This window comes from Thalassophryne amazonica, chromosome 3 (assembly GCF_902500255.1).
Source record: "Thalassophryne amazonica chromosome 3, fThaAma1.1, whole genome shotgun sequence".
In the NCBI taxonomy this organism is placed as follows: domain Eukaryota; kingdom Metazoa; phylum Chordata; class Actinopteri; order Batrachoidiformes; family Batrachoididae; genus Thalassophryne; species Thalassophryne amazonica.
Window position 1 is genome coordinate 132449129 of NC_047105.1, and position 72089 is coordinate 132521217.

General features: G+C 42.6%; 2 protein-coding genes across 3 annotated transcripts; both read left to right on the forward strand.

The window, feature by feature from the left end:
* Nucleotides 1–230: 230 nt before the first annotated feature.
* On the forward strand, nucleotides 231–20128 carry LOC117507623 (gastrula zinc finger protein XlCGF57.1-like). 2 transcript variants are annotated; one of them, XM_034167446.1, is made up of 4 exons: nucleotides 231–519; nucleotides 5498–5619; nucleotides 5701–5893; nucleotides 18458–20128. In XM_034167446.1, the coding sequence occupies exons 2-4, from the start codon at nucleotides 5500–5502 to the stop codon at nucleotides 19846–19848; spliced, it is 1704 nt and encodes a 567-aa protein (XP_034023337.1). In that variant the 5' UTR covers nucleotides 231–519; nucleotides 5498–5499; the 3' UTR covers nucleotides 19849–20128. The 2 variants fall into 2 exon arrangements, with proteins under 2 accessions (XP_034023337.1, XP_034023339.1); XM_034167448.1 differs by lacking the exon at nucleotides 231–519 and adding an exon at nucleotides 1257–1327.
* A 16357-nt stretch (nucleotides 20129–36485) lies between these two features.
* Nucleotides 36486–50496, forward strand: setmar (SET domain and mariner transposase fusion gene). The gene is made up of 2 exons (XM_034167458.1): nucleotides 36486–36598; nucleotides 48452–50496. The coding sequence occupies exons 1-2, from the start codon at nucleotides 36506–36508 to the stop codon at nucleotides 49229–49231; spliced, it is 873 nt and encodes a 290-aa protein (XP_034023349.1). The 5' UTR covers nucleotides 36486–36505; the 3' UTR covers nucleotides 49232–50496.
* Nucleotides 50497–72089: the final 21593 nt, after the last annotated feature.

The window sequence follows — 72089 nt, forward strand, 5'->3', positions numbered from 1 at the left end:
AACACCCTTCAGGATTAGGAGATGACTGTCATACTCAAAAATCGCTGGAACACATCCTGGTGCACTACCAAAAGTATGCTCAAGAGAGAGAGTTTTCTTTTCTTCTGTCCCATTTCTTCTTTTATATGCCAGATGTGCGAAAACCCGACCCACACTCCAATACAGTAGGTGGCAGTAAATCACATCGACGCTGGTATCCACCCGCAATATAACCAGAGAAGAAGAATTCATTCCTGTTGTCTTCTGGAGCTACAGCTAGCTACGTGAATACCCTGAAAACTCTCCTTGGAACAGATTAAACTTCACTCGGTAAATCTGTAATATGTTTCTGAAAGCGCCCCAGAACCACAAAAACTTACAATAAAACCGAAAAATTAAAAAAAAAAACTGCACAGCAAAGAGTCTCAACAGCTGAGAAGGTCGTTTAAACAGCGGCTAACTTGCTAATCAGATCAGCAAGAGAGGAGAAGAAACGAGTCGATGCGGTTTTCAAGCCTGAAGTTCGCCGATGGAGAAGAGGTTTGTTCACTAAACTCACTGGTAAAATGCAGAATCTTTCCCCTTTGTACGATGCTGTGAGATTCGCCTATATATTTGGTAACCAAGTGCGTTGTCTAATTTCTAATCAGAAAAAATAACTCAAATTTCAAGTAATTCAGTCAGATCTAATTACTTTTTCCAGTCCCGTCGAGGGATTATATTTGCCTGTTTGGAAATGGATGTCTGTACGTAGCCTTATTAATAATGCAAATGACCATTTGCAAGTCAGCCTTGTGAAAGACCATATCGGAGTTACGAGTGCGTATGTCAGGAATCCACTTCCGGTCGCCGCTATCGTTACAAACAAACCCACGTACGTGCATGTCAGGTACTGCTTTCTGTTGCATCAGGCTTTGTTTACATCAGCGATTCATGCTTATTTCTCTCTCAACACTTGGACTTCAGTGATACACAGCTCCCAGACCAGCAGCAGATGTTCAACTAGTAGTAGAGGCAAGCTGGGCAGGATATGTGCCAGTGAAAGACTGTGGGAATAGCACATAATCTGTTGAGAGATGGAAGCAGAGAGTGTGTGGACTACACAGCTGCAGGTTTGCATCAGGATTGTGATTGACCAAGGCTATTTCAGCTATTCCCATTCCCAGCTGAGCCAGCCAGGAGAGCAGAATGGACAAAGTTAGTGAACAGAAAGCAGCTGGGCTCTGGCTATGTAAAGAACTCGACAACCAACAAGAATTCTTGTGTCTGCAGTGTACACTTCACTGATGGGAAGCCCACAGAACTGCACCCAAACCCAACACTTCAACTTGGCTATGAGCTAAAGCAGGTATGTGATAATAAAGCTTATTTCTTAATGATTTTTCTACCTGTTTTAGTGCTTGTTGATCCCTCCTCCACTGCAGTGACATTAAGCTTTTTCCTGCGCCTGTTTTCGTGCAGGCTGGTGACCAGTTTTACTTGCCCAAAGAAGTTTTTCGCTTGCAAACTTTTTCATTTCCTACCAGAAAAGCTTCTGAATATCGTTTTGTTGTCAAACTGGTGTGATTTTAGATGCAAAACGTCCTTGAAGAGCGTGCGCTCATGAGCGATATTGAACTGTTTTGTGAAGCGAGTGAAGCACGGGGGTTTGTTTGTAACACTGGCATCCCATCAACCCCTGCGCGTGCGGAACTCCGATAAGGTCTATTAATTTCTTACCGGTATCTGCCATTCTCACACCCTGGTGGTCAGACTTGGATCTCTGAATCGCTGGATTATCTCTTTACTCCCAGGAACTATCATCTGATAACAGGAACTTCAGCTTGCAGAATCTGGGGTCAAGGGCAGCAGCAATGACACACATATTTTTATCATCTGCTCTGAACACAGTCTCGCCTTGCCACCTGCCACCTTGAAGCTGTCCCCTGTGGATCAGCTGTTTGGAAAGAGTTGACAGGAGCAGACTCAAATGATGTCTGTGTGGATTTTTGTAGGCTCTTTACCAGTGGAGGTAGAGCAGAGGTGGTAACATAAGCATCTCCACTCAGGAAGACGGTGGCTTGCTCAAAGGGCTTGAGGGCTTGCTCCAGTTCTTCCAGTAGAGTCCACTGGTCACTTTTCAGATCGAGGTAGTGCTTTCCTCTCTGCGTGACCTCTGGATCTGAAAGGGTTGCGGTCACTGGCCACCGCTGCTCCAACAGACGACTCACCGTGCAGTAAGAACTGTTCCATCTTACAGGTACATCCAGGATCAGTTTATGCTCAGCTTTGCTCCACTGCTTTTGTTTGTTTTTGAGCTTGCTGCTGGCCAGCTCACTCTTTCTGAAATGTTCAACAAGACACCTTGCACCCCAAGTGTCTTGCTTATCTTGGGATCCTTCTTCAGGGCGTGAATTGAAGTGAATGGCCAGCACATGATGTGAAGCAACTCCATGCTTCTCTTTCAAAATCCTCAGAGCTGCCACCGTATTATCATGGACAACAGCCATCACTGAGAGAGAAAACAAACTTCTCTGCTGTCTGTTGCACCCAGCCAACAATATTTTCCACTGTGTGGTGCTCTTCAAGTGCCATTGTGATCAGACTGAATGATGTCACCTTCCAGTCCAGATAATTAAAATGGCAAGTGACTCCCAAATATGCTCCAGTGGCAGTAGTTGTCCAAGCATCTGTTGTTAGTGATTTTTGATCTAGCATTTTTCAGTTCAGCTTTCACCTTTTCAAGAGTAGCCTCATATTTCTTCTCCAGTAAATCTGTAAAGTGGTGCCTGGATGGAAGTGTGTATCCTGCGTGAAATGTGTTTATCATCACATGAAAGCCTTGGCCTTCAACAACAGCAACAGGTCTCATGTCCTTGGTAGTCATCTGTAAGATGCTGTCAGTAAGCTGAGCAGCCATCTGGGGTGTGCATGGATTCAGGTCCTTTTTGTGATCAAAGTCCTCCACACTGCTTTGCCTCACCCTGGAAAAAGACACATAGAGCACATTAGAATAAAGGTAATAGTGCCACATTTTAAAAGTCTTGGCTAAATTCCAATTCACTGCTGTTTATAATATTAACAAGAGCAATCAGAGATTTCTGACGTCCGCCGATCCGCATCACCTCCAAAATGCAGTGGAATCTTCCATGCCCTAATATCTATCTGTTTTTCAAATTTGGTGAGAATCTGTGAAGTAGTTTTGACGTAATCCTTCAAAGCCTACATAAAGTGAAACTTGATCCGGAATCTGGATCACCTCCAAAATTTAATGGAGTATTTCATGGTCTAATATCTATCTGTGGTGAAAATTTCATCAAAATCTGTGCAGTAGTTTTGACGTAATCTTGCTAACAGAGACAGACAGACAAATAAATAAATAAACATCAATGATTTTATTACGTCCTTGGCAGACGTAATAATATACAATTATAGACTTGATGAGGTGTACAATGAGAAATATACTCAAAACCTGGATTAATCTTTTTAGTCACATAGCACTACTATTATTCTGAACACTACTGTACATAGCGGTTAAAGTAAACAGAAAATAGAAAAGGGCCGAACAGCATTAGATGACTCAGTGCTTAACGTTATGTTACCAAACAGCAGCGGTGAAGAAAGTACTTTTAATATCGGAGTGATTAATAAACATTCAGAGTAACTTTGCTGCTAACAGAAACATGTTTCGTGTGCTGATAATCCTAACATTCTTCGGGTGGGGAAAAGTAAACAGGACTTGCGTTGCTGTTTTTCTGTCATCTTGGCACAGCGCACCAGGATGCTTCCGCTTCAAATGTTCATTCATTGCACTCCTACTGCTGTGGTAAGCCGTTTCTATCTTGCAGTGCTTACACATACACAACATGGTTGGGTGTCTTTTTTTTTTTTTTCGCTGCAGCTTCTCCTCCGTCCATGTTGTTACCATGAGCAGCCATCTTACTTCCACATATACGCCTACCATGTGACCGCGATACATTGACTCACATTTTACATGTCGATGTATACTACTTACATAATTGATTATGTAGATTACGTCGATGAGTCACCCCACCATTACCAGTTACATAGGAAACAACAACAAACCCGAAGGGAACACCCTTGAATACAGATTATTTCACTCTTAAATCGTCAAAATCAGCCGAAAAATGAGAGTTTAAAGACAATTCAAATGTGGGTACTGAGATTATATCACAACCTCATTACCATCATCACCTGTTTGGTTTATTTAAAACTGTAATTCCCAATTTCACCACCACCATTGCCTTACGAATAGCATATCGATTTTTAGCTACAAGGCTCCTTTGCAAACAGAATCGGCCTATTAATAATTGGAAATTCTATTTGTAGGTAGCGCAGCCTTGTGGTTGGGAGTTAATGTTGTTTAGGAATCTACGTATCATTAGCAACTACAAGTATTTACACTTTGTGCTAATATGGCATCCTTATAAATTCTTTTGGTTGCTTCCTTGTTTGCTCTTGGGGTTGCCACAGGAAAACCGAGGTGGATCTGCATGTTGAATTGGCACAAGTTTTGCACCGGATGCCTTTCCTGGCACAACTCCACATTACATGGAGAAAAGTTGCAGGGAGTGGCGTTTGAACCGGGAACCTTCCACACTGAAACTAAGTGCACTAACCACTTGGCCACTACCCCTGCCTGCTAAAATGGCATCCTGAAGTGACTAAAATATTTACAGTCTTCTCAAGTCACCATGATCTTGGATATAAACCCAAATTATAATACACCAAATTAAAGCCTATTATCTGTAGAACATAAATATATTTGAAATTGGTGCATCAATTTTATTGTTGTGCTTGTAAGATGTAATTTATATGTACCATTTTTGTGTTGCAAAATCTGATTGATTTGGGAATTGTGGTTGTTTAATGTGTGAGAACAAACATTTTGCATGGATGGGTGATGATGAAGCAGGGTTTCCAAACACATTGGTATGAGGGTGAATGCCAAACAAAAACTTTATCTGCTGAAGATACTGATGAGGAGGATTCACACCTGGATGTTGCCAGTGACAGCTGTGATGACACAGATTGATGATCATACTGATGTACATCGGTTCAAAGCCCAGCCAGACCGGAAAATCGCTGAAGCCCCTTTCACACCGGGCCAACGTAGAGTTGCATAATGCAGCGTACTGACTACCCCAAGCTTATGCAGCCCTACGTAGAAATACGCTGATGGATGCAAAGGGGTCTATGAAATGAAAGCAAAACAATGAAACATTTTAATTTTTTGGGGATTATAGAAGAGTCTATGCAACATTCAGCTACTGTATGCAAGTCTACGTAACAGTGCACAATGCTACCCTATGCCAGTCCAGGGAAAAAAACTTTTAGTTTTTTTATTAGTGTGTACCTGCATTGCCAGATTTTATTTATCCCGCTGGACTCTGCTGAACTTTGGTGGCAGTGAAGCTTCAAAACCGCAGATGTTGCACGCAAAATACGCAGCCATTCCTGTGTAGTAGATACGCAGCACAGTTTTAATCTATTTACTATTTTAAATTCTTTCTTACAGACATGGAGCAGGTCTTTGTGAGTAAAGAAGATTTTCTCGCTGAGCAGCAGGAATGGAATAAGAGTCTTGACCAAAAGGACTTGGAGCCTCCAAACATTAAAGCGGAACAGGAGGAGCTCTGGGTAAGTCAGGAGGGAAAGCAGCTTCATGGTCTGGGGAACGCAGATATCACCAAGTTTCCTTTCATTATTGTGCCTGTAAAGAGTGAAGATGAAGAAAAACCACAGTCATCACAGCTTCAAAGCCAAAGAGATGAGAGCATAGAAGTGGAACTTCTTACCAGAAACTCAGCTGAAGACAGAACACTGAAAATAGAAGCTAATGGAGACGACTCTGGAGGATCAGAACCAGCCAGCAACTCAGGCCCATGCAGTCATTTACAACCACGTACTGATGGTAAGAGTTCTCACTTTTCTGACACTCAAATTGATGATATTTGGATTTAATATGCCTAAACATTAAAATTTGGGAAGGTGGAAACCATTTTCAAGTCTAGGGGGTGGGAGCTGAATTTTTCTGAAGCCCCAGTCACACTGAGAAGAGACTCTCCCAAAATCACAGACAGGCAGCACAGACTTTATTTGGGAGGAGGGGTGAAGTACAAGGGGAATTACCAGAAAACCTCATTTTGCCACTGTGGAATGAGCCACTTGCAGGATGCACATATTCAAGCATTTTGTGCATTTTTCTTTCTGTAAAAGGTGGTTTCCACTGTTTTTGTCCTGGTAAGGAGGCACATTTAATGAATACACTGAGTCTTTGGCTTTTGGCTTGCCTGTGTTGCTTGTAAAATAGTGCACAGCTCTGAATGTATATTAATAAAAAAAAAATTGCCAAGTGGCATGTGCGTGAGTTAGTCTTCAATCACGCAAAATCCGGGGATTGGTTGACATTGGCTGTTTGGTATGCTTATTTATTCTGGGTCAAGGATGAATGCTGCGAAAACTGTAAGGTGATGGGACAAATACACTCAACAAAAATATAAACGCAACACTTTTGGTTTTGCGCCCATTTTGTATGAGATGAACTCAAAGATCTAAAACTTTTTCCACATACACAATATCACCATTTCCGTCAAATATTGTTCACAAACCAGTCTAAATCTGTGATAGTGAGCACTTCTCCTTTGCTGAGATAATCCATCCCACCTCACAGGTGTGCCATACCAAGATGCTGATTAGACACCATGATTAGTGCACAGGTGTGCCTTAGACTGTCCACAATAAAAGGCCACTCTGAAAGGTGCAGTTTTGTTTCATGGGGAGGGATACCAGTCAGTATCTGGTGTGACCACCATTTGCCTCATGCAGTGCAACACATCTCCTTTGCATCATCCGTGAAGAGAACACCTCTCCAACGTGCCAAACGCCAGCGAATGTGAGCATTTGCCCACTCAAGTCGGTTGCGACGATGAACTGGAGTCAGGTCGAGACCCCGATGAGGACGACGAGCATGCAGATGAGCTTCCCTGAGACGGTTTCTGACAGTTTGTGCAGAAATTCTTTGGTTATGCAAACCGATTGTTTCAGCAGCTGTCTGAGTGGCTGGTCTCAGACGATCTTGGAGGTGAACATGCTGGATGTGGAGGTCCTGGGCTGGTGTGGTTACACGTGATCTGCGCATGTGAGGCTGGTTGGATGTACTGCCAAATTCTCTGAAACGCCTTTGGAGACGGCTTATGGTAGAGACATGAACATTCAATACACGAGCAACAGCTCTGGTTGACATTCCTGCTGTCAGCATGCCAATTGCACGCTCCCTCAAATCTTGCGACATCTGTGGTATTGTGCTGTGTGATAAAACTGCACCTTTCAGAGTGGCCTTTTATTGTGGGCAGTCTAAGGCACACCTGTGCACTAATCATGGTGTCTAATCAGCATCTTGATATGGCACACCTGTGAGGTGGGATGGATTATCTCAGCAAAGGAGAAGTGCTCACTATCACAGATTTAGACTGGTTTGTGAACAATATTTGAGGGAAATGGTGATATTGTGTATGTGGAAAAAGTTTTAGATCTTTGAGTTCATCTCATACAAAATGGGAGCAAAACCAAAAGTGTTGCGTTTATATTTTTGTTGAGTATATTTTTGGAGAAATTAGCAATTTTAGCTAACCAATAAACAATGGACATTGTGCTGCAATGCACCATGGGAGTTTGGGGTATTGGGGTTTTAAATGTTGTAGTTCATGTTAGTTGTACAGTGTTGTTAGTGTTATTGATTTATTGTGTTTTTGTAGTTCAATTGGTTTAGTCAGTTTAGATAAGTGATATGTTGCTGTCACCATGGTTGAGTGAAGTGTTATGTTGTTACCATGAGGGAAATGTGTAGTGCTATTAATGTCTTCTGCCACCATGTCTGTCTTTTCTGCATTCTACTGTATGCAAGTGCTTTTAATTTGACAAACAGCTGTACGTGCGTGCAATTTTAATCATGCAAAAACTGGGGAGAGCTGACATTTACCATTTGGGTCAAGGATTTCAGTGCCAAAACCGAACATTGATAGGACCAATATTTTTAGAGAAGCAACATATATTAGCTAAGAACTCTGAACAATGTTCACAGATATTTACATTCTGGACTCACGCCATTCCAGCAGGGGGTGGTAAATCATCTATATCAGTAGTTTTCAAACTCTGAGTTCTTTAGTGGGGGGGCGCGAGGGATGGGTATCATGAACCGGTTCTTTTCGAGAATCATTAAGAAATGATTCGATTCACCAACCTCATTAGCCTTTTTGCTTAACAAGTCCCTTATTGGTACTTCTGAGGGACTTTCGCTTTATCTTAATTTTTCCCCGCTAAAACCCTAAAGAGCATATGTCTGTGAGTAATATTGACATTTTTTATGTTAAACCGACCTGTTATGGTCTTCTGAAACAGTTGATAGATGTATTTTTTAACTTAAAAACAGCACTGATGCTAACGCGTTAGCATGTCTATGATGTTTTCAATGTTCAGACTCAGACTCACTTTATTGTCACTCGACCCTTACAGGCAGAACGAAATGCAGTTTCTCCAGGTCTTGGTGTAGTTAACTGGGACAATTTAACCTAACCTTTGTAAACTTTTGCAGTGTACAATATGCGCACCCCTGTGGCCATAGAATATATATACAAGGCACAGGGTCGGCAGTAGCGTTAGTGTATTAAGAAAAGTGACAATGTGCATGTTAGTGCAGTTCGGTGGTGGATGTTGAGCTGTTCAACAGTCTGACAGCATTTGGGTAGAAGCTGTTTTTCAGTTTGGATGTTTTTGCCCGGATGCTGCACAGCCTCCTTCCAGAGGGAAGGGGTGTGAACAGACCGTGCGCAGGGTGGGTGGAGTCTCGGAGGATGCAGGTGGCTCTTTCTCTACATCTGGAGATGTAGATGTCCCCAATGGGCGGTAAGCTGCATCCGATGGTCCTCTCTCCAGACTTCACCACCCGCTGCAGCGCCTTCTTCTCTGCCACCGTGCAGCCACCAGACCACACATGGAGGCAGCAGGACAGGACACTCTCCACTGCACAGCTGTAGAAGTCCCTGAGGACGTCTGTGTTCAGTCCAGCCCATCCCAATTTCCTCAAAAAATAGAGGCGTTGGTGGGCTTTCTTGATGACAGCTGTGGTGTTGGTGTGCCAGGTGAGAGTGTTGTAGAGGTGGACCCCAAGGTACCTGATGGAGGAGACGATCTCCACCGCTGCTCCGTTGATGTAGAGGACGGAGGGGGTGGTGGGGGCTAACCTGCGGAAGTCAACAACTATCTCCTTGGTCTTCTGGGTGTTGAGGATGAGGTTGTTGTCTCTGCACCACCGTGTCATGTTCTCCACTGCTCGCCTGTACACTGCCTCATCCCCTTGGCTGATGAGCCCGATCACTGCTGTATCGTCTGCAAACTTAACAACAAGATTATTCTCGTGCTGGGCTCTGCAGTCGAAGGTCATCAATGTGTACAGCAGTGGACTGAGCACATAACCTTGGGGTGAGCCAGTGTTCAGGATGATGGTGGAGGATGAGGTGGTGTTGATCCTAACACTCTGTGGCCTCCCAGTCAGAAAGTCCAGGACCCAGTTGCACAGTGCTGAGGGGGCTCCTAGTTCAGCCAGCTAGGACATAAGTTTCTGCGGGATGATGGTGTTAAACGCAGAAGTGAAATCCAGGAACAGCAGCCTTGCATAGGAGTCCTTGTTCTCTGTGTGGGAGAGGGCCTGATGCACCACGGTGGAGATGGCTGTGGACCGGTTTTGCCTGTACGCGTACTGTTGCTCATCTACAGTCACATCGATGGTCTGCTTCATGTGTTAAAGTTAGCATTAAGCTGTTCACATCTCAGCACGTTTGTGTGCATTTGTTTTCTGTATAATAATTAATGGCTCAGCGTTTGTCGTAAAAGAGTCAAATTATTACAAATTGTAATATTTTTATTTATATATTAATAATAATAGCAACAACAACAGTAATATAACAACTAATAATGCTACAATACAATTTTAGAGAAACAGACAAAAAGAACCTGATAAAACAAAACAGAAAAGATAAAACCAACTAACAATGAACATAAATAAATATAGAAATAAATAACTGTTTCCTCTGAACACTTAGTGACTCTTACACCTCCACTTCATCCCTGTTTTATTTAAGTTTAATTACTATTTCTTTCAGTCAACCCACATCTAAGCTGTGTTTTTACACAAGAAAAAAATAAAATGCAGTAAACTGCAGATTTGTGTCTTTTTTTCATGAAAATATCTTATTAAAGATCATATATTTCACTTTAGTCGGGCCTTTAAAATACTTTTGTGGACTCTTCCTGTAATATGTTGTCAGTGGTTGAGAAAGTTGCTGTAGGCATCTAAAAATGCTCATAATCGGGTGAAACCTGATGGAAACCTATTTGTGGTGTGTTTGTGATGTACGTATGTGCAAAATAAAACAAAACACTACTCCAGATATGTTTTTGACAAGAATATAACATCATAACTTTGTTACAAGCTCAAGCGTTGATGTTGCCTTTTAATAATTTCACTTAAAGAAATAATGGCAAAACTCATATGTAAACAAACAAAAAAAACATAAAATGATTAATCAAAAAATAATCAATCGATTAATTAATTACTAAAATAATCGTTAGTTGCTGTCCTAGTTTGTTTTACGATTGACAAAATTTTACCGATTAAATGTGAATAAGCCAGTTTGGAGTTTCTCAGTGCGCATGCGTTTTCAAAACGGGTGACAGTGTTACTTTGTGCACAGCAGAACAACATTGTCAATTGCTTTAGGCTGTAATTTTGACTGTACAGCTGTCGACACAGCACCCTTTTGGCGCATTTACCTGATTAGAACCAATCAAAGTACTACAGAAGACAAAGAATTTTTATTTGACAGTTTGAAGTGAGGTTTCTTTGTTTCAGAGGGTTTCATACCCATTAAAATTCACCAGAATACACAAAATTTGACTTGCTCTTTTAAAAATGTTCTGGGAGAGCACCCCCAGACCCCCCAGAGTCAAAACTACACCCCACCCCACCACCCTTTTATGTATCTTTATGTACAGGTTTTGCATCTTTTTATGCTTTATCTCTCGCTTCTTAGAGGCTATTTAGAATAGATTTGTATACTGTATAATGTGTTTATTGTATTTATTGAGGAAAAAAGAGTGTGTGCCCCCACTACGCCACATTTTAGGGAATTGCTGGCATTGATTTTTGCCAGAAAAAAAATTCAGTCAGATGAAAATTTATTGCTTAGCCCATATGATAAGGGAATCGATAAGGAATCGGATCGATAATGCCACCGATATCGATAAAATCTTATCGAAACCCATCCCTTATTATTTATGTTAAAACGTGTTAGATATGCCAAAGACGTTTAAAAACACACAGAGATGTTTAAATGTTTTTAAAAAACAATGTTTAATATATGACAAAACATAAAAATAGAAGAATAGAAAGTTATTTAAAAACACATGTAAAATGTTTGAAAAGGGTGTAAAATGAGTAATTGCATTTCTCAGGTTCCAGGTTTGTCAGGTTCCTTAAAAACACACAAATATTTTTAAAATGTGTTTAGCATGTATAAGAGAATAAAAAAGATATTGAAAATGTGTGTATGTGTGTCAGTGGGGGGGTGCAGCTATTCATTTGTTCTCTGAGGGGGACTCACTCTCCCACACTTTGAAAACCCCTTGTCTAGATGTAAATATTTGCTTGCAATTTTATAAGAGAGTAATATTGTCTGGAGCACAGCATGAAGTCAGATTGCACCTGTGTGTTTGTCTGAGCTGCACCAAATAAACTCTGATTTGAAAACTGTGATTTGTCTGCAGTATGGTATGCTTATATATTTTGGATCAAGGATAAACGCTGAAAAAAGGTAAAATTTTTTGAGAAATTAGCAATTTTAGCTGATCAGTAAACAATGGACATTGTGCTGCAATGCACCATGGGAGTTCAGGTTTTGGTGTATTTAATTTTTATTGTGGTTAGTTTAAGTGTTGTTAGTGTTATTGATTTATTGTGTTTTTATAGTTCAATTGGTTTATTCAGTTTAGTTAAGTGTTATGTTGCTGTTGCCATGAGTGGCTTGTGTCATGCTCCTGATACCATAAGTGAAAAGTGTAATGCTTTTAATGTCTTCCGCCTCAGTCTCTGTCAAAAAAAAAAAAAAAAACTGCTTACAACAGAATGCAGAAAAGACAAAAAGCTCTGCGTGCGTGCATGCATGCATACATGTTTGATTTTTATTTAGTAAGTTCAATATAAGTACATAATATAATTGTAAATGCGGTAAAAATACATGGATGACACAAGAAATTGAAAACCCTTATTTACATTTTGGTCCACTTAAAAATCAAATGACATTATCTAAGTAAATATCAGGCAAAACTAAAACACCCTCGGCCATATGAGCATTGTCTTCTTTATAATTTGCAGTTGTTTAATTGGCAGCACAGTGCAAAGTGTGTGTGTGTGTGTGAACTCGCAGATCTAAAAAAAATTCTATATACACAAAATACCCGTTTGTCTCAAATGTTAACAAATCTGTCTAAATCTGTGTTCGTGGGCACTTCTCTTTTGCCGAGATAATCCATCCCACCTCATAGGTGTGACATGTCATGATGCTCATTAGACAGCCCGGACGTGGACATTTTGTTTTTTTTGTAAGTAACATGGCCAACCGAGAGAGAGGATGAAGACCGCGTTAAAGACATCGATAGTGGTGTAAAAAAAAAAAAAATTGGTTTAAGTTGACATGTTTGGAGCAAAACCTTGGAAGAACACTGCAAGGTGAAGAAACATCATCAAATTAATATTAAACAGACTAATCTGCCCGGGCCCAGAGCGTGGAGAAGGCCCAGCGAGCCCCAAAGCCCACAGCGCTTGTAAGAGGGAGTGCTGAGCTCAGGTGCATGGCCAGTAATTCTATTCATGCAATTAAAATGTGTTTATAATCATTGAAATTTTTAAATGTGTTGTAGGTATTTATACTGTACACATACTCAAGTGAAATTCAGGGCTGCAAAACCAGCGGTTGTATACAGATTTTCATCAAAATGTGTTTTCATGTTCAGTTTATTTCGTCATGTAAAACCGCTAACTTAAAAAAATGTGTGTGTGTATGTATATATATATATATATATATATATATATATATATATATATATATATATATATATATGACAGATCCATCAAACACGCAGATCCACGTTAGCTCCACACAGAGGAACACTATATATATATATATATATATATATATATATATATATATATATATATATATATATATATATATATATATATATATATATATATATATATATATATATATATATATATATATATATATATATATATATATATATATATATATATATATATATAGTGTGTGTGTGTATGAATGTATGTATTTTATTGCTTTATTTTGACATGAAACACGCTTTTTCTCAAAACGTGACCTTGTGGAGAACAACAAAACAAATGAACCCCTTCTTCTTCTTTTGTGGTGTATGACAGCTGCCGGCATGCTTATTGTTGCATTGCTGCCACCTGCTGCATCAGTCTGTTATCGCAGGACTAAATCCTCTTGATGAGTCCAGTGTCTTTCAAGTATTTAAAAAGCTAACACTTCCTCCTCTCACTTGACTTTATGGCTAAAATACTTCCTACTGAAACTTCTTTCAGGTCTTACAATTGATATCCTTCAGTTTGTGCTCTTTAATAGATAAACCATTAAACATTAAACAGGTGAACATGCTGGATGTGGAGGTCCCGGGCTGGTGTGGTTGCACGTGGTCTGCAGTTGTGAGGCTGGTTGGATGTACTGCCACATTCTCTGAAATGCCTTTGAAGATGGCTTATGGTAGAGAAATGAACATTAAATTCATGGGCAAAACCTCTAGTGGACATTCCTGCAGTCAGTATGCAAATTGCATGCTCCCTCATGCAACATCTGTGGCATTGTGCTGTGTGATAAAACTGAACATTTCAGAGTGGCCTTTTATTGTGGCCAGCCCAAGGCACACCTGTGCAGTAATCATAAGGTCTAATCAGCATCTTGATATACCACACCTGCACGGTGGGATGGATTATCTTGGCAATGGAGAAGTGCTCACGAACACAGATTTAGACAGATTTATGAACAATATTTGAGAGAAACAGGTATTTTCTATATGTAGAAAATGTTTTAGATCTTTGAGTTCAGCTCATGAAAAATGACAGTAAAATAAGTGTTGTGTTTAAATTTTTGTTAAGTATGTGTCATTAATTATACATTTATTATATTAATTATTAAGATCCTATTGTGTGAATGTACAATTTGTACATGTTCAAAAAAGTCCCTTTATTAATCAATCAGTCATAAACGATATTTATGTTTTAACAGCGTCTGCAGGAGGGTACGTGTGTGCATACACAGTGATGGGCACAGTTCCGCTAACTGCTAATTATTTTTTAAAAGTCTTTTCAATGGTGAGCATACATGTTTTTTTTAAATGTCTGTTCAGTGGAAAAATGGTCACTGGGTAATTGAATATTCATCATTAGGAGCCCCTTCACACAGTGCGAATTTGGTCGAAGTGCGCACGACGCAGGAATCATATCCAGAACGTGTAAATTCGTAGCTGCCTCGAATGCCCCGTACACCTGTTGCTACAATTATTTACGCACACCAGTGGCTGAAAGACAGTGTGCGCTGTGCGAGCCCATCGAAACCTCTCGTGGCAGGTGTCGGCCAAATTCCAGCTGACACACGCAAACATCTAACACCGCTTGTTTGATATAAGTTACATAAAAATACGAAATGCAAGATGATGGGTTGCATACATGATTGGTATAACACATAAATCATCAGTTTTATTGCCAGTTTTCTTTTGACAAGTCGGGGTGGATACATGTATATTTACAAGTCACTGAATATGTGTTGGATTTAATTTACATCAGTTATGAATAAATACAAATGGTATAGTCCTGTATGGTAAGTCTGTTTGGAGGAGGCAGTTCTCAAAAATTAAGTGACTATGCAAAAAGGAGTAGAGTGACAAAAGCCACCCAGACAACCCTGAAGAAGTTATAGACTTCTTTGGCTGCATTTGTAGAAATTGCAGAGTGCAAGTTTTGCATTTTGCATCACAAGTTCTACAGCTTCATGATGAAGTGGTATTGAGGAGGATTTTTATTGAGACTTGAAAATTCAGCTGCAGTTTGCCAGAAGGCACATCGGTGATGCAAGCTGAGATTTGATCTATTTTGTTGATAGAAAGTCCTCTGAGCCACTCCACCATGAAGCAATGAGTGGTGATGCAAAATGCAAAACTTGCATGATGCACAATTTGTTCAATCATAGCTGCAGAAGCCAACAACTTCTTCAGAGTGGCCTGAGTATCTTGGTGGCTTTCCTCACTAGCCTTCTTCTGGCATAGACACTCATTTTTTGAGAACTGTCTGAAGCCACACAGATCTACCATAGAGTACCATCCTGTTTGTATTTCTTCATAACTAATATGAAGTTCAAGATGTATTCAGTGAATTGGACATGTTCATGTATCCGTCCCGACTTGTTTAAAGAATGCTTTCATTAAAAAAAAAAAAGATTTCCATGTGTTATACCAAAGGAGGCCATCACTTATGCAACCCATCATCTTTCATTTATTTCAAGTTGTAGAGATTTGTTTTTAGTTTGAGTGTAAGGAGGATCATTTTAGTAATTTTACTGTGAGCCCGAATCACTTTTTGTGTTTGAAATGGCGTAAACAAATTAAAATGTGTAAAAGCCCAAGGGGGTGAATACGTTTGCAAGGCTCTGTATAGAATTTCTGTGGGTGGGCAGCATTGAGTGTGATGCTCGGTACAGTGAGCTCTAGACTGTAACAGAGAAGACACGACGGACACTTCACCCTCAACTCTCTTAATTTTTTGAAAGCCTGTCAGATTTTGGATCCAAATGTGTATGGAGCCTCCTGTCTGTAGCAGTTTTAACAGGCTGCATGAATGTATATCTCTGTTGCTTCAGTTCTGCATCAGTGATAGACACCAAGCTGTCTCTCTAGCGAAGCACAAGACTTTTAACAGGCTGCGTTCATGACTGAACGATGTGCACACGTAGCAGCGGCTCCTCTTCTTACAGTTAGGAATGGCTGCTCTTTTATCATTACTGCATCACAATTAACAGTTATCACTTTAATGATGAGTCATCATGACATAAAATCACACTTATGTAAACTTTGCAATTAATCCGTGGCTCAAATGCGCTCTGAAACATGGGGAGTGGTCAGTACAGATCAGGAATCAACTGAATTGTTACACTAGGTTATTTTTAGAACATCCACTGCAGGTGCCTCACAGACCTCCAGGGTCTACCTGGTGCCCGCTGGCACCGTGTTGGTGAGGCCTACATATAGCAGGTCAGAATATGAGGCAGGAGTCCTTTCATGGGAAACAGCAGTGATTAACCAGAGAACAGCAATGTTCAGTACACAGAGAGGCAAACCTGGCAGCAACACGAATCCAGAAGAGGGCATGCAAGCTTTGGGTCACAGGAGGCAAAAAGATCTAACTAAGCAGGCACACTGGGAATGAACAGAAGAAACCTTGGATGAAACTGAAGGCAATCTGGTGATGAGACTGGAAGAGAAAGCGTGCACACAAAGTGAACAAACAATTGCAAAAGTATGCAATTGTCATTGCGTCTTTGATGGAGAAACCCAGCACAGGTTAAACAGAGCCAGAACCTCACCCAGAACCTCTCCTTTGACTGTCTGTGCTGTGTTGTGGAAAGATTAATTTTGAAATATTTGGATGTTTGTTTGAGTCGTGATGACTTGTGTCACTGGAATCACATTTTAATGACCGCTGTCTGTAGTGGTGTGACAAAGTGATTGTCAAATCAAATTAATTTTATTTATATAGCGCCAAATCACAACAAACAGTTGCCCCAAGGCGCTTTATATTGTAAGGCAAAAGCCATACAATAATTACAGAAAAACCCCAACGGTCAAAACAACCCCCTAAGCACTTGGTGACAGTAGGAAGGAAAAACTCCCTTTTAACAGGAAGAAACCTCCAGCAGAACCAGGCTCAGGGAGGGGCAGTCTTCTGCTGGGACTGGTTTGGGCTGAGGGGAGAGAATCAGGAAAAAGACATGCTGTGGAAGAGAGCAGAGATCAATCACTAATGATTAAATGCAGAGTGGTGCATACAGAGCAAAAAGAGGTGAATAAAAAGAAACACTGGGTGCATCATGGGGAAACCCCCCAGCAGTCTAAGTCTATAGCAGCATAACTAAGGGATGGTTCAGGGTCACCTGAACCAGCCCTAACTATAAGCTTTTTCAAAAAGGAAAGTTTTAAGCTTAATCTTAAAAGTAGAGAGGGTGTCTGTCTCCATAATCCAAACTGGGAGCTGGTTCCACAGGAGAGGAGCCTGAAAGCTGAAGGCTCTGCCTCACATTCTACTCTTACAAACCCTAGGAACTACAAGTAAGCCTGCAGTCTGAGAGCGAAGCGCTCTATTGGGGTGATATGGTACTAAGAGGTCCCTAAGATAAGATGGGACCTGATTACTCAAAACCTTATAAGTAAGAAGAAAAATTTTAAATTCTATTCTGGAATTAACGGGGAGCCAATGAAGAGAGGCCAATATGGGTGAGATATGCTCTCTCCTTCTAGTCCCTGTCAGCACTCTAGCTGCAGCATTTTGAATTAACTAAAGGCTTTTCAGGGAACTTTTAGGACAACCTGATAATAATGAATTACAGTAGTCCAGCCTAGAAGAAATAAATGCATGAATTAGCTTTTCAGCATCACTCTGAGACAAGACCTGTGTCAGATTGTCAGTGACTTAACTATAATAATTTATGTAGTTGGCCAACACTTTTTAATCATGCTTTGTAATATCCCTTTTTAATGGCTATTTGTTGCCACCGAAGTTGTGCTTGTGTAATATTTCTTGAATTTTGGCAGTACCAGAATGAGAAGTAGAAGTCTTATATCTACCTGAGGACCACTGGTGTTGGTAGTTTTTATCCAGATTCTTGAACGTGAAGTAGATTACAGTTTATGACGTCTCCTGGATGAGACATCAGTCCAACACTGGTTACTTCCCATTTACTGTTGAATAGACTGAGGCAATGCAGATGAAGTGTTTAAAAAAAAAATGAGGAGCTGCCAGAGTATTTGACAGGGCCTCAGAGTGCAGAAAGCTGGGAGTGCTCATGTCATATCTGTCTAGTTGTTTTTAGTCAAAGTAAAAACTGTGTCAGTTTGATTCAGTTCACCCAATCACTGAAGTAGAACACATGTAATGTCAGGTTGCAGTTCCACAATGTATGGAAAAGTGAAACAAATGCTGCTGAAGTATATTTCCATATTATCAGTTCCATAAGTGCAATATCTCACTGTAGTCAAATCACACTCACTGCACTCCAGCTAAATCTTTATTTTTAAAAACATTGTTCTAAATGTTGTCCATTTAATTGATTCTTTGCAGACATGCAACAGTTGTTGATTAAAGAAGAAGTTCTCCTTGAACAGCAGGAGTGGAATCTGAGAGTTGACCAGGAGGACATTAAAGAGGAACAAGAGGAACTCTGGATAAGTCAGCAGGGAAAACAACTTCACCAGCTGGAGGAGGCTGATGTCACAAAGTTCTCGTACACAGCTGTCCTTGTTAAGAGTGAAAATGAGGATGAAAAACCGCAGTCATCACAGGTTTATCAAATAGATACCAGGAGTAGGAGTTCAGACAGCTCTGAAACTGAGACTGACAACAGCTGTGAATGGAAACACATCAAGGAACTTCATTCAGGTTTTAACTGTCAGACAGATAACAATGAATCTGTTAGTCATAGCAGGGGCAGCATTCCTAAGAACCAGTTTAATTGCTCTCATTATGATAAAACATGTTGTCAAATTTACTATTCCAAACAACTCACAGGAATGCAAGCAAGTGAAAAACCATTTAGTTGTGCTGAGTGTGGTAAAAGATTTGGACAAAAGGGTGATCTGATCAGGCACATGAGAATTCATACAGGAGAGAAACCATTTGCATGTTCTGAGTGTGATAAAAGATTTAGAGAGAAGTGCCATCTGAACATACACATGAGAATTCATACAGGAGAGAAACCATTTGCATGTTCTGAGTGTGATAAAAGATTTAGAGAGAAGGGTCATCTGACCATACACATGAGAATTCATACGGGACATAAACCATTTAGCTGTTTTCAGTGTGGTACAGGATTTGGACACAAGGGTGACCTAATCAGACACAGAAGAAGTCATACAGGAGAGAAACCATTTGCATGTTCTGAGTGTGGTACAAGATTTGGACACAAGAGCCATTTGGTCAGACACATGAGAATTCATACAGGAGAGAAACTGTTTGCATGCTGTGAGTGTGGCAAAAGATTTGGGCGAAAGGGCCATCTGATTAGACATACAAGAAATCATACAGGAGAGAAACCATTTGCGTGTTCTGAGTGTGATACAAGTTTTGCACACAAGAGCCATCTGATCAGACACATGAGAATTCATACAGGAGAGAAACCATTTGCATGTTCTGAGTGTTTTGCAAGGTTTGGACACAAGAGTCATTTGATCAGACACATGAGAATTCATACTGGAGAGAAAACATTTGTGTGTTCTGAGTGCAGCAGAAGTTTTGGACGAAAGAGCCATCTAAACATACACATGCGAATTCATACAGGAGAGAAATTATTTGTTTGTTCTGAGTGTGGTAAAAGATTTGGACAGAAGGGTGATCTGATTGCACATATAAGAATTCATACAGGAGAGAAACCATTTGGCTGTTCTGATTGTGGTAAAACATTTGGACGAAAGCGTCAACTTATTTCACACATGAAAATGCATACAGGAGAGTAAACATTTGGGTCATTAAACTTATATAAGTAACTCCATATAAATATATATAAAACTATGGTGTGTTTTGGTGTTGTTGTTTTTCCATGTTTAATGATAATTCATACAGAAGAGAAACTTCTGAATGTAATTAAAGTTTAGGACAAAACAGCAATCTAGTTTTTCATGTTATGAATTGATAGATGGATAGAAAATTTATTTCAGACTCTAAGTCAACAGAAAAATATGTGCAGATATCACAGTTGACAGAATTAAATAAAAGGCAATCACCATATAAAATACACAAATGTTGAAGAATAAAATAAAAAAATTCTATAATATATATATAAACTACCTGGGCAATGCCCATGTGTGAGGTCTTGTGCATGATGGCTCCCTTGATTTGATGGTGAAATGTTTAAAGAATAATTTCATATACAACCCCTGGCAAATATTACCAATGTGTCTGCTACATTTAACCTGCATGGAATTTAATAAACGCAAACCAAATTTCAGACATTTTATATACAACCCCTGGCAATAATTATGGAATCACCGGCCTCGGAGGATGTTCATTCAGTTGTTTAATTTTGTAGAAAAAAAGCAGATCACAGACATGACACAAAACTAAAGTCATTTCAAATGGCAACTTTCTGGCTTTAAGAAACACTATAAGAAATCAAGAAAAAAAGATTGTGGCAGTCAGTAACGGTTACTTTTTTAGACCAAGCAGAGGAAAAAAATATGGAATCACTCAATTCTGAGGAAAAAATTATGGAATCACTCTGTAAATTTTCATCCCCAAAACTAACACTTGCATCATATCAGATCTGCTTGTTAGTCTGCATCTAAAAAGGAGTGAACACACCTTGGAGAGCTGTTGTACCAAGTGGACTGACATGAATCATGGCTCCAACACGAGAGATGTCAATTGAAACAAAGGAGAGGATTATCAAACTCTTAAAAGAGAGTAAATCATCACGCAATGTTGCAAAAGATGTTGGTTGTTCACAGTCAGCTGTGTCTAAACTCTGGACCAAATACAAACAACATGGGAAGGTTGTTAAAGGCAAACATACTGGTAGACCAAGGAAGACATCAAAGCGTCAAGACAGAAAACTTAAAGCAATATGTCTCAAAAATCGAAAAATGTAAAACAAAACAAATGAGGAACGAATGGGAGGAAACTGGAGTCAACGTCTGTGACCGAACTGTAAGAAACCGCCTAAAGGAAATGGGATTTACATACAGAAAAGCTAAACGAAAGGCATCATTAACACCTAAACAGAAAAAAACAAGGTTACAATGGGCTAAGGAAAAGCAATTGTGGACTGTGGATGACTGGATGAAAGTCATATTCAGTGATGAATCTTGAATCTGCATTGGGCAAGGTGATGATGCTGGAACTTTTGTTTGGTGCCTTTCCAATGAGATTTATAAAGATGACTGCCTGAAGAGAACATGTACATTTCCACAGTCATTGATGATATGGGGCTACATGTCAGGTAAAGGCACTGAGGAGATGGCTGTCATTACATCATCAATAAATGCACAAGTTTATGTTGATATTTTGGACAATTGAAAGGATGTTTGGGGATGATGAAATCATTTTTCAAGATGTTAATGCATCTTGCCATAGAGCAAAAACTGCAAAAACATTCCTTGCAAAAAGACACATAGGGTCAATGTCATGACATAGGGTCAATGTCAATGAGCAGATCTGATTTGATGCAGGTGTTAATTTGGGGGATGAAAATTTACAGGGTGATTCCATATTTTTTTCCTCAGAATTGAGTGATTCCATATTTTTTTCCTCTGCTTGGTCTAAAAAAGTAACCGTTACTGACTGCCACAATCTTTTTTTCTTGATTTCTTATAGTGTTTCTTAAAGCCAGAAAGTTGCCATTTGAAATGACTTTAGTTTTGTGTCATGTCTGTGATCTGCTTTTTTTCTATAAAATAACTGAATGAACATCCTCTGAGGCCGGTGATTCCATAATTTTTGCCAGGGGTTGTATAATGTCACTTTTGTCAAAATAAGAATTTGTCAGCTTCCTGTTATTAATTCCATACTGCCTTTAATGTTTGCAAGTCTCAAGAATGTTATGTTTAATACCTGAAAATTCTGTCTTTATTGTTACTGACTGGCTTTTGCTGAAAGCAGCAGTAATAAATCTTACTTGATCAATCTGTTGGACTTCCAGTTTGTGTTTGTCAAAGTATGAATCTCAGACACAGGACAAACTGGAGTCACAGTGGTGTGTTTTTCACTCGATGGTTTGAATCCAATTAGGGGTTGGATAATGGAGCCAAAACCTGAGCATTTTATCCATCCGGCCATGTATGGATTTTCTAGAATACTGCAACTATGAATTGACTAAAAAAAATTCCGCTGCCCCACTCACTTACTCTGTAGAGAGCTGTGCAATTTATCAACTGTTCTGGTCAATTTTCAAAAAATAAAATCTGCATTGTGTTTTAATTTGCGATTAAACTGTGGACACATCATGATGTCAAATATGGACACAGGTTCATTCATGCATGCCACGTGCAGGATGCAGCCACTCAGAGAAATGATCTGTTGACATTTTGACATACAACATTAAATAATGAACTCCTTTTACTGCGCTTTCTATGATTGGGAATGAATACACAGACTTTCATATAATTTCAGCAACTGAAAAAAAGGTCTCATGACTGCTATCGGGCTCTCAGGAATCCACTTTTCTGCTCTTTTGCCAAACACAGAGCTTTATGATCTGGATTATAACAAAAGAACATATGATGGTAATATTCCTAAATTTATTTATTACAAAACTTTTGACAGGTGACGGAGTTGATGGTTACTATCGCTGAGTGTGTCAAAAATAAAAGGCACACACAGATGCACACAAAAAAGCCCAAATTAAACATGCAATGTAAAAAAAAAAAAAAATTGTGTCTTCTGTGATCACATTTTGGTCACAGAACATAAGAAGAGTGACGTGAAACGGGTGAAGCGCAGCACCGCACAGGCAGCTGTCTGCTGTCTGACAGGCAGCAGGTCTGCATTCATTTCACATGTAGATAATGGAAAAAAGTCACCACATGTCCCACTCGTTGTCTGGAGGTAAGAAATGCAACAACTGGAAGATTATATAATCGAGTCTTCCATGGCCTAATATGTATCCATGATGAAAATTTGGTGAGACTCCGTGAAGTAGTTTTGACATAATCCTTCAAAGCCTATATGAAGTGAATCTCGATCCAGATGCGTATCTGGATCACCTCCAGAATTCAGTGGAGTCTTCCATGGCCTAATATCTATCTGTGGTGCAAATTTGGTGTGAATCCCTGAAGTCGTTTTGACGTAATCCTTCAAAGAGTATACAAAGTGAAATTGATCCAGAATACGGATTCGGATCTGGATCACCTCCAAAATTTAATGCGTTCTTCCGTGGCCTAATATGTATCAATGCTGAATATTTTGTCAAAATCTGTGCAGTAGTTTTGACATAATCCTGCTAACAGTAATCCTTCAAAGCCTATATAAAGTGAGATTTGATCCAGAATCCGGATCCATATCAACTTCAAAATTTAATGAATTCTTCCATGGCATAATATCTGTGGTGAATATTTTGTAAAAATCTGTGCAGTAGTTTTGATGTAATCCTGCTAACAGACAGACAAGTAAATAAATAAACACAGGTGATTTAATTAAGTTCTTGGCGGACATAACAAAAAGAAAATTATGTGATGCATTGGAAAAAAATCGGCCAAAAACCAGAGTAAACTGGAATGTTATTTCCACCTAAGCAGACAGTACTCTGTGGCAGAATACCATAGCACTGTGGCCAACTCAAAGCTCAGGAACTCCTTGACCATGTACAGACTTAGTGAGCACAGCCTTGCCGTGGAGAAAGGCTGTCACAGATAGGCCTGTCTGAGAAGACAGACTGCACCCACTACTCACAACATGTGGTGGAGACCGAGCTGCACTTCCTAACCACCTGCCCGCTGTACCAAGACATCAGAGACACGTACTTCCCACAGATCACAAACACCCAAAATGTCTTTGAGAGCATGACCAACATCGACAAACTTCCGTATCTTTTGGGTGAAGTACAACAACGTGCAAACACAGCAGCAAGGTTTGTGAGCTGCTGTGACAAGAAAAGAAGCAGCAATGGACTTAAACCACCGTGAACCCAGAACAGGAGATTAAACTGCTGTTTGCCTTACTGAGGTTTCAAATCCCACAAAATCTCACAAAAATTCAGAGTTTGCTGTTCTGCGAGATGTCAATAACATTGAGGAATGTACTGAGACGGTCTGATCAGGTTGTAATTTAACCGCTGCACACAGAAAACATTAACATAGATGTGTACCCACACCACTGACTTCATGAATGGAACTCGGTCAATAAAGGATAATTGTGTAAAAATATAATATATATAAATGTATTGTAATGGTTTTAGGAGCTGCGTTGTGTTGAACAGAGCAGCAGCTCAGCCAAGCAGCGTAGCTTAACAGCGCAGATCCGTGTAACTTTCAACACTAATATTTGGGAATGTGTGTGTGTGTTAGAGTAAGTTTAATACTTTCCTGACATAATTTAATGTAATTTAATTTTACTGGCTCGATATCCAGTTCAAAATGGCATTTTAACACGTATTTTTCTCAGTGTGTTCAGTCGCGAATCTCCATTGAAAATGCATTAACATCCAGTGATGCCAACGCGTTACTCTAATCTGACCACTTTTTTTTAGTAACGAGTAATCTAACGCGTTAATCTTTCCAAATCAATAATCAGATTAAAGTTACTTCTCCAAGTCGCTGTGCGTTACTATTATTTTTCATTGTGGGTCGATAGCATTAAACTTGGTCCGTGGGCAGGAGGTCGGGGTTCGACTGAACTGCCCACTTTAAGCAGAGCTGTGAGCTTTTCATCCACGGTTTTCTGTAGCAGCTCGTCCTCACCTCTTAAGCGCGGTGATCAGCACACCTGCACTGAGCTTTACAAAGACATTTTTATACTTTTTTTTTCCTCCTTTATTTAGAATTCTGATCTGAGCTGCTCCGTATCGTCTCGTTAAAAACAGCTGATCCTCCGCGACGCGTCAACAACTAACACTATTTTCAAGGGCGTAGGTTTGGTCTCAGCTTTGGTAGGGACAATACCCCCCCGGCCCCCCTGCCCACCACCACCCCCTAACCCACTCACACCATTAGACGCACAAGTACAGCATAATACATAACATATGACGACACTTTATTAATATTTAACACTTTATTTACATTATTAAGTGTGTAGGCAAACAAACAAATAGCTTAAATAACAAAATTGCACCCAAAATCACTAATCTATTCTATAGGCCTACACCTGAGAGAACAAGACAACAAAAAAATACTTGTGGAGCTAACAAAAAAAAAAAAAAGTTTTTGCAACCAAGATGTATAATGTATTCTCTTCATCAATAATGCAGTTGTAGGTATCTAGCAACCTAATTTGCCAAAAAACAAAACAAAACAAAAAAACGATTTCCAATGATATATATGGTGTATTACGGTAAACGTAAGCCTGTGATGTCATAATGCAGAGGAACAACAGGGACGTTTCACACTAGTGCGCCGCTGAGAAAAAAATTAATAATAATAAAAAAAAAAAACTAGTGCGCCGCTGATTCTCATTACCGTAAGTTCTCATATAAGCCCGCACTCTGAAAAATTTGACAGCAAGCCAAGAACCCATGCTTTCCAACAGTGCGTTCGGTGACTTTTGAAACGAGGGAAAGTATGAAAAAGAGCGCAAAAGTGACAGAAAAGTACAGAGACAGACAGCAAACATAAATGTAGTAATTTTTGAGGAAAAGGCAGGATGTTAGTGTCATTTGTGAAGGTGTGTGCGTGTTTGTGTGGGTGTGCAGTTTATTGTAAGTGTGGCGCACAGCATTGTTCTCCAGCTCCCCCGCCCTTCTTGCTTTTCTGCACCGGAGCAGTGTTGCCAGATATGAAATATGAAACTATCGTACCAAAACCTCAGACTGATCGTATTTTGGGAGAAATTATCGTACACAAACAAAACGCATACAACGTAGCTATTTTAGCATTTCTTTTTTTAAATTTACAAAGAATTTTATGTCACATTTCTAAACAGTAATTATAGTAATGGGGAAACTATGGCACAAAAAGAACGCAAATGCACAAGCAAATGCACTACCAGACTAGAAAGATTTTTTTTTTTCTGTGAAGGGACACAAACGTGTTAATTACCAGACTAGAAAGAGTCGAATTCAACCTCGAGGTCGCTGTCGTCATCCGATGCCATGGACACTTATTTTTCTTGTATATCTCTTTGCTCTTGTGTTTTGTTCGTTTGTTATTGCATTTGTTGAAATAAAGTTTCGAAAAAAAAAAGTTGGTTGGGGAATCTTCCTGTCCTGCAGAGATTGGATGGAACTCATTACTCTGTATGAGAGGGGGCGGGCTTTCAAATGACGGTCGCCGAAAGCCAGCAGCAGCCCTGTGTGTGGTGTGTCTTTGATGCCGACTGAGTGCAACGCCTGCAAAATGATTCTTGGGTGTCAGAGAGAGATGCGTGTTTGGGCAACCAACTGTAATTATCGTACATATTGGATTTTTTCCCATTATTGATCGTACATCGTACAGAGGGCACAACTATCGTACAAATACGATAATTATCGTACATCTGGCAACACTGCACCGGAGCCACCCATCCTCTGCGCTCCGGGACCTCCCACTTTACAAATGAAGCACTGCCTGCCACGACATGCGCTTTGTTTACGTCCATGTGAGAAGAACGTGAGCTAATGAAATTGCAACATGGGTAACCCTGTCATTCTGGCACATCGAAAACACAAAACATGACGACTAAAATTATAGTATCGAGTTCGCAGAAAAATAGTGAATGATTTTGTTATATAAACAAAAATGCTAAATATTGGTAGGGACTATTTTGCCATCCCAAAATATTGGTTGTGACTTGTCCCTATGGTCCATATGCAAACCTACACCCCTGACTATTTTCCACTCAAATGCACCTAAACTCTCTTTCTGAGGACCACATGATGTGAAAACGCAATAAAACTTTCTTACCTGTAAATCTGGTCCTGTTTTCCTGCATAAATAAATGTTATCCATTCTTTGTGCTCAAACGCCAAAGCAGGGGCGAATCCAGATGGAATGGGGACGTGGGGCAAGGATGTGCCCCCCTCCCCCACAACACCCCTAGATTAAAGGTCCAGTTTTGAAGCCGTTTTTTATTACAACTACTAATATTGCTTAAAATAATAATAATTTCGACAAGTAAAATGTTTAGAGAGAATTTAAATGTTAGAAAAATGTTAGAATTTAATAGTTACATTTATAAACAATGTAGGTTCGAAATTGCAAGTTTTACTGTTACAGTGCTGTCAACAGTTAAATATGAGGTCAAGAGAGAGGTCTTTATTTTACTTTTTATAAAGCAAGTATTTATTTTCATTGAAGTCAAGAAAGGTTGACTATAAAGTGAGTTTTGGCAAAACAGGTATCTGTTGGGAAAGTGTCAGTACACGGACCCACAACAGAGGGCGCAAATGAACGGACAATGAAGAAAGTCAAATAACAAAGCTTTACTGTTGTGAACACGCACAACAAACACAACAAATTACAATTTTGGTCACAAGTCGAATTCCAACGGTGTCGTGTGGGCAGGCTCGACGATAGGAGACGTCTGTCCAAGTCGAACCGGAACCACCCGATTTCCTCTGCCACCGAACCCCGGGAATACTGGAGCCGCCAAGTCCCGAACTCCCAGGTGATCACTGCCTCCGCTCGTCGGATCCGGTACTGCTGGCGAGGAACAGAAACAGTCAGATTTGGGTGCGGCTGCACCCAACAACACGTGGGGTGGAAAACACCACCTCCACCTCTACTCAGAAACAACGCTGTAATGTGGGAATAAGAGTACTTATCCAAATACGTCCTTTTCAGTCTTCAGTCGTTTTACACACAAGCAACAATGGATTAATCCGTATGGCTGGCTGAGTTCGTTACCTCCTTGGTAGAGCGATATCTCGGCAATGAGGTGGAGATGCCGTCCTGCTGATATACCTCCCTGTTGATTGATATCAGCTGTCTCAGGTGATGGGTGACAGCTGTCACCCTGGCTGCTCCTGTGAGGCGGCAGCGCCCTCCGGTGCCTGGAGCCCGCACTCCAGGCAGGGCGCCCTCTGGTGGTGGTGGGCCAGCAGTACCTCCTCTTCAGCGGCCCACACAACAGGACCCCCCCCCTCAACGGGCGCCTCCTGGCGCACGACCAGGCTTGTCCGGGTGGCGACGGTAGAAGTCGGCCAGGAGGGCCGGGTCCAGGATGAAGCTCTTCTTCACCCAGGAGCGTTCTTCGGGGCCGTACCCTTCCCAGTCCACCAGATACTGAAAACCCCGGCCCATCCGTCGGACGTCTAGGAGCCGGCGCACAGTCCAAGCCGGCTCGCCGTCGATGATCCGGGCAGGAGGTGGTGCCGGACCCGGAGTGCAGAGGGGTGAGGTGTGATGAGGTTTGATTCTGGAAACATGGAATACTGGATGAATCCGCAGTGAGGCCGGAAGCTGAAGCCTTACTGCGGCGGGATTGATGACCTTGAGAATTTTGAACGGACCAATGTATCGTTCCTGTAGTTTCGGGGAGTCCACTTGTAGGGGAATGTCCTTGGTGGACAACCACACTTCCTGCCCAGGACGATACGTGGGAGCCGGGGTCCGCCGCCGGTCTGCATGGGTCTTCGCCCTCGTCCGGGCCTTCAACAAAGCAGAACGGGCGGCACGCCACACCCGAAGGCACTTCCGTAGGTGGGCCTGGACCGAGGGCACACCGACCTCTCCCTCAACCACCGGAAACAACGGGGGCTGATACCCCAAACACACCTCAAAAGGGGAGAGGCCGGTGGCTGATGATACTTGACTGTTGTGGGCGTGCTCGATCCAGGCCAGGTGGGTACTCCAGGCCGTCGGGTGCGCGGCTGTCACACAACATAGGGTCTGCTCCATCTCTTGGTTGGCCCATTCTGCTTGCCCGTTGGTCTGGGGGTGATACCCGGACGAGAGACTGACCGTGGCCCCCAGTTCCCGGCAGAAGCTCCTCCAGACGTGCGAGGAGAACTAGGGACCGCGATCGGAGACGATGTCTGATAGTATCCCATGCAGACGGACGACGTGGTGGACCAGGAGGTCCGCTGTCTCCTGGGCCGTTGGTAGCTTCGGGAGGGCCACGAAGTGGGCCGCCTTGGAGAATCGGTCCACTATCGTGAGGATGACGGTGTTTCCCTGGGACGGCGGAAGGCCCGTGACAAAATCCAGGCCGATGTGAGACCAGGGGCGATGAGGCACGGGCAGCGGCTGTAGCAATCCCGATGTCTTGCGGTGGTCGGCCTTGCCCCTGGCGCAGGTGGTACAGGCCTGGATGTAACCCCGGACGTCGGCATCCAGGGACGCCCACCAGAAGCGCTGCCGGACGACTGCCACGGTTCTTCGCACCCCAGGATGACAGGAGAGCTTAGAACCGTGACAGAAGTCCAGAACCGCAGCCCTAGCTTCTGGTGGGACGTAGAGTCTATTCTTCGGCCCGGTTCCGGGGTCCGGGTTTCGTCCCAGGGCCTCCCGGACGGTCTTCTCCACGTCCCAGGTGAGGGTGGCCACGATTGTGGACTCCGGGATGATGGGATCCGGGGGATCCGACGACTCTGTTCTGACTTCGTCTTCATGTACCCGGGACAAAGCGTCTGATTTTTGGTTTTTGGTCCTGGGACAGGTAGGTGATCCGGAAGTCAAAACGGCCGAAGAACAGTGACCAGCGGGCTTGCCTGGGATTCAGCCGCTTGGCGGTCCTGATATACTCCAGGTTCCGGTGGTCAGTGAAAACCGTGAATGGCACGGACGTTCCCTCCAACAGATGTCTCCACTCCTCAAGAGCCTCTTTCACCGCAAGGAGTTCTCGATTGCCGACGTCATAGTTCCGTTCGGCCGGGGTCAACCTGCGGGAAAAATAGGCACACGGGTGAAGGACCTTATCGGTCTTCCCGCTCTGGGACAGCACGGCTCCTATCCCTGAGTCCGAGGCGTCCACTTCAACCACTAACTGGCGACTAGGATCGGGCTGCACCAGAACGGGTGCAGACGAGAAACGCCGTTTCAACTCCTTGAACGCGGCATCGCAACGATCCGACCAGGTGAAGGGAACTTTTGGCGAGGTCAGGGCTGTCAGGGGGCTAACTACCTGACTGTAGCCCTTAATGAACCTCCTGTAGAAATTTGCAAAGCCGAGGAACTGTTGCAGCTTCCTACGGCTTGTGGGTTGGGGCCAGTCTCTCACCGCCGCAACCCGGATCAGGAGCGACGGAGTTGGAGGAGATGATGAACCCCAGGAAGGACAAAGACGTGCGGTGGAACTCACACTTCTCGCCCTTCACAAACAGCCGGTTCACCAACAACCGCTGCAGGACCTGACGTACATGCTTAACATGGGTCTCAGGGTCCGGAGAAAAGATGAGTATATCGTCCAGATATACGAAGACGAACCGGTGGAGGAAATCCCGCAAGACATCATTAACCAACGCTTGGAAAGTCGCGGGAGCGTTTGTGAGATTGAACGGCATGACCAGGTAGTCAAAGTGACCTAAGGGGGTGTTAAATGCCGTCTTCCACTCGTCTCCCTTCCGGATCCGAACCAGGTGATACGCATTTCTAAGATTGAGCTTGGTGAAGATTCGGGCTCCATGCAGGGGTGTGAACACCGAATCCAACAGGGGCAACGGGTATCGGTTGCGAACCGTGATCTCGTTCAGTCCCCTATAATCAATGCATGGACGAAGACCGCCGTCTTTTTTACCCACAAAAAAGAAACCTGCACCCATCAGGGAGGTGGAATTCCGGATCAACCCGGCGGCTAACGAGTCCCGGATGTAGGTCTCCATTGATTCGCGCTCAGGCCGTGAGAGGTTGTACAGCCTGCTGGACGGGAACTCACTGCCCGGAACCAAATCAATGGCACAATCATAAGGACGGTGGGGGGGAAGGGTGAGCGCCAGATCCTTGCTGAACACGTCGACAAGGTCGTGGTACTCCACCGGCACCATCCCCAGATTGGGCGGGACTCTGACCTCCTCCTTAGCCTGGGAGCCGGGAGGAACCGAGGAACCTAAACACACCCGATGGCAGGTCTCGCTCCACTGAACCACTACCCCGGACGGCCAATCGATCCGGGGATTGTGTTTCAACATCCAGGGAAACCCCAAAGTCACTCGGGAGGTAGCAGGAGTCACAAAAAACTCGATCTCCTCCCGGTGATTTCCGGACACCACCAGGGTTACAGGTGGTGTCTTATGCGTGATTGGAGGGAGTAGGGAGCCATCTAGTGCTCGCACCTGCACAGGCGAGGTAAGCGCCACCAGAGGGAGCCCTATCTCCCTGGCCCATCTGCTGTCCAACAGATTCCCTTCAGAGCCCGTGTCCACCAGTGCTGGAGCTTTCAGGGTTGATTCCTCATAAAGGATCGTAACTGGGAGTCGTGTGGCAATGTGGGTGTGTCCCACGTGAATGTCTCGGCCCACCCTTAGCCCAGTCTCTAGGGGCGGGCGTTGGTGTTTAACCGCTCGGGGCAGTCTCTCACTTGGTGCTCTGTCGAGCCACAATCAAAACATACTCCGCGGGCCTGCCTCCTCTGTGCATCTGGTGCCCTAAATGTTGCCCTGCTCGTGTCCATAGCTTCGTCAGCAGGGGGAGCTGTAGCCACACGGAGCGCCGGAGCCGTGGAGCGTGGGGAAGGCGGGATGCGGTCGGAACCGGAAGGGAGAGGGACGGCGCGTGCCCGGCCACGCCCTTCGTCTCGTTCCCGACGACGTTCTTCTAACCGATTGTCTAATCGTATGACCAGATCGATAAGCCCATCTAAATCCCGCGGTTCGTCCTTAGCCACCAGGTGCTCCTTAAGAACCAATGACAGTCCGTTTACAAAGGCGGCGCGGAGGGCAGTGCTATTCCAGCCGGACCTCGCAGCCGCGATGCGGAAGTTGACTGCATAGGCAGCTGCGCTCCGACGCCCCTGTCTCATTGACAGTAGCACTGTTGAAGCGGTTTCTCCTCTATTGGGGTGATCGAACACGGTTCTGAACTCCCTCACAAACCCATCATATGTCTGAAGGAGCCATGAGTTCTGCTCCCAGGGCGCTGTAGCCCAAGCGCGTGCCTCACCGCGAAGCAGGTTTATTACATAAGCTACCTTGCTAGCATCGGTCGCGTACATAACAGGACGCTGTGCGAAGACTAGCGAACACTGCATCAGAAAATCCGTGCACGTCTCCACACAGCCTCCGTACGGCTCTGGGGGGCTTATGTATGCTTCCGGGGAAGGTGGGAGGGGTCGTTGAACAACCAGTGGAACGTCTATGTTACGTACAGGGTCTACGGGAGGGAGAGCCGCAGCGGCGCCCGGAGGGCGCGCTTCCACCTGCGCGGCGAGAGCCTCCACCCTGCGGTTCAGGAGGACGTTCTGCTCGGTCATCAAATCTAACCGAGTCGTGAAAGCGGTGAGGATCCGCTGCAACTCACCGATTACCCCTCCTGCGGACGCCTGCGCGTCCTGTTCTTCCATTGGCCGTTCAACAGCCGGTTGACGCCCCTCGGGATCCATGACGATGGCCGAGATATCCTGTTGGGAAAGTGTCAGTACACGGACCCACAACAGGGGGCGCAAATGAACGGACAATGAAGAAAGTCAAATAACAAAGCTTTACTGTTGTGAACACGCACAACAAACACAACAAATTACAATTTTGGTCACAAGTCGAATTCCAACGGTGTCGTGTGGGCAGGCTCGACGATAGGAGACGTCTGTCCAAGTCGAACCGGAACCACCCGATTTCCTCTGCCACCGAACCCCGGGAATACTGGAGCCGCCAAGTCCCGAACTCCCAGGTGATCACTGCCTCCGCTCGTCGGATCCGGTACTGCTGGCGAGGAACAGAAACAGTCAGATTTGGGTGCGGCTGCACCCAACAACACGTGGGGTGGAAAACACCACCTCCACCTCTACTCAGAAACAACGCTGTAATGTGGGAATAAGAGTACTTATCCAAATACGTCCTTTTCAGTCTTCAGTCGTTTTACACACAAGCAACAATGGATTAATCCGTATGGCTGGCTGAGTTCGTTACCTCCTTGGTAGAGCGATATCTCGGCAATGAGGTGGAGATGCCGTCCTGCTGATATACCTCCCTGTTGATTGATATCAGCTGTCTCAGGTGATGGGTGACAGCTGTCACCCTGGCTGCTCCTGTGAGGCGGCAGCGCCCTCCGGTGCCTGGAGCCCGCACTCCAGGCAGGGCGCCCTCTGGTGGTGGTGGGCCAGCAGTACCTCCTCTTCAGCAGCCCACACAACAGTATCATTGTCATGTTGAGGTGGCAGAGGGTTGTTGTCGGCAGCTGGGGAAAGTAACTAAAAAAGTAACTAGTAATCTAACTTAGTTACTTTTACAATTGAGTAATCAGGAAAGTAACTAAGTTACTTTTTCAAGGAGTAATCAGTAATCAGTAATTGGATTACTTTTTCAAAGTAACTGTGGCAACACTGTTAACATCCAGATACTTCATCAATATTTTGTCTGTCCATGAAGGGACGTTTTCGTTTCAAAGAAAAAAAATACATTATATACAGATAATATCATAAAATGCATTAAAATTGTAATCTGCAAACTAATCCCCATTTGTACTAAATATACCTGTAATCTGAATACGTCTTTTTTTCTGTAAGTGTAGCGGAAGCGGAAGTTGCCTTTTTTTATATTCTAATTACGTAACACCGTTACATGTATTCCGTTACTCCCCAAGCCTGAACATCGCAACATAAACCTCTTTGTATATTATGCTTAAACTTTTTAGACATTGTCATTATGTTTGTTTTATATACGAGGTCTGTCCATAAAGTATAGGTCCTATTAATTTTTTTCAAAAACTATATGGATTTCATTCATATGTTTTTACGTCAGACATGCTTGAACCCTCGTGCGCATGCGTGAGTTTTTCCACGCCTGTCGGACCGCCGCGACGCTCCGCCACAGGAAAAACACCTCTGTTGGAAGCCTTAAGGACAAGTTGGAACATGTCCAGCTGTTAAACAATTTCTCATATAGTCACTCCACTGAAAGCCATCAAAAGCCGCCTGGATTTTACAAATGGTTATCAACACGGAGGTGTTTTTCCTGTGCCGCCGACTGCGCCGGCTGCGTCCCGACGCGCGGACCCGTCCGCACGTCTTTCATTAAAAAAATCTCCTTTAACAGTGGAATATCCGGATAAAATGCTGAAACCGACTTCTTCTGAAACTTCTCTGTTCTCTCACGACGTCCTGGATCAATAGAGCCTGAAATGTGGAGGTTTTCAGCTTGAAACAGGCTGATGACGGCGCCTGAGAGCGCTGCACGACGTCTCGCACCGTGGGAAGTCCTTAAAGCAACAGTGTCACCTCAAAATCTCTCATCAGCCGTTAAAATTTTCACTGAAAACCAGCTTAATTTTTCGAACCATGTCCACTTCGATGTGTCTCACAGGTTTAGAAAAAATTTTGATCAAACAAAGCGCCAGTCTCTCAGCAACTTCTCAGACAAAGGAATTCTGACGAGGGGCTGGACGACTCCTCCCACAAGGAGTGCTCACAGGCGAATGACGTCACCGACAGGCATAGAAAAACTCACACATGCGCATGAGGGTTCATGCATGTCTGACGTAAAAACATATGAATGAAATCCATATAGTTTTTGAAAAAAATAAAAAGGACCTATACTTTGTGGACAGCCCTCGTAAACATGCAAGAAGCTCGGGTTGTTACTTTGTTATTTTCAGTGGGAATTTCTGTGAGCCGCAATCGCTTCCTGGTCATGTCGTTCTGGGGGAAAGTGAAGTTTGCTCTTTAATGTCCTGCTTATTGTCCTTTACAACACTGTTTGTGCTGTTTGTTCCAGAGTAATATATGGAAAATGTCTGAAATTCAGTTTGCATTTATGAAGTTCCACGCAGGTTAAAGACAGAGAGGGGGAGAGAGGGAGAAAGAGGAGGAGAGAGGGAGAGAGGAGGAGAGCGAGAGGGGGAGAGAGAGTGGAGAGAGATAGAGGAGGAGAGAGAGATGGGGAGAGAGGGATTGAGGGAGAGAGAGAGAGGGATGGAGGGAGAGAGAGAGAGAGAGAGAGGAGGAGAGAGAGAGGGATGGAGGAGAGAGAGAGAGGGATGGAGGGAGAGAGAGGAGGAGAGAGAGAGAGGGAGAGAGGGATGGAGGGAGAGACAGCGGAGAGAGAGAGAAGGAGAGAGAGGGGGAGAGAGGGAGAAAGAGAAGGAGAGAGAGGGAGAGAGAGGGGAATGGAGGGAGAGACAGCGGAGAGAGAGGGGGAGAGAGGGAGAAAGGGGAGGAGAGAGAGAGGAGGACAGAGAGGGGGAGAGGGATGGAGGGAGAGACAGCGGAGAGAGGAGGAGAGAGAGGGGGAGAGAGGAGGAGAGACAGAGAGACAGATGGAGGGAGAGACAGCGGAGAGAGAGGGGGAGAAAGAGGAGGAGAGAGAGAGGAGGCGAGAGACGGATGGAGGGAGAGAGAGGAGGAGAGAGGGGGAGAGGGAGAAAGAGGAGGAGAGAGAGAGGGAGAGAGGGATGGAGGGAGAGAGAGGATGAGAGAGAGGAAGAGAGAGAGAGAGAGAGAGAGAGAGGGAGAGAGGGATGGAGGGAGAGAAAGTGGAGAGAGAGGAGGAGAGAGAGAGGGGGAGAGAGGGAGAAAGAGGAGGAGACAGAGGGGGGAGGAGAGAGAGAGGGGGAGAGAGGGAGAAAGAGGAGGAGAGAGAGATGGGGAGAGAGGGATGGAGGGAGAGAGCAGAGAGAGAGGAGAGAGAGTGGGGGATGGAGGAGAGAGAGAGGGGGAGAGAGGGAGAAAGAGGAGGAGAGATAGAGAGGAGGGGAGAGAGAGAGAGAGAGAGGGAGAGAGGGATGGAGGGAGAGACAGCGGAGAGAGAGAAGGAGAGAGAGAGAGGTGGAGAGGGAGAAAGGGGAGAAGCGAGAGAGAGGAGAGAGAGAGAGAGGAATGGAGGGAGAGAGCGGAGAGAGAGGGGGGAGAGAGGGATGGAGGAAGAAAGAGGAGGAGAGAGGGAGAGAGGAAGGGAGGGAGAGAAAGCGGAGAGAGAGGAGGAGAGTTAGAGGGTGAGAGAGGGAGAAAGGGGAGGAGAGAGAGAGGGATGGAGGGAGAGATAGCCGAGAGAGGGGGGAGAGAGTCAACATCTTGATCATGATTCGAAAGTGTAAAATTCATCATGTGGTGAAATTCAAACTGTAAATCCTGATTGTGCGTGTGCGTGTGTACGTGTTTCCTCTGTGTTGCCTTCAGTCTGCACAGACACAAAATATATGGACACGAGAAATAAAAAATGTATGACGGAACAACTGGAACCTCGTCTGAAACGTAAGTGGGTTTTTTGCGTGTTTATTTTGCGTTGTTTGGTTTTTTTTGTGTGTGTTTTTTAACGTGCGGTTTTCCCCTGAGGTCGACGTGTCCGTGGAGTCGCCCATTTTATGTAAAGATTAGTCAGACCGCTAGAGGGCGGTAATGCACAACAAAATGTCTTGAAGTCGCAGTGGGTGACGTCAGGGTGACGTCGTCAGCAGCGGCCGGAGGATGAGTGAGTATGGAGTTGGAGTCGTAGATTTGAGTCACGGGTTGGAGAATGTGCCGGTTTTTGTTGGATGCAGTGGATTCGATCAGTTTCAGGTAATTTATGCTGTATGTACAGCTGCAAGTGGAAACTTTACCTCCTCAAACTGGGTTTGTTGTGTTGTTGTTGTGTTTTTGTCCGTGCTGCGCAGGCCCGCCTGAAGGGGGAAGTGTTCGACCAGTTTTGTGATTTTTTTTTTTTCCTTTTCAAGCAAAATCATAAAATGGAAACTAACTTACTGTGATAATATAATGAAGGCAAAGCCTTTGACCGAGCAGTGTTTTTCTCTCTGGAAAAATATTTAAGTTTTTGTTTGACATACTGCAGAAAAATTGAAGATTCAATTGGACAATATTATTTTAATAATTTTCTTCAGGGGTTGATGATTTCATTTAAAAAGTGATGTTTACGCAATAAAAGATATTTATTCTCCTGACTTATGTGGCACTGACAACTAGAGCTGGGTATCGATTCAAATTTCAAAAATTGATTTGATTCTTAAGATTCAGAATTGATCATTTCGATTCCATCTGATATCGATTTGGGTTAGTGTTATTAAAACTGTTTTTGAGCTGTTACCTAATTGTCTAGTTATGCAACATATTAATACTAGTATTATATTTACATTTGACAGCAAATTAATTAAGTATTTGTCGTTAATAATGATGGCTATAGAGGGTTTGCATGTGAATTATCGGTCACGTCATTTTGTGTCCTGCGCCCATTCTGGATTACGGCGTGGTGGCTGCTGTGATACGCTACATGCATTTGGCAAACAATTGCAGAAGCTTCAACGTCAGTGTGAAGAAGCCTCACGGCACCGTGGCGCTGAGAGAGATCCGCCGCTACCAGAAATCCGCTGCTCCCAGAATTTTGTTTTATTTTATTTGGCAATAAAATTATATAAGAATACATAAAAATACTGCCGAGGATAACACAAGAACGCTTCCAATACGGATGCTTATTTACATTATGGTCCTCAAGCACTGAGCTGCTGATCCGCAAGCTGCCCTTCTAGCACCTGGTGAGAGAAATCGCTCAGGACTTCAAGACCGACCTCCGCTTTCAGAGCTCCGCTGCGATGCTCTGCAGGAGGCCGGCGAGGCTGACCTGGTCGGCAGCTTCCTAGTTCACAATAAGTGTGACACTGTCGGCCAGTTCGTTACATCGCCACTAAATTCACTATCTGGTTATAAGATACAGATCCACTGAACCAACTGCTACACATCTATCACGATAAATGGCTTTATCTCGAGAATTTAAAGCATTGTAATAATAATAATAGTAATGGCACGGACCAATCCCCTTCCCAGAATGATAGAGTAGTATTTTTATTTTGCAAACAGGGTGAATGGCAGCCAAAAGAGGGCGCCAGAGGTACCTGGCTCATTGGCCCTGACACAGGCTTCCATGTTTTGGCTTGATGCCTCGTTTCTTTTAGGTTAAAAAAAAAAAACTATGGCTTTACTTCACAAAATGTGGCCCTCAGAATGCAGGCAACAGTGTTTCAGGGGGTTATAAATTAAAAAAGTCTCAGTCTCCCCTACAAGTGCTGGTGGAAAAGACTGACTGGCGGTTCAGTCAGTCTTTTCCACCAGCACTTGCTGCGTGGCTGAAAAGTCAGTCCACAACACAGAACCTTCACACTCTCTCCCACGGAAAAGGCATGTTACGAGGAACGACCTAAAACAAAAAAAAACACCACTGTGTGAATTAAACAACGGACTTTTCTTTTTTTCTTACCCGCAACAGACAAGAGTCCAGGTCATCATGATCGACATCTTTAAATAGCTTTGACAGAGGTTGATGAATACATTGTGAACCTGCTTCAAAATCAGAACCACCTGGTCCACAGTCAATGCAGAGAAATGATCATTTTCACACCCTCAGAAACAGCGCAACAGACCACCTGCAGCGGCATTTCTTCAGTGAGGCTGCTCCAACACTGGCGTGAAGACCATATATATATATATATATATATAATATATATATATATAGTGTGTGTGTATAATATCGATATTTGGATGTATGAATCAATCTGTGGGATTTAAAATCGATTAAAAAAAAATCAGGGAATCAATCTTTTCAACCCAGCACTACTGACAACATGTATAACATGTATTAAATTGCAATTACAAAACCTTTTTCCCCACTTTCCTGTTACACTGAGGCTTGTAAACAGTTTGTAGTTTCTAAACAGTTCCAATGAAAATTATTAACTTTTCATTGTGAAAATGAGTGAAGCCCCCTCCCCCCGCTCTCGTTGAGTAAATGAAGAGTTTTGGAAACACGAAGCCTTTACCATACGTAACCCATACATTTCTGAATGAATCAGCATCTACGGGACACAGAAGTAACTGGATTATTGAATGAAAGATTCTGATGGGAGTTTTTTTTTTCCTTTCAACTCAGAGCGGAGAGCGACGCTTCACTTTGTTGAGGAAATTACGGCAGTGATGCACCTCACTCAGTGTATTCCTACACCAGCCTTTCGTTCTTTGTCCAGCGTGACGAGCGCAAAACAAATGCAGCGAAAGCGGTAACCAGTTAACACCATTTCTATGCGTTTCCTGCCTTTTAATTAGTACACGAACGGAATATATTAATTCATTTTTCAGAACTACTTTGTTGATGGAAGCCGTAATGTGGCTCGCTCAGTGTATTCCTATGCCAGCCTTTCGCTGGTGTCCGACGGGACGACCGCCGCAACGACAGCGGTAACCGGGTAACAGCATTCTCCCATCATGCACCTCGGCTTCTCCCATCATGTTTCTTATGTGCTTCCTGTGTACTTCCTGTTTTAACTTCCTGTTTGTGGTGACGAATGCGTGCTTCCAGTTTGCGGTCATGGCGGAAACTGAGTCGGATGGACTACGACTCTGACGTCATGCCCGTCTGTCAACATCTTCGCTTCGCTCGGTGGCTCCGCTGCCGGGTGCTGCTCGGTATGAATTTGTTATTTTTCTGCAAAGGCAATTCTACAACATATGTTGATGGCAACAAAAATAACAAACACGAACAGATGTTTTGTGGTTCATACAGTGCAGTGTTTTAACCTGCCATACAGCACTAGGGCTGAAACGATGAGTCGAATAATTCAGTTGCAAAAAATGTTTGAGGCAAATTCTGTGCATTGAAGCACTGTGTAACATTGTAGTACATATGCCAGGCCTGTGTGTGGTGCTGTAACATCTTCTTTGTCTTTCGGCTGTTCCCGTTAGGGGTCGCCACAGCAGATCAATCGTTTCCATCTCACCCTGTCCTCTGTATCTTCCTCTGTCACACCAACCACCTGCATGTCCTCTCTCAGCACATCCATGAACCTCCTCTTTGGTCTCCCTCTTCTCCTCCTGCCTGGTGGCTCCATCCTCAGCATCCTTCTCCCTATATACCCTGGGTCCCTCCTCTGCACATGTCCAAACCATCTCAATCTCGCCTCTCTGACTTTGTCTCCAAACCATCCCACCTGAGCTGTCCCTCTGATATGTTCATTCCTAAAGAGAATCTCAACATCTTCAGCTCTGCCACCTCCAGCTCTGCCTCCTGTCTTTTTGTTAGTGCCACTGTCTCTAAACCATACAACATAGCTGGTCTCACTACTGTTTTGTAAACTTTCCCCTTCACTCTTGCTGATATTCTTCGGTCACAAATCACTCCTGCCACCTTTCTCCACCCACTCCACCCTGCCTGTACTCTCTTCTTCACCTCTCTACCACACTCTCCATTACTTTGAACAGTTGACCCCAAATATTTAAACTCATCTACTTTCACCACTTCTACTCCTGTAACTGCACTATTCCACTGGGCTCCCTCTCATTCACACACATGTACTCAGTCTTGCTTCTACTGACTTTCATTCCCCTTCTCTCCAAAGCATATCTCCACTTCTCCAGACTAGACTCAACTTGCTCTCTACTCTCACTACAGATCACAATGTCATCTGCAAACATCATAGTCCATGGGGACTCCTGTCTGATCTCATCTGTCAACCTGTCCATCACCACTGCAAACAAGAAAGGACTCAGAGCTGATCCTTGGTGTAATCCCACCTCCACCTTGAATGAGTCTGTCATTCCGACTGCGCATCTCACCGCTGTCACACTATTCTTGTACATGTCCTGCACTACCCTAACATACTTCTCTGCCACTCCAGACTTCCTCATACAATGCCACAACTCTTCTCTTGGCACCCTATCATAAGCTTTTTCTAAGTCCACAAACACACAATGTAACTCTTTCTGTCCTTCTCTGTACTTTTCCAACAGTATTCTCAGAGCAAACACTGCATCTGTAGTGCTCTTTCTCGGCATGAAACCATATTGCTGCTCACAGATCTTCACCTGTTTTCTAAGCCTAGCTTCTACTACTCTTTCCCATAACTTCATGCTGTGGCTGATCAGCTTTATGCCTCTGTAGTTACTGCAGCTCTGCACATCACCCTTGTTCTTGAAAATAGGAACCAGCACACTTCGTCTCCACTCCTCAGGCATCCTCTCACTTTCCAAGATTTTATTAAACAATCTGGTTAGAAACTCTACTGCCATCTCTCCTAGACATTTCCATGCCTCCATTGGAATGTCATCTGGACCAACTGCCTTTCCACTCTTCATCCTCTTCATAGCAGCCCTCACTTCTTCCTTGCTAATATCTTTTACTTCCTGATTTACTCTCACCACATCATCCAGCCTTTTCTCTCGCTCATTTTCTTTAATCATCAACTCTTCAAAATATTCCCTCCACCTTCTCAGCACACACTCCTCACTTGTCAGCACATTACCATGTGCATCTTTTACCACCCTAACCTGCTGCACATCCTTTCCAGCTCTGTCCCTTTGTCTGGCCAATCGGTACAAGTCCTTTTCTCCTTCCTTACTATTCAACTTCTTGTACAGCTCACAATATGCCTTTTCCTTTGCTTTTGCCACTTCTCTTCTCGCCTTACGCCGCATCTTCTTGTACTCCTGTCTACTTTCTTCATCTCTCCGACTATCCCAAAACTTTTTCGCCAACCTCTTTCTCCTCATGCTTTCCTGGACCTCTTCATTCCACCACCAAGTCTCCTTCTCTTCCTTCCACTGTCCAGATGTCATACCCAGTACTGCCCTAGCTGTCTCCCTCACCACATCTGCAGTACTTTTCCAGTTGTCCAAAATTGCTTCCCCTCCAACTAGTGCTTCTCTCACCTGCTCGCTAAATTTCACACAACAGTCTTCCTCCTTCAGCTTCCACCATCTGATCCTTTGTTGAGCTCTCACTCTCTTCTTCTTCTTTACCTCTAAAGTCATCCTACAAACAACCATCCTATGCTGTCTAGTGACACTCTCTCCTATGCTACCACCTTACAGTCTGTGATTTATTTTAGCTTGCATCTCCTATAAAGAATGTAGTCCACCTGTGTGCACCTTCCTCCACTCTTATATGTTATCCTGTGCTCCTCCCTTTTCTTAAAGTAGGTATTCACCACAGCCATTTCCATCCTTTTTGCAAAATCAGCTACCATCTGTCCTTCCCCATTCCTATCCTTGATACCATATCACCCATTACTTCCTCATCACCTCTGTTCCCTTCACCAACATGCCCATTGAAGTCTGCTCCTATCACCACTCTTTCATGCTTGGGCACACTCTCCACCACCTCATCTAACACACTCCAGAAATCTTCTTTCTCCTTCATCTCACAACCTACCTGTGGGGCATATGCACTGATGATATTCATCATCACTCCTTCAATTTCCAACTTCACACTCATCACCCTGTCAGACACTTGCTTAACCTCCAACACACTTTTAACATACTCTTCCTTTAAAATGACCCCAACACCATTTCTCTTCCTGTCCACACCATGGTACAACAACTTGTACCCACCACCGATGCTCCTGCTCTTACTTCCCTTCCACTTGGTCTCTTGCACACACAATATGTCTACCTTTCTCCTCTCCATCATATCAGCCAGCTCTCTCCCTTTACCAGTCATACTACCAACATTCAGAGTCCCCACTCTCATTTCCACCCTTCTAGTTTTCTTCTTCTCCCGCTGTTCGTGGCAACGTTTTCCTCCTCTTCTTCGTCGTCTTTGCCCAGCAGTAGCCCAATTTCCACCGGCACCCTGTTGGGCAATAGCACCGGTGGTGGACGTTGTTAACCCGGGCCGCGACCGATCCGGTATGGGAATTCGATTCTGATTCTGCATAGTTGGGTTGGCTTGTTTTACGCCGGCTGCCCTTCCTGACACAACCCTCCTCATTTATCCGGGCTTGGGACCAGCACTCAGAATGTACTGGCTGCACACCCCATGTGGCTGAGTTTGTGTGGTGCTGTAACATCTCCAGAAAAACAAAACAAAACAGAAGACTAGAGCATGTGTATAAGCCGTGTAAGAGTGAATCAATTTAGCATCAAAAGCTACAGCTTTCCAGTGCGACGCGCTTCCGATCTTTACACGGTTGTATATGTTTCTTTTGCAACCCCAATTCCAATGAAGTTGGGACGTTGTGTAAAATGTAAATAAAAACAGAATACAATGATTTGCAAATCCTCTTCAACCTATATTCATTTGAATACACCACAAAGACAAGATATTTAATGTTCAAACTGATAAACTTTATTGTTTTGTGCAAATATTTGCTCATTTTGAAATGGATACCTGCAACACATTTCAAAAAAGGGGATGGGGCAACAACAGACTGGGAAAGTTGATGAATGCTCAAAGAACACCTAATTGGAAACATGGTGAGTGTCATGATTGGGTAAAAAGGAGCACCCCCAAAAGGCTCAGCCATTCACAAGCAAAGATGGGGCGAGGATCACCACTTTGTGAACAACTGCGTGAAAAAAAAATACTCCAACAGTTTAAGAACAATGTTTCTCAACGTTCAGTTGCAAGAAATTTAGGGATTCCATCATCTGCAGTCCATAATATAATCAGAAGATTCAGAGAATCTGGAGAACTTTCTACACATAAGCGGCAAGGCTGAAAACCAACATTAAATGCCCGTGACCTTTGATCCCTCAGGCGGGACTGCATTAAAAACCAACATCATTGTGTAAAGGATCTTACCACGTGGGCTTAGGAACATTTCAGAAAACCATTGTCAGTTAACACAGTTCATCTTTACAAGTGAAAGGTTAAACCATGCAAAGTGAAAGCCATACATCAACAACATCCAGAAACGTTGCCGCCTTCTCTGGGCCCGAGCTCATTTGAAATGGACAGATGCAAAGTGGAAAAGTGTGCTGTGGTCTGATGAGTCCACATTTCAAATTGTTTTTAAAATCATGGACGCCGTGTCCTCCGGACAAAAGATGAAAAAGACCATCCAGATTGTTATCAGTGGAAAGTTCAAAGTCAGCATCTGTGATGGTATGGGGGTGTTTTAGTGCCCATGTCATGGGCAACTTACACATCTGTGATGGCACCATGAAAGGTACATCCAGGTTTTGGAGCAACACATGCTGCCATCCAAGTAACGTCTTTTTCAGGGACGTCCCTGCTTATTTCAGCAAGACAATGCCAAGCCACATTCTGCACTTGTTACAACAGTGTGACTATGTAGTAAAAGAGTGCGGGTAGTAGACTGGCCCACCTGCAGTCCAGACCTGTCGCCCATTGAAAATGTGTGGCACATTATGAAGCGCAAAATAGGACAACGGAGACTCCGGACTGTTGAACAATTTAAGTCGTACGTCAAGCAAGAATGGGAAAGAATTCCACCTACAAAGCTTCAACAATTACTGGCCTCAGTTCCCAAATGCTTTTTGAGTGTTGTTAGAAGGAAAGGTGATATAACACAGTGGTAAACATACCACTGTCCCAGCTTTTTTGAAATGTGTTGCAGGCATCCAATTCAAAATGAGCCAATGTTTACACAAAAACAATAAAGTTTATCAATTTGAACATTAAATATCTTGTCTTTGTGGTGTATTCAATTGAACATAGGTTGAAGAGGATTTGCAAATCATTGTATTCTGTTTTTATTTACAGTTTACACAACGCCCCAACTTCATTGGAATTGGGGTTGTACATTTCACACAGTAAATTATACTTTATATTATAATACTTACATTATACAATATGTTTCACACAGTACATTTTATATATACATGATAAAATATGTTTCACACAGTACATTATACTTTACATTATTATACATACATGATATAATACATTTCACACAATAAATTATACTTTATATTACTATACATACATTATAAAATATGTTTCACACAGTACATTATATTTTACATTACATTATAAAATATGTTTCACACATTACATTATATTTTACATTACAATACTTTATAAAATACGTTTCACAGTTCATTATACTTTATATTACTATACATACATTATAAAATATATTTCACACAGTACATTATACTTTGCATTATTATACATGATATACATTTCACACAATAATAAAATATGTTTAACACAGTACATTATACTTTGCATTATTATACATGATATACATTTCACACAATAATAAAATATGTTTAACACAGTACAGTATATTTTACATTACGTTTCACAGTACATTATACTTTACATTACTATACATACATTATAAAATGTATTTCACACAGTACATTATACTTTGCATTATTATACATGATATAATACATTTCACACAATAAATTATACTTTATATTACTATACATACATTATAAAATGTTTCACACAGTACATTATATTTTACATTATTATACATTATAAAATATGTTTCACAGTACATTATACTTTATATTACTATGCATACATTAGAAAATATGTTTCACACAGTACATTATACTTTACATTGTTTTACATACATGATATAATACATTTCACACAATAAATTATACTTTATATTACTATACATACATTATAAAATGTTTCACACAGTACAGTATATTTTACATTACATTATAAACTACATTTCACAGTACATTATACTTTATATTACTATTCATACATTATAAAATATATTTCACACAGTACATTATACTTTACATTATTATATATGATATAATATATTTCACACAATAAATTATACTTTATATTACTATACATACATTATAAAATATATTTCAGGCAGTACATTATATTTTACATTACTATACATTATAAAATATGTTTCACAGTACATTATAATTTGTATTACTATACATACATTCTAAAATATATTTCAGACAGTACATTATATTTACATTATATTTTACATTACTATACATACATTATAAAATGTTTCACACAGTACATTATACTTTATATTACGTTTCACACAGTACGTTATATTTTACACTATTATACATTATTAAATACATTTCACAGTACATTATACTTTATATTACTATACATACATACATTATAAAATATATTTCACACAGTACATTATACTTTATATTACTATAAATGCATTATAAAATACTTTTCACACAGTACATTAAACTTTGTAATATGTACAGTAGTGTTCAAAATAATAATAGTGCTATGTGACTAAAAAGATTAATCCAGGTTTTGAGTATATTTCTTATTGTTACATGGGAAACAAGGTACCAGTAGATTCAGTAGATTTTCGCAAATCCAACAAGACCAAGCATTCATGAGATGCACACTCTTAAGGCTATGAAATTGGGCTATTAGTAAAAAAAAAAAAGTAGAAAAGGGGGTGTTCATAATAATAGTAGTGTGGCATTCAGTCAGTGAGTTCGTCAATTTTGTGGAACAAACAGGTGTGAATCAGGTGTCCCCAATTTAAGTATGAAGCCAGCACCTGTTGAACATGCTTTTCTCTTTGAAAGCCTGAGGAAAATGAGACGTTCAAGACATTGTTCAGAAGAACAGCGTAGTTTGATTAAAAAGTTGATTGGAGAGGGGAAAACCTATACGCAGGTGCAAAAAATTATAGGCTGTCCATCTGCAATGATCTCCAGTGCTTTAAAATGGACAAAAAACCAGAGACGCGTGGAAGAAAATGGAAAACAACCATCAAAATGGATAGAAGAATAATCAGAATGGCAAAGGCTCACCCATTGGTCAGCTCCAGGATGATCAAAGACAGTCTGGAGTTACCTGTAAGTGCTGTGACAGTTAGAAGATGCCTGTGTGAAGCTAATTTATTTGCAAGAATCCCCCACAAAGTCCCTCTGTTAAATAAAAGACGTGCAGAAGAGGTTACAATTTGCCAAAGAACACATCAGCTGGCCTAAAGAGAAATGGAGGAATATTTTGTGGACTGATGAGAGTAAAATTGTTCTTTTTGGGTCCAAGGGCTCCAGACAGTTTGTGAGATGACCCCCAAACTCTGAATTCAAGCCACAGTTCACAATGAAGACAGTGAAGCATGGTGGTGCAAGCATCATGATATGGGCATGTTTCTCCTACTATGGTATTGGGCCTATATATCGCATACCAGGTATCATGGATCAGTTTGGATATGTCAGAATACTTGAACAGGTCATGTTGCCTTATGCTGAAGAGGACATGCCCTTGAAATGGGTGTTTCAACAAGACAATGACCCCAAGCACACTAGTAAACCAGCAAAATCTTGGTTCCAAACCAAAAAAATTAATGCCTCGCAGATGTGAAGAAATCATGAAAAACTGTGGTTATACAACTAAATACTAGTTTAGTGATTCACAGGATTGCTAAAAAAGCAGTTTGAACATAATAGTTTTGAGTTTGTAGCATCAACAGCAGATGCTACTATTATTGTGAACACCCCCTTTTCTACTTTTTTTTTTTTTTACTAATAGCCCAGTTTCATAGCCTTAAGAGTGTGCATATCATGAATGCTTGGTCTTGTTGGATTTGTGAGAATCTACTGAATCTACTGGTACCTTGTTTCCCATGTAACAATAAGAAATGTACTCAAAACCTTGATTAATCTTTTTAGTCACATAGCACTACTATTATTCTGAACACTACTGTATATGTCGCTGACATGAATGAGTGAAGCTTTTCAGCATCTCAACATGTCATTTAGATCCTTCAGATGTATATTTCAGTAAATGTTTCTGGGTGACATTAGCATGGCTAAAAACCATCAGCTTCTGGGGAGCAACGCCCCCCAGACCCCCCAACTACAGCCCTCTTAAGTTCCCGTCATTTTAAGTATTTTTCTTTATTTGCGTCTCACATGCCTGGAAAGTCCTCACTCACCACAGTAGCGGCTCCAGTGTTTTTTTTTTTTTTGTTTTTGGTTTTTTGTTCTGCGGGTGGTTTGGGGTAGCTTGGTATTTTTATGAGGATGTTATGAAATAAGTGCGCATGTGTCACGATGGCTCTCTGCTGCACCTCTGCCATGTTCACATGCGTGTGTACACATAACCACATTCTGATCTGCAAGAGTCACTGATGACATGCAGAATGAAAAAAATCGCACACAAACCAATACAAATATCCACAGACCTCCACATGTAGCCTGTAGCCTCAGGGAAAAAATTCCAAAGGCAGGCAGAGAGAAAGTCTTTCCCCTACCATCGATGTCTTCATAACAGCACAATGCACCTGTTGTTGTGGTTTAGAGCAAAAGCAGCAATGATTTGGTTCCTGTCCAGAGGCCGTGGTCTCCGAGGGTGAAATGCCAGGAGTGCCAGGTCACTGGTTTGTCCGTCCCAACTGCTGTTTCTCAGGTAGTTTTTTAGGCACCTTGAGGTCCCTGCTGTGTACAACATATTCCATGAGACTGTCACATCCATTAACACGTTCACTAGTCCTGCTGTGATCCGGCCTCCCAGAGACGATTCTCAATAGATGCAGAAATAATGGTCGTCATAATACTGTGGGGCGCCTCGAGCACAGCAAGACCAGTAAAAGCGGTAATGCACGTGACGCTCTCATGGAATAGGCCATTACGGCTGAAGGTTACTCCTCCCCTGAACAGGGGGCCTAACGGCTCTGCTCTGACTTGTTTTCCATCATATTTCAGTATTCACCAGAAAACACTGAGGGACCAGGATGCTCCGTTGACCTGAGTGAAATCACGCTGCCTGGATGCTCCTGTCTGTCCACTTCCTGCTCTCCTGACAGCTGCTCCTGCCTGAGGACACATGGGCAGCACTACAGCAGCACAGGGACACTGTTGAACCTCAGTGGGACAGATGGCGATTACTGCGCCCCGGTGTTCGAGTGTAACGCTCTTTGCTGCTGCAGTGATGTCTGCAGTAACAGGGTGGTGCAGAGGGGCCTCAGACTCAGACTAGAAGTTTGCCGCACCATCCACAAGGGCTGGGGAGTACGGACACTGCAGCCCATTCCACACGGGACTTTTGTGTGTGAATACGCGGGAGAGGTAATCAGCTTTAAAGAAGCCAGGCGGAGACAACAAGCACAGAAATACGAAGACAATAATTACATCATAGCTGTCAGAGAACACGCAGGCAAAGGCCACATCATCGAGACATTTGTCGATCCAACCATGATCGGAAACGTCGGCCGCTTCCTCAACCACTCCTGCCTGCCGTGCCTGGCCATGGTGCCGGTCCGAGTCCACTCTGCGGTTCCTCGACTGGCACTGTTTGCTGGGCGGGACATTGAAAGTCAAGAGGAGCTGACGTTTGATTATTCAGGAGGCTTCAGGAATCAGCCTCCTGTGGAGCTGGTGTCCACACAGACTGACGCTGCAGAGGCAGTCCACAGGAAGGTCTGCCGCTGTGGTGCCACCAACTGTGCCCGCTTCCTCCCACTGGATTTATCTATTCTCAGCTGATCAGTCACATCAAGTAGCGTGGCGCAGTATTACAAAAATGCTACACAAAAGTTGTTTTTATTGCTGATGTGCATGTCTGTGTCTTTTGTCGGAAAAGGTCTTGACGGGACGCCCGGATGTTTCGGTCTCCTGTGAGATGCCTGATGGTGGATTTGAGTGGCAAAGTTTTGCTAAATGTTAATCTCTGCTCCTACAGCAGAACCTCCTTGTCTGTACTTTTTAATCAGTGCAACTATACGCCTCAGATAGATAAACTTTCTGTTACTAATTTTCTCAGCTTTGATTATGACAAGTTCACTTTGATAGTCACTTTTCATGCCCCACATCTGTTTCACTCCAACTTTTGTATCTCTTTTTTTAAATTTGCTTTGTGTCCAGTGCTTTGTCCACCACCAGGCAGGTCAAACAACACCTTGTGCTAGGAAATGGTTGTGAATGCTAAAAACTGCAAAAGATGTTCCCACAGTTACTTATAATACACTGTTAGATTTTGTTATATTGTGTACAAATGGCCAAAGCTCATCATAGGCTCTGAATTCCAGAATGTGAACCAAATGAGGGTCTACAACTCCCCCTGGACCGAATGCTGTCATTGATTACTTCCCCAGTCAAGGCTGGTACACATCCACAGCTGAGTTTCTTGTCCAAGAATGCAGATGGAAATTGATCCTACGTCTCCATATTGGTAGCCAAACTCCTTATTCCACTGAGCTCCCTTCACATGGTATTGAGCTAAATTTTATTACAGGTTACTGTGATGATGTTATCGCCCAGCCCTAAGTTGCACTATGCTCAGTTTCTCCAATCACAGTCACAGAAGCCTGTAACTCCTGCCAAAACAGAGACCTGGATTCAAGACCTGCTCATGCTGCCTGTGTGTGTGTGTGTGTGTCTTTGGACAAGACTTAATTTGCTTTGTCTCGGTTAACCCAGCTGTAAACATAGTACCCGCCATGGTTTGGAAGTTGTCTGAGATGGACAGGTGTTCTGTTTGCAGGATAGAATTGGACTCTTGTCTGCTTCACACTCCAGAAACAGGAGATGAGCGCAGCCCCATTGGGCCGCCGGCCCTATAAGGACTTACTTATGGATATAATTCCTAAATTATTATTGTCATACTTGATACACCCCTAAATTAAAGCTAAAAGTCTACACAACAAATGTGTTTCATCTGTGCTCCACAGTGGTGGTGTACAGAGACATAACCTGACTATAAATGAAGTGCAACTGAATGCTGTTTTTCACTTGAGAAACTCCATTAAAGCTTTTAAAATTACATCCATCTAAATGAAGAAAAATAAGGTGTGTGTGGGGGGGGGGGGCTAGGCTGAAACTACAGTGTCCTCCAGATAGTCATGACACCATCCTGTCCCTCTGTCAGCTTGTACAGCCCACATACACTGTGCAACTGCTGTACTGTTGAACATGACGGTGACTCACGTTAACTCATCTGAACTGAGAGTCCAAGATCACAAGACATGCTGTCTTCACTGAGCAATTCTGTCGTAGACATTGTCACAGGGCTGGTATGATTTAAATCACTGTTTAAAAAACAATAAATAAATAAATAACAAAATCTAAAAAATAATCACAAATGTTTTTGTAATTTCTCCTGGTTCTGTATGTAATATACTGCCCCTTACAAAGAACAAAATCATTATATTCCTCAGTTTAAATTTATTGAAAGTCACGTTGAAAACGGGCCCGGTGTCACGGTCTGAGATTACCACCAGTCTGAATTTACCAGGTAAAATTAGACTGTAGCAGCCACAGTCTGAACTTACCACCAGTCTGATTTTAGCATCTTGGTATATTGAGACTTGTGTGTTATTGACCCTGGTCCAAATTTGCCAAGCAAATATATAATTTTTTTAATTGGAACCACAAGTAAATCCTGTCACTCTCTATTGATGCTTATTGATTTAACCATTATAATTCTGGTTACTAGTTACCTAGCTAGTCTGAAATTTCCAGCCTGCAAGTCTGAATTTATGTCCCACTTCAAGTTTTCTGAATCAAAAGTGTGTGGAAAATGCAGTTATTTCAAAATACATCTGCTCGGTTGAAGATCGCCGCAAGAAATGGTAAATCTAGACCTCCCGGAAGTTGACTGCGAAAAAAAATCGATTTGCGCATGCGCTTGGTAAAATGAGACCGGCGCAAACTCAGACCACGACACCAGGTCTCCACAGACGGACTCCATCTTGTGTAAGACCACAAACATAGCTTGCACAACAGTTTTATACAATCTGGTTCTTAAGCTCTGATGTAACGCATCACGTGATACATATTTTTCCAAGTCCAAAGACCTGCACGTTTACAGTTAAAGTTACATCTGTATTATCCCTTTAAGGATCTACAGTTTAGTTTATGTTTATAGTGTGCGCAAACCTCCCTCCCTCGTTCGCCTCCTCCTCCACTTCCGTTAACCGCATTCGTCTATTTCTAAGGTAAGAACACTTAATAAAACTTTTTACTTTTGTTTTATATACTTTATTATGCACAGGTAAAATATACATGTCTGTTTGTTAATAAAAACAAATAATTGTTTTCATAATTTAGAGTGATTTGGGGGTGTTTTACAAGGCTGGAACGGATTAAAATTATTTAGTTATTTTCAGTGAGGGAAATTCGTTTGAAATATGAGCAGATTGGCTTACGAGCTTGGTCACGCAACAAATTAAACTCATAAATCAAGGTTCCACTGTATTACTAATATGTAATTTTTTATGCTTTTCATCACGTTAATAAGAGACTGCATCCATGAGACCCTGAAAACTTGCTAAAACAAATATTACCAATGTGTCTGCTACATTTAATCTGCGTGGAATTTAATAAACGCAAACCAAATTTCAGACATTTTATATACAACCCCTGGCAATAATTATGGAATCACTGGCCTCGGAGGATGTTCATTCAGTTGTTTAATTTTGTAGAAAAAAAGGAGATCACAGACATGACACAAAACTAAAGTCATTTCAAATGGCAATTTCCTGGCTTTAAGAAACACTATAAGAAATCAGGAAAAATAATTGTGGCAGTCAGTAACAGTTACTTTTTTAGACCAAGCAGAGGAAAAAAAATATGGACTCACTCAATTCTGAGGAATAAATTATGGAATCACCCTGTAAATTTTCATCCCCAAAACTAACACCTGCATCAAATCAGATCTGCTCGTTAGTCTGCATCTAAAAGGACTGATCACACCTTGGAGAGCTGTTGCACCAAGTGGACTGACATGAATCATGGCTCCAACACGAGAGATGTCAAATGAAACAAAGGAGAGGATTATCAAACTCTTAAAAGAGGGTAAATCATCACGCAATGTTGCAAAAGATGTTGGTTGTTCACAGTCAGCTGTGTCTAAACTCTGGACCAAATACAAACAACATGGGAAGGTTGTTAAAGGAAAACATACTGGTAGACCAAGGAAGACATCAAAGCATCAAGACAGAAAACTTATATCTCAAAAATCGAAAATGCACAACAGTGAATGGGAGGAAACTGGAGTCAACGTCTGTGACCGAACTGTAAGAAACCGCCTAAAGGAAATGGGATTTACATACAGAAAAGCTAAACGAAAGCCATCATTAACACCTAAACAGAAAAAAACAAGGTTACAATGGGCTAAGGAAAAGCAATCGTGGACTGTGGATGACTGGATGAAAGTCATATTCAGTGATGAATCTCAAATCTGCATTGGGCAAGGTGATGATGCTGGAACTTTTGTTTGGTGCCGTTCCAATGAGATTTATAAAGATGACTGCCTGAAGAGAACATGTAAATTTCCACAGTCATTGATGATATGGGGCTGCATGTCAGGTAAAGGCACTGGGGAGATGGCTGTCATTACATCATCAATAAATGCACAAGTTTACGTTGATATTTTGGACACTTTTCTTATCCCATCAATTGAAAGGATGTTTGGGGATGATGAAATCATTTTTCAAGATGATAATGCATCTTGCCATACAGCAAAAACTGTGAAAACAGTCCTTGCAAAAAGACACATAGGGTCAATGCCATGGCCTGCAAATAGTCCGGATCTTAATCCAGTTGAAAATCTTTGGTGGAAGTTGACGAAAATGGTCCATGACAAGGCTCCAACCTGCAAAGCTGATCTGGCAACAGCAATCAGAGAAAGTTGGAGCCAGATTGATGAAGAGTACTGTTTGTCACTCATTAAGTCCATACCTCAGCTGTTATAAAAGCCAGAGGTGGTGCAACAAAATACTAGTGATGTGTTGGAGCATTCTTTTGTTTTTCATGATTCCATAATTTTTCCTCAGAATTGAGTATTGTTTTTCCCTCTGCTTGGTCTAAAAAAGTAACCGTTACTGACTGACACAATTTTTTTTCCTGATTTGTTATAGTGTTTCTTAAAGCCAGAAAGTTTCCATTTGAAATGACTTTAGTTTTGTGTCATGTCTGTGATCTGCTTTTTTCTCCAAAATTAAACAACTGAATAAACATCCTCCGAGGCCGGTGATTCCATAATTTTTGCCAGGGGTTGTATATTACTCTGGAACAAAGAGGACAAACAGTGTTGTAAAGAACAACAAACAAGACGTTCAAGTCCAAACTTCACTTTCCCCCCTAACGACATGAACAGGAAGCGATCGCTGCTCACAGCAGCTCCCATTGAAATAACAGAAACGGCCTGAGCTTTTTGCTTCGGAATTTTTACATAAAACAAACACAGTAACAACGTCTACAAACCAGTTAATATATCCAGGAGAATTTTAGGCACAGTATACAAAGAGTTTTATGTTGTGATGTTAATGCTGTTGTCCGTGTGCAGCAGTTTAAGTGCAGCCTGATCAGAGCGTCTCAGTGCAGTTCTCAATGTTAATGACAGCGCGCCTTTTTTGTTTGGAGCCAGAAGTTGAAAATCACATGATGCGTTACATCACACTTAACAACCGGATACAATGTGGGCGTTACAGTGGGTGCGTTTTAATCTCACAGTCCTAATGTTACTGGCTCTCAACAGACAGGGGGAGCCCTCCCTTTATCTGGAACTTGCACATGCGCAATAGAAGTGAAACTTAATGTTGAACCAGGTTCCAGACTCTTCCAAACAGCTAACAAAAGCAAATACTTGATAACTAACATAAAATAAGGAATTAGCACAGATATTATCTGACTTTTTTTTTTTTTTAGTAATCAGTACTTAAAACATTGAAATATGAAATCAGTATCATATTAATGGTACTTGTACATGTTATGTTGTATGTGCACCTTTGTTTTAACATGTCAAAGATGATAACTAATGATATTATTTGTATCGTCTCAATATAAGTACATTTAAAGAAAGCTAAAAATCAGGACTTTTTAGAAAAAGGTTTTTTTTTTGTTTTTTTTTACCAACCCTGCTATGTTAGTGGGCTTTGTTTACATCTGCTGAAGGATTTCTTATAAAATGAATGTTTTAAGATAATGATTGGCTTCTCAATGTGTGAGACTGTTGCCAAGCCTCTTGATTTGTTTCACTTTTTACATTATAGTAATTAGATTACAAAAGCATGGTAATAAATGAAATACCTAAATAAAATACAAAAATAAGCTTATTTAGTGTCTGTTGCTTTCTCTGCCCCTGACAAAGGCAATGTCTACATCTGGAGTTGGTCCCTGGGCGCTGGACTGTGGCTGCCCACTGCTCCTAGTGGTTAGATTGTGTCTAGGATGGTTAAATGCAGGGGGCAAGTTTCGTTGTATGTATATATGTACAATGACAATAAAGATTCTATTTTATACCAGAATTTAACGAGATAGTCTCTGTATTGAAGAGCCCAACAGGTCTGTTTATACATATAACTGGGCAGCAGAGTCTCCATTGAGGGCGGGCACTAAAAGGGCAAAATATGACCAGTGGTGGGCACAGCTAACCGAAAAGTTAGCTTCAATAAACACTAATCCAGTAACTGAAAAGTTAACTTTTATAACGCTAAACCGATAAATCCCTAAAAAATTAGCAAAAAAGTTACAGCTAACCGCTAACTTTTAGTATTGACTCAGCACAATGTTGCCACCACTTTTGAGTTTAAGCACCACAGCAGCTTCTGAGTAAAATCAATGCAAAGCGATCACAAACCCAAAATAAACAAACGAGTCAGAGCTTTTGTCTTTATGCACCCTGTCGGCTGCTGCAAAGACGTCGCACTTACCATAAGCCCCTTTCACACTGGGCCAACATAGAGTGCGTCATGACAACGCCACATTTATACAGCCTAACGCCACAATACGCTGAGGGACACAAACGCAAAAAAATAAACGTTTTTGCAGATTTTCAACATAGAGCGCTAGATGCAGAAAGGAAGTAGTCTTCACGCAAGTTGAAGCAGCGTTACAGTACTTAACGTGACTGTTTGCCACACCCACCCAATAGCATGCTACCGACACCAATTTATGATTCATGCTGTGCTCTGTTGTTGCCGAGCTATAAATCACTCAGAATTGTTGTCAAACTGTTGTCAAACCACACCGCTCAAAGAACATGTGAACAATTAAAAGAAAAAAATGCTCATTACAGTCTGGCTGCAGCTCCTTGGCGCTGTCACCTTCTCAAGTTCTCTCACGATTGTGTTAAATAAAGTCCACTCCCACGCAGACCAATCGCCAACAAAGAGGACACGTCCACTCATGGATCGATCGCGCGCATGCGCATGATCACCGGCTGCAACTCCCTCGGTCACAGGAAGAAAGATAATCTAGAAGAGAAATCAGATAAGAGAAATCAGTAATAAAGTCCATTAACTCCTAGAAATAATGTATTCTGAATTTTCCAATATATCAACTCCATCTGCGTGTCCAGGCAGTCCGTTGGAGCCAAGCTTCTTCCCCCTGCTGCGCGCAACTGATGCAGACATTCCTGTGTATTAGATACGCAGCATATGCAACTCTGTGTAGGCCCGCTGTGAAAGGGGCTTTACACATAGAATATTACAAATCATGGCAGGTTTTTTTTTTTTACAAATGGAAAAAAATGACATACGAAAAAATGACACGCAACCGACAGGAATTAATGTTTGATTTCAGGGTTTACAAATGTTTTTGACCAGTCAGGCCTTAACTGACAGCAAAGTAATGTTAGTGGACTGAAAATCATCGGAACTAAATTTAGCAGAAGCTAATTAATCCGCTGATGGTTTTCAGAGTTACCTGAAAATTAATCCGCTAACACAAAACTTAGATTTGCTAATTAGCAGTTAGTGGATTAGCGTAACTGTGCCCACCACTGAATATGACGCATATGATGTACAACCCCTGGCAAAAATTATGGAATCACCGGCCTCGGAGGATGTTCATTTAGTTGTTTAGTTTTGTAGAAAAAAAGCAGATCACAGACATGACACAAAACCAAAGTCATTTCAAATGGCAGCTTTCTGGCTTTAAGAAACACTATAAGAAATCAAGAAAAAAAGATTGTGGCAGTCAGTAACGGTTACTTTTTAGACCAAGCAGAGGAAAAAAATATGGAATCACTCAATTCTGAGGAAAAAATTATGGAATCATGAAAAACAAAAGAACGCTCCAACACATCACTAGTATTTTGTTGCACCACCTCTGGCTTTTATAACAGCTTGCAGTCTCTGAGGTATGGACTTAATGAGTGACAAACAGTACTCTTCATCATTCTGGCTCCAACTGTCTCTGATTGCTGTTGCCAGATCAGCTTTGCAGGTTGGAGCCTTGTCATGGACCATTTTCTTCAACTTCCACCAAAGATTTTCAATTGGATTAAGATCCGGACTATTTGCAGGCCATGACATTGATCCTATGTGTCTTTTTGCAAGGAATGTTTTCACAGTTTTTGCTCTATGGCAAGATGCATTATCATCTTGAAAAATGATTTCATCATCCCCAAACATCCTTTCAATTGATGGGATAAGAAAAGTGTCCAAAATATCAACATAAACTTGTGCATTTATTGATGATGTAATGACAGCCATCTCCCCAGTGCCTTTACCTGACATGCAGCCCCATATCATCAATGACTGTGGAAATTTACATGTTCTCTTCAGGCAGTCATCTTTATAAATCTCATTGGAATGGCACCAAACAAAAGTTCCAGCATCATCACCTTGCCCAATGCAGATTCGAGATTCATCACTGAATATGACTTTCATCCAGTCATCCACAGTCCACGATTGCTTTTCCTTAGCCCATTGTAACCTTGTTTTTTTTCTGTTTAGGTGTTAATGATGGCTTTCGTTTAGCTTTTCTGTATGTAAATCCCATTTCCTTTAGGCGGTTTCTTACAGTTCGGTCACAGACGTTGACTCCAGTTTCCTCCCATTCATTCCTCATTTGTTTTGTTGTGCATTTTCGATTTTTGAGACATATTGCTTTAAGTTTTCTGTCTTGACGCTTTGATGTCTTCCTTGGTCTACCAGTACGTTTGCCTTTAACAACCTTCCCATGTTGTTTGTATTTGGTCCAGAGTTTAGACACAGCTGACTGTGAACAACCAACATCTTTTGCAACATTGCGTGATGATTTACCCTCTTTTAAGAGTTTGATAATCCTCTCCTTTGTTTCAATTGACATTTCTCATTTGTTGGAGCCTTGATTCATGTCAGTCCACTTGGTGCAACAGCTCTCCAAGGTGTGATCACTCCTTTTTAGATGCAGACTAACGAGCAGATCTGATTTGATGCAGGTGTTAGTTTTGGGGATGAAAATTTACAGGGTGATTCCATAATTTATTCCTCAGAATGGAGTGAGTCCATATTTTTTTTCCCTCTGCTTGGGCTAAAAAAGTAACCGTTACTGACTGCCACCATTTTTTTTTTTCTTGATTTCTTATAGTGTTTCTTAAAGCCAGAAAATTGCCATTTGAAATTACTTTAGTTTTGTGTCATGTCTGTGATCTGCTTTTTTTCTACAAAATTAAACAACTGAATGAACATCCTCCGAGGCCAGTGATTCCATAATTTTTGCCAGGGGTTGTAATAATCCTACATCCGGGGACAGTACTTGTATAGAAACATGGGACTGTCTGAGTTTTTGGGCAAATTACACGGCAAACAAAGTGAAAATGCAAATAAAAAGTGACGATGTGGTGGAAAGTGGACATGTGTTGTGGTTTGTTTATGACCCAGAGCTCAAATGTGTTGAGGCGGTTGTGCAGGCGAGAGAACGCAGCTACTCTGGTTAACGGTTTAGGCAAAAACTCACCGACGCGACCTCTCCCATTTGCCTTGTCTTCCTTTTATCACTGTGTGCGTGTCGGGGGGAGAGCGCCGCGTCATAGTAGGTGCACTGTATATTTTCCTGCTTTTTTTGTCCTTTGCCAGTCACACCTATGATCATTTGCACCTGTAGTCAGACTGAAGACTGAGTAATAAATCACATGAGAAAAACAGGCTGAAACCCCTGAGAGGTGGCACCAATTAAAATGGGCCAGAAGCTGGTTTTATATGGAAACGGGTTCAGTTCCCCAGTGGAAGGAGGACGGAAGGTGGCCCACTTCAGTGTGAACGTTCTGAAATCAGGGCTTCCTCTCATTCTGTCTTTTTCCAGTCTAGACCTGGTTTCATTTTATTAATATCTGCATCTGGGTTAATGAGAAGGGAGCATGCTTCCTGCAGAAAATAAGAGCTGTGCTGCAGCCACATGAGGACTGAAGAAGACAGAAGCCAGTCAAAGACTGCTGTCTAGTTGACTGATCTTCATATCATCCAGTGGAAAGAACTACTGTTTTGGACACTGGGTGTTGTCCTATATTTTACCCGCTGTCAGTTAATATTTCTCGGTGTTAAGTACTGGGTGTTTGGCCGTGGACCTTACCAGATGTGCACTCAGGATTTTTTAGGAAAAGGGCATGTTTAATCTGTTAGACTGTTGAATGTCATATTGCTGCACAGGAATAGTACAACAAAGAGGGGAACAATAACCAAATTGTACAGAACAGTTGTGCTCAAAATAATAGCAGTGAGTAAAGCTCAAAATCTTTATAACAGCTTTTATTTCCATACACACAGTTCCATTGGGAACACTGCACATTCTAATCCAAATGAAAACATGAAGAAAAAATGTATGAAAAATAAATGAGGCTGTTCAAAAAATAGCAGTGTCTCCCATTTTGTTTACAAATTCAAACATTTGCTATATAAACTGTATTTAAGATATTTGAATCTTTCCCGTGAATCACTGAAATATTTAATTGTATAACCACTGTTTCTGAGAACTGCTTCACATCTGTGTTGCATGGAGTCGACCAACGTCTGGCACCTGTGATCAGATATTCCAGTCCAGGACGACTGGATTACATTCCGCAATTCCTCTACATTTCTTGGTGTTGCCTCAGAAACAGCATTTTTGATGTTATCCCACGTGTTTTTCTGTTAGATTAAGGTCCGGGGATTGGGCTGGCCACTCCATTACATTAATCTTGTTGGTCTGGAACCAAGATGCTGCTTGCTTGCTGGTGTTTTGGGGTCTTTTTCTTGCTGAAACACCCATTTTATTATTTCAATTTATTTTCATTTATATAGTGCCATATCACAACAGAGTTGCCTCAAAGCGCTTCACACAGGTAAGGTCTAACCTTACCAACCCCCAGAGCAACAGTGGTAAGGAAAAACTCCCTCTGAGGAAGAAACCTCAAGCAGACAAGACTCAAAGGGGTGACCCTCTGCTTGGGCCATGCTACAAACATAAATTACAGAACAATTCATGGACGAATATACAAGAAATGCTATTGGCGCACAGGACAGGAGGATCGCCAACACGAATACAACTCCCATCTCTGGATGGAGCTGCACCTTAAACAGAGAGAAAAAACAGAATCAGGCATCAGAAAGACAAAAAATACTGTATTAAACAACATAAACATAAGAAATACTAAGGTGATTGCCGGCCACTAGCCCTAAGCTTCACTAAAAGACACAGAATTTAGGTAAAGTTGAGGCCGCTCCAATTACTAATAAATGAATTAAAAGAGTAAAAAGCGTAAAACAAAACTGTACCAGTATGCTAGCCATATGAAAGGGAAAATAAGTGCGTCTTAAGTCTGGACTTGAAAATCTCCACAAAATCTGACTGTTTTATTGATGCAGGGAGATCATTCCACAGAACAGGGACATGATAAGAGAAAGCTCTGTAACCCGCAGACTTCTTATTCACCTTAGGGACACAAAGTAGTCCTACACCCTGAGAACGTAAAGCCCGGGCCGGTACGTAAGGTTTAATTAGGTCAGCTAGGTAGGGAGGTGCCAGTCCATTAATAATTTTATAGGTTAGTAGCAGAACCATAAAATCTGATCTCACTGGGACAGGAAGCCAGTGAAGAGATGCCAAAATGGGTGTAATGTGGTTGTACTTTCTGCTTCGTGTCAAAAGTCTGGCTGCAGCTTTTTGAACCAATTGGAGAGCCCTACTGCTAGACTGCTGTAAACCAGAAAATAGAACATTGCAGTAGTCCAATCTAGAAGAGATAAATGCATGGATCAGGGTCTCAGCATCAGCCATAGACAGGGTGGGACGATTCTTCGCTATATTTCGCAGGTGGAAGAAAGCAGTCCTAGTAATATTTCTAATGTGGAGGCCAAAGGACAACAAAGGATCAAAAATTACCCCAAGGTTCCTCACTCTGTCAGTGTGATGTATGACACACGAGCCTGTGTGTGTTTGATTATTTGATGGGTATGCTTTCCAAGATGGCGCCTGTGTTTGGCTTTGCCGTCACTGCTGCTTGTGTACCTGTTGTGTTTTTCTGTTGTTAGTCTTCCTGCTGCTCTACAGTGGTCTTGCTGTTCGCTGGGTGTATGACTGTCAGGCTCTGCTAAATATCCCAGCTTCTATGGAGTTTCAGGGTGCTCAATTTTCATCTTTTGGTGACGTGCCCTTTCGGTGGTCTCCGTTTGTGCCATTAGCTTGCAGTGCTAGTGCCAGTCAATGCTGCAGGTTCTCCCGTGGACGCAGAGGGAGGATGGGGAGAAGAGCTGGTGTCCAGGTGAGGCTGAGGCTGTTCTGGCAGTGTGGAGTCATGGGAAGATGTCATTGTTCTTTCTTGATCAAGTTGCTGTCTCCGGACGCGCAGATGTACGGCCAGTCTTCCTCGCTGGATCATCACGGGACGACTTGCTCTCTCCATCAGGTGTTTCCTGACTCTCCTATAGCTGTGACGGCCTCCCACTGGCTCTTGGAACCTCCAGGCTCAGTGGATCTTCTCCGCGGGTCCTGCGCACCTTGCCCCAGGTGTCCTCTGAGGTGAACCCGGCTCCACCTGCTTTTAGGATGGTGCAGATAAATGCACGTTCCATTACAAATAAGACTTTTGTCTTGAAAGATTGTATTCTGTCCAAGAACCTGGACTTTTTGTTTATGACTGAAACATAGCAGCGGGAAATGGACCCCCTTATCGAACTCTGTCCCAAAAAATGGTTGATTCTTCAGCTCGCCGCATTCTTCAGGACATGGTGGAGGACTTGCTGCGGTTTTTAAGAGTAGCTTCGTGTGTCAGTGGGTGAGCACAGAGATTTTAAAAGTTGGACAAATCAATCCTTTTTTTTTTTTTTTAATTGTGTTTTAATATACCGTCCACCTGGTCCATGCACCTTCTTGAAGGACTTGAGGGGCTTTTTGTCTGGCACTTTTAATTGTGGGTGATTTTAATTTCCAAGTTGATGATGCTTCAGATAAATCTGCCACTAAATTGATCAGTCTGATGGAATCTCTGAATCTGATCCAGCATTTGTCTGTCCCCACACATCACAAATGACATGTCTTAGCTCTTTTACTCTTGGCCTAAATATTGACTCTATTTATTCTGAGGACATTTTTATTTCTAATCATGTATGTATTCCTTTTAATTTGTCTCTTAATCTGGATTGTCCGTCTGCTCCACATGTGATTTGTTCTGGTGTTTTTAGTCCTCTTTCTGCAGCTGCATTTTCTGCTGTTTTTAACTTTGATGAAATCTTAATTTCAGATTATGTGAATATTTTAGCTAATTCTTTTAATCATCATTGCCTATTTTAGAGAGAGTTACTCCTTTTAAAACCAGACACGCCTCTCTGAGTATCTCCTCGCCTTGGATGAATGACAGTATTTGCAGTTTTAAGAGAATCTGTCGACAATTGGAGCGTTTGTGGAATGTCAGACCAACTTGAAAGTTGCCTTTTATCGCTAAAATTTTAGAAGTGGTGACCAAACAGTTTAATGACAATTTAGCTGAACACAATATTCTGGATACATTTCTGGGTCAGCCCTAGATTGTTTTTTATCCTATCTCTTGAATAGAGGTTTTTCAGTTGCTGCAGCTAAATATACGTCCTCTTCTGCTATTCTGTCCTGTGATGCGCCCCAAGGTTCCTTTCTGGGACCTCTTTTATTTGCATTGGACTTGCTCCCATTTGTACATATTTTAAGTTCCTTTAATGATGTGTTGTATCATATCATGTTATGCAGATGACATACAACTTTACATCTCCTTTTCTCCACAAAATGTTTCTAGGGTATCTGTTCTTCAAAACTATTAATGTCATAAAAACTGGATGGCTGCTAATTATTTGTCAGATAATACAGCAAAAACTGAAGTTCTTGTTTGTTCCCCTGAGGAGTTAATTCCCTCAGTGATTAAGAACTTTGGCACTCTGTCCTCTTTAGTTCACTCAGAAATCAGAAATTTGGGTGTCACATTTGACCAGGCTCTTAAATTTGATGCACACATGTTCCATCTTGTGCAATCTTGCTTCTTTCATTTGCGGAACATTGCCTGTGTTAGAAACATTGTGTCTCAAGCTGAGCTGGAACAGATCATTCATTCCTTTATTTCTTCACATCTTCATTACTGTAATTCTCTGTTCCCTAGCCTCAGTAAGTCTTCACTGGACCATTTACAAATGCTCCAGAATGTGGCTGCAAAGCTCCTTACAAGGTCGTCTAAGTGGTCTCACGTAACATCCATTCTCTCCTCTTTGCATTGGCTCCCAGTTCAATTCAGACTACAATTTAAATACTGGTGATGACTTTTAGAGCGCTGCACGGTCAAATGCCACTTTACATCAGTGAACTCTTGCACCCGTATGTGATAAACAGGTCTCTGAGGTCCTTGCACCAGAACCAGTTGGTTGTACCAAGGTCAAGGCTGAAGACCAAAGGAGACTGTGCATTTGAGGTCGTGGCACCCAAACTGTGGAATGCACTGCCACTACACCTACGTTCTGTGGACTCTGTTGGAATGTTTAAGGAGAAGCTCAAGACCTATTTGTACAGACTTGCTTTTAACTAGTTTTATGTTAATGCTGTTTTTAGTTTCTGTATTTTTATTTCTGTGTTCTTAAATTCTTGTACAGCACTTTGTGATTTTATCTTGAAAGGTGCTATACAAATAACTTTACTTACTTACATTTTAAAGGCTTTCCTCTTGAGCATAACATGACTTTGTCAAGGATTTTGATGTTTCCAAACTGATCGATGATCCCTGTTATGCAATAGGCTAAACCATAGTATGAGAAACATCCCCATTTCATGATGTTTGATCCACCATGCTTCACTGCCTTCACAGTGTTCTGTGGCTTGAATTCAGTTTTTTTATTGGGGGGGGGGGGGGTCATCTGAGAAACTCTCTGTAGTCCCTAGACACAAAAAGAACAGCCTTACTTTCATAGAGTGGTGGGCACAGCTATCCCGCTAACTGTAAAGTTAGCTTTTATAATGCTAAACCAATTTTTTAAAATTAGCATAAGCTACAGCTAACCGCTAACCACTAACTTTTAGTATTGACTCTGGTAAACTGTCAGCTACTGACAAGCCAAAGGTGATCACAAATCCAACACAAACAACGATTCAGCGCTTCTGCCTTTGTGTGCTGTTAGGTTCTTTTATCACGGTGAGCCCTCCAAAAAGAATCCGATTGTTAAGCGCTGACGTAACGCATCACGTGATAAATCTGTTTCCGGGTCCAAAGACCTCCAAGTTTACAATTAAAGTTATATCTGTTTGATTCTTTTAAGGATTTACAGTTTAAGTTTAGTTTGTGTTTACATTGTGCGCAAACCTCCGTCCCTCCCTTCTCCGCCTCCACCTCTGTTAACCGCATTTGTCTGGTTCTATGGTTAAAACACTTAATAAAACTTTTTCTTTTACTTTACATATTTTATTATGCACAGGTAAAATATACATGTCTGTTTGTTAATAAAAAAATATTTATTACAATAAACAGGACGTTAAAGTGCAAACTTTCACTTAATCCCCGAACAACATGAACAGGAAGCGATCGCAGCTCACAGCAGCTCCCATTGAAAATAATGGAGAAACAACCTGAGCGTCTGACATTTTTACATAAAACAAACGCAGTAACAACGTCTAAAAACCCAGTTAATATATCCGGGAGAGTTTTAGGCACAATATACAAAGAGTTTTATGTCGCAATGTTAATGCTGTTGTCCGTGTACAACGGTGTAAGTGCAGCCTGATCAGATCGTCTCAGTGCAGTTCTCAATGTTAATGACAGTGCACCTTTTTTGTTTGGAGAGGAAGTTGAAAATCACATGATGCGTTACGTCACACTTAACAACCGGATTGGACAGAAAACGGACTTCAAAGTTTAGATTTGCGGTGCATTCATGGTTATGTAAAAATCTTAGTGTGTGAGATGAGAGATGAGATACACTTTATTGATCTCACAGTTACCTCAGACAGCAATTAGTCCACAATTATTACTTGTTTACTGTAATAATGGCATACATCAGAATTAAAGACAGCACATACACATTTAACATTGTTTATGTGCACTAAGTTTGAAGAGGTCCGTTATCTGAATTGAGGCAAGTGGGTGAAGGTCGCGCAGCAACCCTGAGATGCGCCGCCGTCAGCTTGGGGGGAAGAACGGGGGCTGCAGCTAAAACTGCACCACCCCTGCAGAAGGGGAAAGGAGTGATGTGAGCAGGCGCCAGGGTGGGGAGTGTTGATGGGGGATAGGAGGGGGGTGGGGGGAGGGAATGGATCATGCTTCAGTCCTGTGAAAAGAAGTTTATTGTCTTTGTGAGTTGAGATAAGAAACAGCCAAATGATCCCCAGGCCGAAGAAATTCCTCTGGAGGGAAAACAGTCGAGCAATTTGAACTTCAGGCTTGATAAGCCTGTAATGTTATGGTTTGAGCAGTGAAAAACATTTAACAGTTCCACTAGAACAACCAAATCCCAGTTATCTGCTCCAAAATGTCATCCAATTTGCATCTGAGTTCAAGAGTCATTGCAGTCTGACAATGCACTGCCTTGCCAACCTTGTTAATCATGACGGACAAGCGAAGGGCTGTGGCTCTTGATGCCGCCATCTTGCCAATTTTCCGGTAGATCAGGGCAGCACATAAGCCAAAAAGTACCAGCCCTGCTACCATCCATCCATCCATCCATCCATTTTCTTTCGCTTTATCAGTCAGGTCGTGGGGGCAGCAGCACAAGCAAAGCTGCCCAGACCTCCTGATCCACACACACCTCCCCCAGCTCCTCCGGGGGAATCCCAAGGCGTTCCCAAGCCAGCCGAGAGATATAGTCCCTCCAGCGTGTCCTGGGTCTTCCCCAGGGCCTCCTCTCAATGGGACGTGCCCGGAACACCTCTCCAGTGAGGCATCCAGGGGGGATCCGGAAAAGATGCCCGAGTCACCTCAACTGACTCCTTTCGACGGGGAGGAGCAGCGGCTCGACTCCGAGCTCCTCCCGAGTGACCGAGCCCCTCACCCTATCTCTAAGGGAGCGCCCAGCCACCCTGCGGAGGAAACTCATCTCGGCTGCTTGTACTCGCGATCTCGTTCTTTCGGTCATGAGCCAAATCTCATGACCATAGGTGAGTATCAGAACATAGATCGATCGGTAAATCGAGAGCTTTGCCCCCCTACTCAGCTCTCTCTTCACCACGATGGTCCGATACAGCGACCGCATCACTGCAGATGCTGCACCGATCCGTCTATCAATCTCACACTCCATCTGTCCCTCACTCGTGAACAAGACCCCGAGATACTTAAACTCCTCCACTTGAGGCAAGGACACTCCACTGACCTGAAGAGGGCAAAGCACCTTTTTCCGGTCGAGAACCATGGCCTCGGATTTGGAGGTGCTGATTTTCATCCCGGACGCTTCACACTTGGCTGCAAACCACCCCAGTGCACGCTGAAGGTCCTGATTTGACGTAGCCAGCAGAACCACATTGTCCGCAAACAGCAGAGACGAGATTCTTTGGTTCCCAAACCAGACCTCCTCTACACCCTGGCTGCGCCTAGAAATTCTGTCCATAAAAATATTGAACAGAACCAGTGACAAAGGGCAGCCCTGGCGGAGGCCAGCGTGCACTGGAAACAGGTTTGACTTACTACCGGCAGTGCGAACCAAGCTCCTGCTGCGGTCGTACAGGGACCGGATAGCCCTTAGCAAATAACCCCGGACCCCGTACTCCCGGAACACTCCCCAGAGGGTGCCCCGAGGGACACGGTCGAACGCCTTCTCCAGATCCACAAAACACATGTGGACTGGTTGGGCGAACTCCCATGAACCCTCAAGCACCCGATGGAGCATGTAGAGCTGGTCCAGTGTGCCGCGACCAGGACGAAAACCACACTGCTCCTCCTGAATCCGAGGTTCGACCATCGGTCGAAGTCTCCTCTCCAGTACTCTGGAAAAGACCTTACCGGGGAGGCTGAGGAGTGTGATCCCCCTATAGTTGGAACACACCCTCCGGTCCCCCTTCTTAAACAGAGGGACCACCAACCTAGTCTGCCAATCCAGAGGCACTGTCCCTGATCGCCACGCGATGTTGCAGAGGCATGTCAGCCAAGACAGTCCCACAACATCCAGAGACTTAAGGTACTCAGGACAGACTTCATCCACCCCAGGAGCCTTGCCACCGAGGAGCTTTCTAACCACCTCAGTGACTTCGGCCTGCGTAATGGATGAGTCCGCCTCTGAGTCCCCAGTCTCTGCTTCCTCTTCGGAAGACGTGACGATGGGATTGAGGAGATCCTCAAAGTACTCCTTCCATCGCCCGGCAACATCCCCAGTCAGGGTCAACAGCTCCCCACCCACACCGTAAACAGAACTGGTGGACAGCTGCTTCCGCCTCCTGAGGCGTCGGACGGTTTGCCAGAATCTCTTCGAGGCCGACCGATAGTCCTCCTCCATGGCCTCCCCGAACTCCTCCCAGACCTGAGTTTTTGCCTCTGCGACCGCACGGGCTGCGGCATGCTTGGCCTGCCGGTACCTGTCAGCTGCCTCTGGGGTCCCACCCTGCTACCATAAGACCAAAAATTAATAAATCCTTGACGTCCTCAACAGAGAAAGGCACCAAGCATGCCACACACAAGGAACTCCAGGAGTCGAGAACATAGCCCGCAGGATACGTTCTATCTGGGCAGGTAGGATCCCCCGGTCCTCAGTCTGGTGAAGTAGGGACTTGAAGGTTCAAGCAGATAACAGAGATAAGGGAGAGTGGAGGAGATGCAACCGCCCTCGTCTGAGTCCCAAGCTGAATCAGCTTGTGTTTATGTATGTAGTGTCATGCAATAACACAGTGTTCCATCATGCTGATTCTTTTTCCAAATAGACATGAATACTTTGGTTTTATCAATTAAACATCTGTAAAACGATCTGATAGTTTTACCAAATACAAGGACATTTTGTGCCATTTTGTGTTATGCATCATGGAACACTCTTACAGCACCTTGCCCACTGCTGCAAGGAAGAGTAATTTACATTCAACATACAGTGCCCCAGAACTGTGGCAGGTGACATCAGAAGCAATGCAGTTTTCACTTATGGTTTTGATTTATAAACAAAATTAATTCCGGACAGTTCATTGACATTAAGGTCAGCTCTGTCATTTTTACAAAGTGAAAATATCACAAATATCTTTTAGTTTTAAAGTAATGCGCTAATTCTGAATGTTTGAGCATTAAAACTCACAGATTGCAAAAGGCATTATGGGAAAATGAGCCTCCTAGTCACTGGTTGGTTGGTTTATTTATTTGTTTAAAAAAAACACATACATTACTGTAATGTGTGTGTTGGTTTTTACCAATGTGTAGTTGTAAATGTCATTTTTTTCATTTGTAAAAAAAAAGGCAATTGCAAAACTGAAAATTCGGTTTAAGTGTGATTCAGTGCAACTAACTATGCCAGCAAAAAAACATTGCCAGACTAAAAGTTAGTGAAACTAAATTTAGCGGAAGCTAATAAGCGAAGTGTGCAATGCATCTGCGCATGCGTGGGTCAAACGGGGGCAGAAATTCCAGCTACCAAACTCACATCACTCCCATTGAATTTCGTATACAGTAGCATTAGCGGACTGTAAAAGTTAAGGCTTACAGGGATTGTTTCAAAGGCTTTAAACCTTAAGCAATGCATACAATAATGACAGGTGCACATTGTGCTGTTTTCAAATGCTCAAACGGAATTTCTAGGCTTGAAAGTTGGCTGAAAAAACACGATTGCAAGGCTCCACCAAGTCCACTCAAAGACGGAAAGAAGAAGAAATGTGGTTGTAAACCTCCGTTCATTCTACACAATTTACCTACAGAAAAGAAAGATCCAGATGAACATAAAAGATGGACTAAAATGGTAAGTTTCTTGCACACATTTATTTTGTCAATATCCTGAAACTGTGCCAAATTATATTGTGGCTGATGACGCCATTTTTGTGCATCGGCTTATGACTGTGATGTCACGCCATGAATGACGTGGCGTGTAGTATTGTAATATTGACATGTTCTATAAACGAACTGCATACATTCAGATATTGTATGTCAACTATTTTAAGAATTTTGCACTTTACTCACTTTTTAAACACATTGATATTATTGTTAACACAACTGCACATTCATGTCTGTACCGTTTCTGTCTCATGGGACCAACTATTTGGCCAAAAGATCTGTCAAAAAGGAGTTCTTCTCTTAATTAAGGATAAGATTAGTATAATTCCACGCCAGCTTCCTGCTTATTGCTGTGTAACGGTCTGAAGACAAATGCCCCATTGAAAGACAAAAAGTTACAGGTAAGAGCAAGTTCAGCCAAGTCACAGAAGCAGTCGGGGGCTTGTTCATGTCACTCAGGTGGGTCAGAAAGACACTTTTCTATTTTAGGAAGTATACAGAATACAGGAGTTATTGGATGGTCAACCAACATACAGTAGTTGTATTCAAGTGTCAGTAGATATATTTCTATCTTTAAGAGTCATGAACTTTGTTTTCTAAAATACGAGAGACTATAAGAATGAGATCTAAATGGTAAATGGACTGCATTTATATAGCGCTTTTCCATCTGCATCAGACGCTCAAAGCGCTTTACAGTAATGCCTCACATTCAACCCAATGTGAGGGTGCTGCCATACAAGGTACTCACTACACACTGGGAGCAACTAGGGGATTAAGGACCTTGCCCTTAGTGATTTTCCAGTCAGGCTGGGATTTGAACCAAGGATACTCTGGTCTCAAGCCCAACACTTAACCACTAGACCATCACCTCCCTTACAGATCTACAGGCAGAATTTGCCTGGTGCGTTCTGTTTGACCTGGAGGATTCTGCTTTTGAGCTGAACAGCATCAGAGCAGAGGTGCTGATTAGTGGTTCTGTGTTGATTTGATTTCAGTCCACCCACAGCAGTGTCATGCAAATAAAGTACAAGCTGAGTGTGATCATCTGCATCTCGGGCACTGCTCCACTTTCTGCCATGCTGGTAACGGTGTTGGGCTTTCCCAGCAAAAATGCCAGTGGGTGGGTGCAAAGCCAACTCCTATAAACAGTAACATAAAAGCATATTGTAACACACCAAAATAAAAATGCACATTCACATGAAGTGATTAGACAGTGGTCCCACCTGCTGGACAGTCAAATTCTGAAATATCATATCAAATTATGAATTTCACCTGTAACATTAGCAGCCAACACACCATCTGGACATGTTTCCTCTGCTGTTTATTCTCAGCACAAGATAAGGTGCAGAACGTGGCTGTGGACAGAAGATGAACAGTCAGAATGTTGTTGTATTCGTGTTGGCGATTCTCCTGTCCTGTGCGCCAGTAGCATTTCTTCTATATTCGTCCATGAATTGTTCTGTAATTTATGTTTGTAGCATGGCCCAAGCAGAGGGTTACTCCTTTGAGTCTGGTCTGCTTGAGGTTTCTTCCTCAGAGGGAGTTTTTCCTTACCACTGTTGCTCTGGGGCTTGGTAAGGTTAGACCTTACCTGTGTGAAGCGCTTTGAGGCAACTCTGTTGTGATTTGGCGCTATAGAAATGAAAATACGTAAATTGAAATTGAAATTGTCTGTCATTGCCTGGAAGAAGTGTGAAGGTGGCGCTTTGCATGTGGATGTGGACTCGGTATGTGGCCGAAGTGAAATTTCTTCATGAAGTAACAAAGCTGCACACAGTGTGCAGGTCGTCTATTTATAGAAGCAGCATCCACCACAGCTGTCTGAAGTTAAACCCTCCTCCGTGTCCCACTGCCATGACCCCTCCCCTCTTTGTGCTCTTCACCTGAAAACCTGGGGAGGAAGAAAAAGTAAGTAAGACCCTTCGGCTGCTCCCTTGTTTGCACTCAGGGTCGCCACAGCAAATCCAAGGTGGATCTGCATGTTGAATTGGCACAGGTTTTACGCCAGATGCCCTTCCTGACGCAACTCCACAAAGGGTACAAGCCAGAGTTAAAAGTTTCTATTTTTTATCCTGCACATTGGCAAAGTGGTGACAAAGGTATTGTTTTCAATAGTCAAGTAAAACATTGCCAAAAAAAACCCACCTTTTTTTGTATATCTCAACAACCAAGAAGCCTAAATGATCTAAATCACATACGAGGTCTGTTAGAAAAGTATCAGACCTTTTTATTTTTTGCAATAACCTTATGGATTTGAATCACGTGTGATTGCATCAGCCAAGCTTGAACCTTCATGCACATGCATGAGTTTTTTCATGCCTGTCGGTTGTGTCATTCGCCTGTGAGCACGCTTTGTGGGAGGAGTGGTCCAGCCCCCTCAGCGGATTTTCATTGTCAGGAAAATGGCCGGGCGACTGCCGCTTTGCTGCATCAAAATTTTTTCAGAAACTGTGAGAGACAGCCAGGTGGAAACCATTCGGAAACTTCAGATGGCTTTCGGTGAAGATCTTATGGTCATCACACAGATTAAGGAGCATTACAACCAGTTTAAAGTTGGCCCACAGCGGCGCGGGGCACGCCGCGCTTCGAGCGGCCATCGACAGGCTAAACCGACCAGATCATTTCCAAAGTGAAGGCTGTGTTGATCCGGGATGTCATCTGACTACCAGAGAAATGGCAAGAGAGGTGGACATAGCACTTTTTCGGCACATTACATTGTTACAGGAGATTTTGTAATGAAAGACGTGCGGAGGAATTTGCGCATCAGGACGGAGCCGGTAATGGCGCAGAACAAAAAGCACTTCCGTGTTGGAAGTCTCACGGGACATGCCCAGCTCTGCCACCATTCGGAAGATTCAGACAGCTTTGGGTGGCTTTTCAGTCGAGTGAGTATCCGAGAAATTGTGGAAGAGCTGAGCATGTCACAGCATGTCCTGTGAGACCAACACGGCGGTGCTTTCGTTCCGTGCCATTAGCGGCCCCGTGGCGAATTCCTCTGCTCCTGTTTTCATGACAAAATCTCCTTTAACAGTGGAATGTGCCGGGAAAGTGCTGATGTCCAACTTTTCTGCCATTTCTCTGGTAGTCACACGACGTGCCGGATCAACACAGCTTTCAGTTTGGAAATGATCTGGTCGTTTCAGCCTGTCGATCGCCGCTCGGAGCGTGGCGCGCCCTCCGCCATTGTGCGCCGTCCTTAAACCGGCTGTACCACTCCTTAATCTGTGTGATGCCCATAAAATCGTCCCTGAAAGCCATCTGAATTTTCCG

What these genes read in the sequence shown, in the direction of transcription:
- LOC117507623 (XM_034167446.1), top strand. Translation starts at nt 5,500, where the DNA reads ATGGAGCAGGTCTTTGTGAGTAAAGAAGATTTTCTCGCTGAGCAGCAG. An exon ending in CGGAACAGGAGGAGCTCTGG is followed by an intron (nt 5,620 to 5,700) that starts GTAAGTCAGGAG and finishes GTGCCTGTAAAG; the next exon opens with AGTGAAGATGAAGAAAAACC. An exon ending in TTTACAACCACGTACTGATG is followed by an intron (nt 5,894 to 18,457) that starts GTAAGAGTTCTC and finishes GATTCTTTGCAG; the next exon opens with ACATGCAACAGTTGTTGATT.
- setmar (XM_034167458.1), top strand. Translation starts at nt 36,506, where the DNA reads ATGAGTGAGTATGGAGTTGGAGTCGTAGATTTGAGTCACGGGTTGGAG. An exon ending in GTGGATTCGATCAGTTTCAG is followed by an intron (nt 36,599 to 48,451) that starts GTAATTTATGCT and finishes ATCATATTTCAG; the next exon opens with TATTCACCAGAAAACACTGA.